The 72,089-nt window shown below is 45.6% G+C and overlaps 2 protein-coding genes across 2 annotated transcripts in view; both read right to left on the reverse strand.

Moving 5' to 3' along the window:
* Positions 1–11,564: 11,564 nt before the first annotated feature.
* polr1b (RNA polymerase I subunit B) lies at positions 11,565–59,049 on the reverse strand. Its single transcript, XM_038799097.1, has 15 exons — positions 58,825–59,049; positions 51,468–51,635; positions 48,774–48,920; positions 47,783–47,915; positions 43,646–43,782; positions 36,668–36,891; positions 35,154–35,325; positions 28,704–28,875; positions 27,026–27,307; positions 21,725–21,858; positions 19,989–20,159; positions 18,603–18,759; positions 16,538–16,734; positions 14,545–14,798; positions 11,565–12,833 (listed from the first exon to the last, which is right to left on the reverse strand). Exons 1-15 carry the CDS (start codon positions 59,011–59,013, stop codon positions 11,951–11,953), a joined length of 3,420 nt encoding a protein of 1,139 aa, XP_038655025.1. The 5' UTR covers positions 59,014–59,049; the 3' UTR covers positions 11,565–11,950.
* A 9,321-nt stretch (positions 59,050–68,370) lies between these two features.
* Positions 68,371–72,089, reverse strand: part of ttl (tubulin tyrosine ligase) — a 45,775-nt gene continuing 42,056 nt past the window's right edge. Inside the window, exon 7 of the mRNA XM_038798898.1 lies at positions 68,371–69,787. Within this exon, the coding sequence (XP_038654826.1) occupies positions 69,667–69,787 (121 nt within the window). The 3' untranslated portion in view covers positions 68,371–69,666. The remainder of the gene's footprint in view (positions 69,788–72,089) is intronic.

The following is a 72,089-nucleotide window of genomic DNA, read 5'->3' on the forward strand; positions in this document are numbered from 1 at the left end:
TGTTGCAGAAGTTTTTCATCTTGCACTCATCAGGCCAAACACAGGAATGCCAAATTTCAAACAATCTCAACAAATTATACTACAGGAGGAAAGAGTGATGATTAGTTGGCAAGTCAGCTCTGATTGACCGAAGCATTACCATGGATAAAGCAACAGGAAACTATAGGCTCCCCAAGCTGTCAGCTAATTCAAAAAAGGCGCAAACTTTGAACATATTCTTTTTGTTTGCAGAGAACAGGCCCTTACATACGTTACTTCCAGCAATCATAAATGATTCATATGAGCTTAACTGATTATCTTAACTTGAAGCTTTGTTTCCTTTTCTACAAAGTTAGGGAGTTAGTCTAAGGATAATATAAGATAAGTAAAATACTTAAGTGACATCAGCAGAACGGAAGTGAGTCATTGGTGAGTCTTTCTTTTTCAAGTCGTAAATGTTTATGATCTAATAGATAAAGGAGTGGGAGGGCAGCACCAACCACCAGAGAGTGTCCATTCTGAACTGCAGGATATCTCCCATGTCCTAAATAACCATATGAACATGGAGTGTTGTCAGTTGCAATGCACCCATAAGTTTAAGAGCTTTGTAGAGAGAATATTAATAGATGTGATTAACATGCCACTCAAGACTGTGCAGAAGAGGGAGGGAATGGGTGACCACCAGGCAGTCAAGAATAAATAGGTAGTGCAGGAGACCCTTGAGTGCATCTCTGCAACCACAGAAGATGAAAGAGAAATTGTTTCTTGATATCACGTGTGGTGAATCGTATTGGCTGAAGACTGACATCTTTGATGCTGGAGACCTCCGGACGAGACCGAGATGGATCATCCACTTCTGGCTGAAGATTGTTGCGCCTTGTCTTTTGCATAGATGTGCTGGGCTCCTCCATCATTGAGGATGGGAATATTTGTGGAGCCTCCTCCTCCAGTGCGTAGTTTAATTGTCACAGCTGGAAGTGAACATTCAAAAAAGGGGTTGAAGTTTAGTCGAGTAACTTGTAAACCTATCAGTTTAACTTCAATGATGGGAAAGCTTCTACAAATGATCATTGGGACAAAATGAATCGTCACTTAATGAATCATTAAGGAAAGTCAAGATGGATTTCTGCGGACAATTTATGTTCAACAAACTTATTTGAATTTTTTGATGAGGCATGTTGCGATCCCATTTAATATCCCATTCTGGATGGAAAGATCCCAGAATGGAACCCTAGCTGATGAGCTGTAACTTAAAAAAAATATTAACTGTGGAGGAACAGTCACAGGACCGCTAACAAGGAAAAAACATTTATTAAATATGAAAAAATTGGATTATGAATGTGCCTTTATTTCTCATTATCTTAATTATATACACGTTTTAGGATTAACATGGATTACAAAATTCACCGTAATTTACAATGGTCTCATTAACACACAGTCCCTTTTAAATACAGAAGATGAAATGAAATGAAAATCGCTTACTGTGAAAAGCCCCTAGTCGCCACATTCCAGCGCCTGTTCGGGGAGGCTGTTACGGGAATTGAACCGTGCTGCTGGCCTGCTTGGTCTACTTTCAAAGCCAGCAATTTAGCGTTGTGCTAAACTGTGGGCAAATACACCCTCCCCCCTGAACACCAAGTGAATATTTGTGGATGTCTCCTCAGAATCCTCCAGATGATAGGGTTTCCAAACTCCACTCTCAAAAATGATTTAAAACCTCCTCTCATAATAATGCTTTCCCTTTGTGATTTGCATTCCAAAATCCAGACCAGATTTTCCAAATGACACTTTTAAACAAAGCTTCCGCTCCACTTTTTATTGGATCCAGTCCAGTATTTCACACCAATCCCTTTAAGGATTTATTTGTCTTGACTGTTCTGCAAACTGCTCACAATTGCTTTAACTCTCAATTCCCAGATTGTAGTAAATGACATCTGACATTTGATTTACCTTTGAAGGGTGCTGTCCCACTTTAAATTTGGTTAGTGCAATTGTCTCTTTAACTCAGAACACTTTACTTGCTCTTTTTTGAATATTTCTGAATACCTTGGTCTCTGTTCGCTTAACTCCAGACTTAAAACTATACCTTGGCGGAATTCTCCGACCCTCCGCCGGGTCGGAGAATCCCCAGGGGGGGGGGGGGGGGGGGGGGGTGACATGAATCCCGCCCCTCCGCTCTGACACCGGCTGCTGAATTCTCCGGTGCCAGTTTTCGGGTGGGGGCAGGGTTCACGCCGCGCCGGTCGGGGGCCGTTGGCAGCGGCCCTCCCCAGCAATTCTCCGGGCCCCCATGGGCCGAGCAGCCACCTGTTTTCAGCCAGTCCCGCCGGCGTGAAATGAACATGGTCCATCACTGCGGGACCTGGCTGGTAGGCCATCTACTGGAGTCCTCGGGGAGGCACGGGAGATCCGGCCCCGGTGGGGGGCTCTACGGTGGCCTGGCCCGCGATCGGGGCCCACCAATCTGCGAGCGGGCCAGTACCGTGGGGGCACTCTTTCCCTCCACGCCGGCCTCTGTAGGGTTCCACCATGACCGGCGCAGAGAAGAAACCCCCTGCGCATGCGCCAGAACACGCCGGCGGTTCTGTGCATGCGCCAGAACACGCCGGCCCTTCGGCAGCAGCCTAGCCCCAGAAGTGGGGAGGATCCCGCAACTTCCGGGTGGCCCGACGCCGGAGTGGTTTGCGCCATTCTTGGCGCCGGCATCGTGCCAGCCAGCCGATTGTGGGAAAATCCTGCCCCTTATTTCTCATGTTTACTAATAACAATATAAATCCCTTAAAACTAACTTTTGTTTTAAATAAAATTATCTTTATTAGTGCACAAGTAGGCTTACATCAACACTGCAATGAAGTTACTGTGAAAATCCCCTAGTCGCCACACTCTGACACATGTTTGAATATACTGAGGAGAATTCAAAATGTCCAATTCATCTAACATCTTGGTTTAGCACACTGTGCTAAATAGCTGGCTTGCAATGCAGCAGCGCAGGTTCGAATTCCCATACCAGCCTCCCCCAACAGGCGCCGGGATGTGGTGATTCAGGGCTTTTCACAGTAACTTCATTGAAGCCTACTTGTGACAATAAGCAATTATTATTATTATTGTGGGAGGAAACCGAAGTAAACCCACGCAGACATAGGGAGAATGTGCAAACTCCGGACAGAGTGACCCAAGCTGGGAATCGAACCTGGGATCCAAGTGCTGTGAAGCAACAGTGAAAACCACTGTGCTACCCTGCCTGTTTCCTAACCAGCAAGAGAAAGGATTGATGAGGGTGATGCAGTTGATGTGGTGATTATGCACTTATAAATGGTGTTTAATAAAGTGCCACACAACAGACATGTGGCAATGTTAGAACTTGGGGAATAAAATGGACAGTAGCAACATGGATATGAAACAGACTGAGTGACAGGAAACAACGTAGTGATTGACGGTTGTTTTCACATTTGAGGAAGGTTTATAGTGGAGTTCCCCAGCGGTTGGCGTTCAGACCCTTGCTCTTCCTGATGTGTATTGATGACCTAGACTTTGGAATAAAAAAGTCTTACTACATTTGCAAAGGTCTTTGGTGAGATCACATCTGAAAAACTGCATACAGTTTTGGTCTCCATATTTAATGAAAGATACAGAGGAGACAGTACAGCGAAGGTTCACTAAATTGGGATGTAGGACGTTATCCAGCGATAAGAGGCTGAGTAAATTAGCCCTCTAGTTTAGAAGAACGATAGGTGATTTCATTGAAGCACACAAGAATCAGAAGGGACTTGATCGAGTAAATGTTGAGAGATTGTTTTGGATGGTCAGGGAATTTAAAGCACACAGTCTCAGGATGAGGTGTTGATCATTTAAGATTGAGCTGCGAACCTTTTAAACTCGAGGGGCATTTTGAATCTTTGGAATTCGCTACCCCAGAGGGTTGTGGATGCTCCATTGTTGGATATATTTCAAGCTGGGATAGACAGATTTTTCTCAGGTCTCTGGGAAATCAAGGGATATGGTTAATGGGTGGGAAAATAGTGAAGCCAAAGATTAGCCATGATTGTTTTGAATGGCAGAGCAGGCTCAACAGGCCATATGGTCTTCTCCTGCTTGTGTCTTCTTTTGGTGTACAGGACACAATTTCAAATGTGTGAATGATTGAGGAAGATTGTATGGAACTTCAAAAGGACATAGACAGGTTAACGGAACAGGCGGACAAATGGTAGATGAAATTTAAAATGGTAGATCGGAATAGTGAAGCGATCTATTTTGTAGGGAGAATGCGAGAAGCAATATATAATTCAGGGTACAATTCCAAAAGGGGTGCGAGCAGAGGGACCTGGGTGTATATGTGCATAAATCATCTAAGGTAGCATAACAGGTGTTGAGAGCAGTTAATAAAGCATACGACATGGGCAGCACGGTGGCGCTGCTGCCTCACAGTGCCGAGATCCCAGGTACAATCCCGGCTCTGGGTCAATGTCCGTGTGGAGTTTGCACAGTCTCCCAGTGTTTGCGTGGGTTTTGTCCCCACAAACTAAAGATGTGCAGGGTAGGTGGATTGGCCATGCTAAATTGCCCCATAATTGGAAAAAAAACGAATTGGGTACTCTAAATTTATTTTTTTTAAATAAAGCATACAACTTCCTGTGCTCATCAATAGGGACATAAGAGTGCAAAATCGAGATAGTTATATTAAACCTGCATAAACATTGTTTCAGCCTCCCGGTCTGGGCATCACTCTTTAGGAAGGATGTGAAGGCATTAGAAAGAGTGCAGGAAAGATCCACAAAGATTCTTCCAGAGATGAGGAACTTTGTTTTATTTAGATTGGAGAAGTTGACACTGTTCTCCTTGAAGAGAAAATTAAGAAGAAATTTGATTTAGGCATTCAAAATCATGAGGTGTCTGGACAGAGTAGATAGGGAGAGACTGCTCCCATTGGTGGAAAAATTGAGAACCAGAAGCACAGATTTAAGACAATTGGCAGAAGAAGCAATGGAGTCCTGAGGAAAAGCTTTTTCACACAGCAAATGGTTCGGATCTAGAGTATACTCCCTGTGATTGCGTTGGAGGCAGGTTCAACTGAGGCATTGGATGATCATCTGAAAAGGAGCAATCTGCAGAGATATGAGAAGAATGTGGGGGAGTGACTTCAGGTGAATTTCTCCTTCAGAAAGCCAGCGTGGACACAATAGACCAAATGGCTTTCTTCTGTGTTATAACCATTCTACACATCCGATGTGTTTGAGAGAAAAGGTAAACTTAACTCCTCGTCCTCCTTCACATGTCTGAAGCCTTTAACAATCCATCTTCCTCCAATTACTCTGCACCATCAGCCAGTGGGGGGGGCACTGCACTGACCTCGTTCCATTCTTGTCTATTTAATTGGGAGGCAACGAATCAACATTAATAACTAGCTGCCATTCATGCAGTTACCTCTGGTGTGCTTGTACCCATGCTATTCCTCACCTATATGCTGCCCTTGACAATATGTTCTGAAAACTCATCAGTTTCCACATATAGCTGACAACATCCATCTCTACCTCAACCGTACCTGTCTTGACCCTTCCTTCCACCATGTTCAAATTGTGGAACTGCTTTTCTGGCATCGAATAATAATAATAATAGTTTATTGTCACAAGTAGGCTTCAAAGAAGTTACTGTGAAAAGCCCCTAGTCGCCACATTCTGGCACCTGTTCGGGGAGGCCAGTATGGGAATTGAACCTGCGCTGCTGGCCTTATTCTGCATTACAAGCCAGCTGTTTAGCCCACTGTGCTAAACACTGACTGGGCAGAGGTTCCAGCATAATCTCCATGCTCTTATAATCGATGCCTCACCTAATAAATAAAACAATTCCATGTGCCTTTTTTTGTTGAAAATCTTTTATTTAAGGAGCTTAGACTGCACTTCACCTGACCTCCATCTCCTTTATACCAATGGATTAGTTAACTGCTATTTGAAAACTGAAATATGTATCACATTAACAGAAGTGTTGCAAGTACCAATTCTGACAGAAAAGACAGTTATGAACAGACATGATAACACACACACCAGCTTTATGCCAGAATATGGGGTGGGATTTCGACCCCTGCCGGCAGCAGGATTTTCCGTCCCCGCAGTCGGCAAATGGGGTTTCCCATTGTGGGTGCCCCCACGCCGTCGGGAAATCTGCGGGCGTGAGTGCGCTGCCAGCGAAGCCGAGGATCCTGCCGACAGAGAATCCAGCCCCTTATTTATAAGTAAGTGGGGGTGAAATTTAAATTGTGCCTACAACAAGCAAAACATTGATAGGTGTCGGTGTTCATGCAATGCGTGAGTGTTCCAGTTCAGGCGATTCACAAAAGAGAGCATAATTCTGATCCGGACAATTATTGCCCCACCCTGTGTACTCTCAATCAGCGAAGTGATGGAAAGAGCTGTTGAGTGCACTATCATGTGGTACTTCCTCACAAATAACCTACTCACTGATGCTCAGTTTAGGATCAGCCACATTTACTCAGTTCCCTGCGCAGAACAGCCCCGTCAAAACATGGATAGAGAAGCTGAGTTGAGAGAGACTGCCCTGAACACCAAAGCAATATTTGACAGTTTGTGTTATTAAGGATCCTGAAAATAATTGACGTCAATAGGAATCAGCGGAAAATCTTTCATGGTTGAAGTCATCCCCACCCTGAAGGAAGATGGTTATGTTTTCTGGAGACCCAACAATAAATAAATTAATAAATGAAATCAGCAATTTGCATCCTTCCGCCGGTGGAGGATGGGTAGTGCATTAAGGCCGGCGGCGGACAATCAGACCATCGCACCGGTGCCAAACCCTTGGGGAACGCTTCATTCTCGCCCAAACGGTAATCCCGAATCCCGATTGTGGTATCGGGCAACAAAGAATCCAACTCAAAAACTTCAGACTAGGCTCTGTTTGAACGAAATAGGCTGAGAGCGTGGCCCATTCATGTACTCACAATGGAATTCTCCGTTGGCGGGATACTCCTGTCCACCGACAGTGCACCTATACTTTTTTTTATAAAATGTTTTTTATTGAGTTTTCATATTTTATATCCAACAAATTATTAGAGAGAAAAAAAAAACATGCAAAAATTAACATGTATATTTACAGGTAAGCATCTTCATAATAACAACTGTGGCCGCCCCCTTTAGCCGGCATACATATTTTACATTCCCCAATATGGTCGAGGCACATGTTTATAGGCATTTATTTACAGTTTTCCATGTGCCTTCTTAACCACTTCAATCTGCCATGCTACCTTCAGGGATCTGCGCACATTCACTCAAGGTTCTCACTTTCCCTATGCCTCTCCATATCCTCTCATTTATTGTGTAATCCTTTGCCTTGTTTGACCGCCCCAAATGTATCACCTCGCTTTTCTGGGTTGAAAACTTTCTGTCCACCTGACCAGTCCATTGAAAACTTCCTGCAGTCTACAGAAATCCTCACGGCCAATTTTTGTGTACTCTGCAAACCGCTTGATCATTCTCCCTACATTTACGTCCAAATCATTTATACCATAAGAAACAAGTACTGAGCCCTGCAAACCCCCAATGGAAACAGCCTTCTACCCATCAACAATTACTTTTTTTGTTGCACACTGAACCAATTTTATATCCAGCTTGCTACATTCCCCTGGATCCTCATGGGCTGTTATTTTTTTACCCAGTCTGCCACGTGGGACCTTGTCAAAAGCTTTGTTAAAGTCCATGTAGACCTCATCAACCACACTACCCTCATCAATCTTCTTTGTTACTTCCTGATGCCCACATTTCTTTAAGGTTTTCGGCATGTTCATAAAATACACATTCAAGTTGCACTCTCAAATTAAAATAGGTGTTCTTAAGTTATGTGCATCTCAAATAATCACAGGTTGACTGAAAGGTAAGAATGTACCTAGGAACAGAAGGGCACGTAGTTGTTGATGAAATCTGTGCATAAATCAGATAATAAAGATGAATTGATGACACAAAGCTTTTTGTCAGAGCAGAATTTTAAAATATGATGCCTGGTAACTGGAAGGCACCAATAGCTGTCTGCATTATATAGAAACTGATTAAAATCAGATATTGCACAATTTTTGGCATGATCTTATGCTGCAGTTTCTGATTCACAATTAATCGTACACGTATAGTGCCTGCATATTGTGGGAAAAAATTTTAAATGCAGCCTGCTTCATTTCTTTGGTAACCTGCAGATTTCAGTCAAATTATTCTCAGAAACACTGTATAGATTTTTTTTTAAAGCTGCAAAATGAGCATTGACTGGGTGCAGTTATGCCATAATGTATAGTTTTTTTTAAGTGTACTGCGTTTAAGGTGAGTTGAAGCACGATGTAACCCATTCATCCCCAACCAGAGATTTCATGATCCATAAAACTTCTACCACTCTATAGCTACAATTTTCTTTTTAAAAAATGATTCTGGGGGTTTTGCCTTTACTACTGTTTAGATTCTATTCCATATATTGATAATTATGTGAAAAGTGCTTTGTTGGTATTTCTAAAGTAGCCTTTTAAATCCGTGCTACATTGTTTTATGCATGAGTTTCATGGCTATACCACCAGGCTGGTGATCTGCTCAGGGGTGGAATATTGTGCCCTCCCTTGAGGTGAGCTTGGTGGCAGGGGATCATTTAATTGGTAGGGTGGTGACAGGCAGGAACCCGATTGAGTCCAGGATGGGAAGGTCCATGGACAGTCCCTGCCCCTCCCACCTTTCTTCCCTTTCCCTCCCCCTTAAAATTAGGTCCTTAAGTAGACATTTAATGCCCATTTAAAGGTCTCATCCTTGCACCTGGCATTAGCCCAGCAGTCGGTGAGGGACTTGCCATGTTGGGAGCACGACAACTGTAGCATGTTTGCTTGCGGGTTTCAGAGGGTCCCTAGTTAAAAGGCACCTGACTGGGAATCCCTTGAAGCAGGTACTCCCTGGCCCTTGCTACTGGTCCCTCTTGCCGCTCTCCACAGCGACCTCTTTACCACCTCCCTGGTGGCACTACGGAGAAGACAACAGCTGCCGGACATTGTTTCCCAGGGTTCTTGATCCTGGGGAAAGGCCTGCTACTGGCTTGAGTGCCACAAGATAGCATGGGGCTTTCCCAAAAGGCTCTCCAGCCAGCAAATGAGACCCTCATCACATCCACAAAATGGTGTCAAAGGAGTTCAAAACGCACCACGGCACATTGAGAATTTGAATTCATTTTTGTTTTCAAATCCAGAAGTTAAAAAGCAGAACATGCAAGTGTCAGATTGACGTAAACACTCAAGTGGTTTGTTAATGTACTTAAATCAAACTTCTAGAGAATTGCAATTACATTGAGGAGCAAGCACCCCTTTCCACACACACTAGCAGTTCAGAGGTGGCTCATCACTTTGTCAAGGCAAGTTGGGCAGGAAATTAATACCAATCTTGAGATTTTTAATCCCTCCCCAATTAATAATAATCTTTATTCGAGGTGGGAGTGGCAGGGACTGTCCATAGACCTTCCCATCCTGGACTCAATCAGGTTCCTGCCTGTCACCACCCTACCAATTAAATGACCCCCTGCCACCAAGCTCGCCTCAAGGGAGTAAGCTGACCGTAAAACTGCAATGAAGTTAGTGAAAATCCCCTAGTCGCCACACTCCGGCGCCTGTTCGGGTACAGAGGGAGGAAACCCGTGCAAACTCTGCAGACAGTGACCCAGGCCGGGAATCGAATGCAGATCCCTGGCGCTGTGAGGCAACAGTGCTAACCATTGACCTACCGCGCCACCCATATTTTAATTTAATATGCTGGATTAATTTAACAAATTTAAGATTTTTTGCTCAAACTCCCATGTTTCCAGTCTTTCCTCAAGATCCAGATACTTAATGCCTGGTAGTTCTCTACAGTGCGCCTAATGTTTCCCTTGTGGCATAGTGATCCGAACTGAATGAAAGGTGTATGTTAAAATGATAAAGTTTCCTTGTGAGATTGTGATGGTTATCACTTTTATCAGGAATTTAGCTACTGTAGCATTTTGTAAATTTAAGAGCAGCAGCCATCCCAGTCTGCAAAACGTTTTTGTACAGAATTGAATAGTCATTTGCTATCAGATCCTTGAAACTGCTCCAGTACCTGTATAGTAAAAGACTAATATGTGCTGACATTGGATTCTTCAAACCGTGGCTCAGATTTGCAAGCCAGGTGCTAATGTTGCAACAAAAGATAAAGCCTGCTGGAACTTCCCGAAGTGCAATACTTTAAAACTTGTATTTCTATATGACCTTATCACAACTCCCAGAAATATCTCATCGCATTCCACATCAGGCAAAACGCAGTCATTTTTATTGTGCAGGGATATTTAGTAATTTTCAGAAGTAGTGAATGACCAATTAATCTGTTTATACTAGTGTTGGTTAAGGGAGAAATGTTTAGGCAGCACGGTGGCGCAGTGGTTAGCATTGCTGCCTCATGGCGCCATGGTCCCAGGTTCGATCCCGGCTCTGGGTCACAGTCCGTGTGGAGTTTGCACATTCTTCCGTGTTTGCGTGGGCTTCGCACCCACAACCCAAAGATTATATTCACTGGAATTCAGAAGGTTGAGGGGGGATCTAATAGAAACATATAAAATTTTGAAGGGAATGGATAAGATAGTAGAAAGGATGTTTCCACTGGTAGGTAAAAGTAGGACAAGAGGGCATAGCCTCAAGATTAGGGGGAGCAGATCAAGGAGGAACTTCTTCACTCAGAGGGTGGTTAAAGTATGGAATTCCCTACCGAAAGGAGTAGTAGACGCTACTTCATTGAATATATTTAAAGATAGGGTAGATGTTTTTTGAAAAATAAAGGAATTACGGGATATGGCGAGAATGCGGGTAAGTGGTTCTGAGACCACGAAAAGATCAGCCATGATCTTATAGAATGGCGGAGCAGGCTCGAAGGGCCGGACGGTCTACTTCTGCTCCTAGTTCTTATGTGCAGGGTAAGTGGATTGGCCTCGATAAATTGCCCCATAATTGAAATGGGTACTCTAAATTTACTTTTTAAAAAGGGAGAAATGTTAAAGCCAGGTGCTACAACTTCTGGTAAAATAGGATCCTAAATTCCACCCTGAACCATTAGGATGGGTTGATACCAACCAGTTTAACGTCTCATATAAAGGACAGAGCATGCTCAGCATTCTCTGTTGTTATCAGTCAAAAATCACAATTTCAAATTTCCTACAGCCTCTGATTTCCCTCTCTCTGTAACAAGTGTAAAGTGTCAAGCAAGCAGAATCCAGACAGGGGGACAGAACAATGAACTGGTGCACTACACCCTGAAGACCCTACTTTCAAAGTAGCCAAGCTGAGATTTGGGAGCAGGCTGCTGCACAATGAAATGAAAATCCCTTATTGTCACGAGTAGGCTTCAATGAAGTTACTGTGAAAAGCCCCTAGTCGCCACATTCCGGCACCTGTCCGGGGATCGAACTGTGCTGCTGGCCTGCTTGGTCTGCTTTAAAAGCCAGCGATTTCGCTGAGTGAGCTAAACCAGCCCCATGTACAGCCCCATGTACAACCTCTTGTAGTTGAGAAGGAGCCCTATTGGCAGAGACGAAATGCTTAGAAATAAAAATAAAAGCAATTTTTCTTGCAAAATAAATGTTATTTACTGTTGTGCTGTGTCCACAGCAGCAACACCCAGACTGGGCAGTGAGACAAAATTACAGACAATGAAAAATTTTGTAAACATTGCGGCTTTGGTATATAATTCAACCTAAAACTTCTCTGACAATGTAACTTCCAACACATTGTCTGCAACCAGTGAAAAACAACATAATTATCAAACAAATCCCACGAGATATCAATGCCTGTGCTGCCACCAAGAGTCTGCAGGAAGATCTGAATACAAATCAGTCTGAAACAGTTTTCACTACGCTTTCAGCATAGTACAGCTTTTACCATATGTTCCCACTCTGTACAAAATATACAAACTGAGTGACATACATTTATTGAAAAGAATCAATCATATCATCTCACATCGAGTTGAATACTAATGTTCATCGCTGCCAGTTCAGCTATGAAGTATCGGAAAACATAAGGCACAGAGACAATTTCGATGGTGTCTGATTGGTGACAGAGAGTACACTGGTATTTCCTATGACGTGTGGCAGACCATGATGGCGGGGGCTTTTCCAGTACTGGCGACAGAAGACTACCACACTTGATGCACACATGGGCTACAGATCGGTCAGAGCAATTGAAGAGGCGGTCTTGAAGCAAGAAGGACGTTCCATGGGCCAACAGGGCATCACGTTCCATCTCCCCAAATCGAATACCGCCCTGGACATTTCGCCCTCCCAGGGGCTGGTTTGTCACCTTATCCCTCGCCCCAGTAGTTCTAACTTGGAACTTGTCAGACACCATGTGTCGCAGGCGCTGGTAGTAAACCACCCCAATGAAAATGTCTGCCTCCAGTTCCAACCCACTGATGCCACTGTAGAGCCTTTCCGTGCCATAGTAGTTGTAACCAGCAGCTTGCAGCATCTTTCCGAAGTATTCCAGGGCAGAGTTTTCCTCAGAGAACGTGAACGGTGTGGCATCGTGGCACAGACCGTGCATGGCGGCAGATTTACCCGCCATGCTTTCAATCAGCATTCCTATGGTCATACGGGAAGGAAATCCGTGGGGATTGAACAGAATGTCCGGCATCATTCCACTCTCTGTGAACGGCATGTCTTCCGCTGGCCACAATCGACTCAAGATGCCCTTTTGGCCATGCCGACTAGCAAACTTATCTCCAATAGTGGGATTACGAGGGACCCTCATAGTGATGCACACACGCTTAAACGGCGCAGTTCCATTATCATTGCTACAGACTTTGATGTTATCCACAACACAGCTCTCCTTGCTCCTGTGGGAAATAAGCAACATTAAAAAAAAGTTAAATCTATTCACAATCTTGAAAGCTCAGTATCTGGTTAAAAGGTACCCCAACCACAAGCAGGTTAATTTTATCAATGTTACCATAGGTTCCAACAACGGGTACTTCACCCACAACCTAAACTGGAAGTGGCTAGGATCTGCCAAAACGTCTGGAGATCAAAATGCAACAATTTTTGGAAAAATGTCAATAAGTTAAACGTCCCAACTGCATCCCTGGGCCCATGCACAAGAAAAAAGGGAAGGATTTGCACTTGTGCTTCATCATGCAAATACAATGTGAGAAACATCATTTTCACACAGCGAGTGATTCGGGTCTGGAATACTCTGCCTGAATGGCAGTGGAGGCATCAGAGGTATTCAGGAGGGCATTAGCATTCAGGAGGGCATTACTTGAATAGAAACAATGTGCAGGGCTACTGGAAAAAGGCAGGGAAATGGTACTAAGTCATGATGGTGCAATGGTTAGCACTGCTGCCTCACATTAAGGACCCGGGTTTGATGTGAAGTGAAATGAAATGAAAATGAAAATCGCTTATTGTCACAAATAGGCTTCAATAAAGTTACTGTAAAAAGCCCCTAGTCGCCACATTCTGGTGTCTGTTTTGGGAGGCTGGTACGGGAATTGAACTGTGCTGCTGGCCTGCCTTGGTCTGCTTTAGAGGCCAGCTATTTGACCCTGTGCTAAACCAGCCCCTGAGTTTGCACATTCTCCCAGTGTCTGTGTGGGTCACACCTCCACAAACCCAAAAATGTGCAGGGTAGGTGGACTGGACACGCTAAATTGCCCCTTAATTGGAAAAACAAAAAATGTTAAATGATGCTCGTTTGGAGAGCCATTTTAAACACAATGGGCTGAATGGTCTGCGTCATAACTGAAACATATCAAAATCATATTACACATCAAATTACTTTTCAAAGTAAAACCACTGTACAGTCACTGTAGTCCGACACAGCAGGCAATATACCACAAATAATAATAATAGCTGATTGTCACAAGTAGGCTTCAATGAAGTTACTGTGAAAAGTCCCTAGTCGTCACATTCCGCCACCTGTTCAGGGAGGCCGGTACGGGAATTGAACCCGCACTGCAGGCATTGTTCTAGATTACAAGCCAGCTATTTAGCCCATTGTGCGAAACCAGCACCAACTAAATAGCAGCAGAATGAATTACCGTTAGTGTATTTTTTAATATAGTATACATTGACAGAAAAAAAGTGATCCACGTATGACAGCAAGTGTGCGGAGGGCAAAAATACAAAACACCTAGTCATCAATATAAATGTTACAGGATAATAATCTTTATTAGTGTCACAAGTAGGCTTACATTAACACTGCAATGAATTTACTGTGAAAAGCCTCTGGTCGCCACATTCCGGTGACTGTTCGAGTACACAGAGGGAGAATTCAGAATGTCCAATTCACCTAACAAGCACATCTTTTGGGACTTGTGAATGGAAACTGGAGCACCCAGAGGAAAACCACGCAGACATGGGGAGAACATGCAGACCGGAATCCGCATAGACAGTGACCCAAGCCAAGAAACAAAACCTGGGACCCCAGCTCAGATTTCACTTTATCTATTGACAAAAAGTAATGCAGAGAAACTCAGGAAAATTTCCCATGCTTCATTAGTGTAAAAAAGTACATGAGTAACACATTTGATCGATATTTTTACTTACTTATAGTATATCACAGAACTATCCCCGGTGTTGAGATTCAGGTAACTATAAAAAGGATCACCGTACTCCAATACAGCCCCAATAAAGGGCAGTCCATCATCGTCAAGTTTCTGTGCTGTTCGCTTATCACCAAGTTTGACCCCAAATACAAAGAGACCATCATGTTGCTTAATCTTTTGGTCAAGGTCTATCATTTCAGTCTTATAAACACTTCCATGAGCAAATCCTCGCTCCCAAGATGCCTTGTTGATAATCTTTTTCATACATGTATGGGGGAAAGAAAAACACAGTTAGGGTCAGTACTGTACAGCTAGTTCAACAGAAATATATTTTCCAAAACTGAACACTATGGGTCTGAGCCTCCACGGATTGGCAATCAGAGTTGGACTGCCACTCTGCTTCTACTTTTGTACCTGGAAATCTTTTCCATCTAGTCTCGCCCTGCCTTGCACCTCAGATCGGATGTAACACAGTCAGATCCATCTAATGTTCATGATTTAAATTGCTTTTTCGGATGTTTCCCAGTGCAGGGTATTTGATCATCGGAAGTTTGCATTTCCCAAGCAATTGTCGGGCAATCCTTACTTGGGAACTTCCCGTGGGCGGCTGTGGGTCAGTTTCCTCGGACAACCGCATGTATTAGAAATATCCCAATACTGTTCATGATTTAACCCTCTTAGCAGCGATGATCAGAATGATTAGAGGGCTGATATTAAACAAAGCTTTTTTTAAATGACTTGCTAATTGAGGCGAGGAATGTTTAGATGGAACAATTTCCATTTCAAGCATCTAGTTATAGTACCAAGCTCACCAACTCAGAGGCAGACTAAAACTCCCCAAATACTGCCCTATCAATGTATCTCAAAACAAACTTCAGAGAACATCACAAACTGAACCAACGTATCAATTTTGATTTATTGCACACTGGTCTGAGTGTTTTCATATATGTGTACCAGTAACTTGCACGTGATTTAATTTTAATGCGACACTTGGTGACTTCTGTCTTGTTCAGCGGGACAACTGTTTTAATCCAAATGGGAAACTTTACTTTCCCAATAAATCATGTGAAGAAGTCTGACAGAATGCACGGAATGAAAAGCATAAATTACTCCATTAGTAAAGCTCGTGTATTGAAACAGGAGGCTTTGCCTTGGTGATTTCTAAATGCAGAGAAAGATTAATTTATGGGCTGCAAGATGATGCTTCACAGCAGGAGGGACATGGGTTTGATTCCAGCCGTGAATGACTGTGTGGAGCTTGCATCTTCTCCCCATGTCTGTGTGGGTTTCCTCCGGGTGCTCCGGTTTCCTCCCACAGTTCAAAGAGTGCAGGTAAGGTGGATTGACCATGCTAAATTGCCCCTTAGTGTCCAAAGATGTGCAGGTCAGGTGTGGTTATGGGGATAGGGCGGAGGAGTGGAGGTAGGGTGCTTTTTCGGAGGGTCGGTGCAGACTTGATGGGCCAAATGGACTCTTTCTGCACTGTAGGGATTCTATGGACATTCTTCTATGGAGCTAACAAAATTGGAAGTTTCCGTCAGTACCAAAACAGATGAGTGTTTAAATTAAACATTAAAATAAAGTTTATCCATGTACGATGACAGGACTATATTACTTAGTATTTACAGACAGGCTAAATGTTCCAAACAAGACATTTTTCCCCACAATCCTGTCAACAAATGTATATGCTCCCCAATCACTCGGTTCCTGATTTGAGTTACAGATGCAGGATTTTACAGATCTACACCAAGAACAAGTTGGGATTAACTAGCATTGACAGAAATAAGTAAGCAGATGCCAACTCACCCCTCTCAATGGCAGAAATGATCAACCCAGGTGGGACTTTCATTCACCAACAAGTACCAGAGATGTGTGTCGTTTAATGGCAGGTAAAGAATATCACTTGTTTCCAACACTGAAAACATTAGTCACCCCACTTGTTGTGGGTATATGAGTTGGTACTCAGCAGTTTAATTCAAGAAGCAAATACATACCATAGCATCTTCCATGTCATATCCAGTGTACGAGATGACAGCTACAATTGCATTTGTCCCTATGGGATAGTTATCTATATTGAAGTAGTCATACATGTGTGGCCGCACAAGAGGACTCTGAGGAGTTTGAAGGCGATAGAGTTTATTATCCGATCTGTCCGGGTAAGTGTGTAATGGAAAACCCATTGTTTGCTTGCCTAAAAAGTCAGAGAAGTGGAAGTAATATGTTTACTGAACTATCATATGTCAATACTTAAAATGAGTACGCTAAGCATTTGCTGTACATATCTTTTAGTTGAATTATTTATTTTCTTAACAGCAATCAGCTAGAGGGAAAAAATTGAAATACCTTCATAATTACATTACAGTACTTAGTAGAGACCGAAAGGTTCCACAATGAATTTAATATCCTTTCCTATCTCACCACCCTGAATATTTTTTCCCCTACCTCCTATCCTGAAAGCCTTGACTTCTAATTGAATACACAGGGTACAAAAGGCATTAGTTGCCTTTTAGTTCCTTGTTAATAATCTTTTTATTGTCACAAGTAGGCTTACATTTGCACCGCACTGAAGTGACTGTGAAAAGCCCCTAGCCGCCACATTCCGGCACTTTTTGGGTACACAGAGGGAGAATTCATAGCTGGTACGGGAATTAAACCCGCGCTACTGGCCTAGTTATGCATTAAAATCCAGCTATCTAGCCCACTGGGCTAAACCAGTTAAAGGGTCTTTCTTGACGTGCAAGCTTTATGTGGTGAGTGTTGGCAAGGTATTAAACTATGAGAAAAAGACTTCAAAGCCAGGAACAACTTTGCCATCACTCCAAATGCACACATGCTCACTTCCAGCACAGACCACTGGATAGTGAGCAGGACAGGTAACTCTGGTCGAATACCTCTCGTTATCCGAGGTGTTCAGATCAAACTGCATGATAGAATCATAGAATCTACAGTGCAGAAGGAGGCCATTGGGCCAAGAGACTGCACCAGCCCTTGGATCCTACTTATGCCCACACCTCCACCCTATCCCCGTAACCTCACCTAACCTTGTTTTTGGAGCACAAAGGGCAATTTAGCATCGCCAATCCACCTAACCTGCACATCTTTCAACTGTGGGAGAAAACCGGGGCACCCGGAGGAAATCCACGCAGACACAGGGAGAATGTGCAGACTCCGCACAGATAGCGACCCAAGCTAGGAATCGAACCTGGGACCCTGGTGCTGTGAAGCAACAGTGCTAACCACTGTGCTACCGTGCCGCATCGAGCCTAACTGCCACCCTGTCTATCTCAACACTGACCATGTACAAACCCACAACCTTATAGGTCTATGCGACTGGCCAATTTTGCCAACTATGTGATACAGCTCAATTGGTGTAACGTCGGTTTTTGGCACACAAGTTTTTAGCTTTTAAAAAGTAGAATAAAATTACGTCAATCGGATTTTAATTCAATTGCTGTCAATTACTAATTTTGTTAAATGTTGTTATGACCTGTACTTCTGTCAATGCTATTCTGAAACCAGTCTTGAAGTAAAAGAGGACACGCACAGCAGTCCTACTTTTGCCTTTTTGCACGGACGCACCTGACACCTCTTCGCTTCTGTCCTTTCAGCAGCAAAGCCGCGATAGGGGATGAGAAAATATCAGCCAATATTGAATGGTGGAGCAGACTCGATGGGCTGAGTGGCCTAATTCTGATCCTTCCCAATATCTACACAGTTGTTTCAGCAGATCTCATTCCTTTGCCATTGTTACATACTGAGTCAATGCAATCTCAACCTTCAATGAAATAATAATATTCTAATTTTCTTTCATCCCCATTATCCCCTATATCTGTGGACATGGCACCAGACCCTCCTCCGGTATCATGTCCAATAAGCTGGCCAATTCCTCCACTGCTACTTCTTTCTAATCCACTGGACTCTTTGCACAGGGTTGTATCCCCTTCACTTCAGCAAAGTGGTGAATGTTAATTAATTATTTACAGATTCGACTGTCCATGCAATTTCCATCTCTAAACTACCATAGATTTCTTCAATAGTTTAGCTTCCATTTTTACTTACCCATCTGACACTGGTACATGTTCCTGGGACTTTGATTATGGTCAGAGTATGGGATGAAATTAGCCACTACACTCAGCATGCTATGGGGAAAGAGTTCCTGATGGCTGGTTACTCCAGGCAAGATATCCGCCTCGGTGATAGCAATATTCATGTACAACTGCAGTGACCAACAGAATGTATCATAAACGTTAGTAAAAACAGCTTGTTTATTTTCCAGCACTTTAGTCAAATTGTGTTCCTTAATATTAAAAGAGAGGGAATATCAATGTGGCTTTGAACCATTTGCCTCAGAATGACTTTCAGCTATCAGATACTTTAGCCTGTTTTCTTTAAACACAGGAAGAAATAGTTTCCTCTTTATTCCACTTGTCTCCTTTGCAAAGGGTTGCATTATCTTTAGCACAGGGCTAAATCGCTGGCTTTGAAAGCAGACCACGGCAGGCCAGCAGCTCGGTTCGATTCCCGTATCAGCCTCCCTGAACAGGCGCCAGAATGGGGCTTTTCACAGTAACTGCATTTGAAGCCTACACGTGACAATAAGTGATTTTCATTTCATTCATGGAAACAGAACAGCGAGTAGGTTGGACACAAGATAAATGAATACTCAGAAAGTGTCTGCATGCCGTCCCACTGGTAAAGTCGCCATAGTTCCAGGAGTCCATAGGCTGCTTTCCCATTTGAGGGGGAGAGCTAACTAGTGGTGATTTAACCTGAGGATCACCACACCTCAGGCGAGGGGCATGGTTGAGAGGGCGGTGTCTTTATGAATAACCTCAGCCGGCATGGGAACACAAGTAAAGGGATGTCTGGAGGAGAGTTAGGAATAGTGGCAATGTGACTGGACTAGTAATCCAGGTGGCCCAGGCTTATGCTCTGGAGACATGGCTTCAAATCCTATCACAGCAGCTGGTGGAATACAAATTCAATTAATAAAATCTGGAATTGACAGCTAGCCTCAGTAATGGTGACCAATTATCATAAACACCCATCTGGTTCACTAATATCCACGGGGGAAAGAAATCTGCCACCTTTATCTGGTCGGGTCTGGTCTACATGCGAGTCCAGATCCACAGAAATATGCTCGACTCCTAACTGCTCAGCAAGCCACTCAGTTCAAGGGCAAGTAGGGGTGGGTGGCAAATAATAGCCTTGCCAGCAACACCCACATCCCATGAAAGAGTAAATTTTAAAAAAACTCTTCCCCACTGGCATGATTTCAGCACAATAAAAAAACGTGAGCATTTGTATTACAATATATTTATGGAACAGTTACATGCTGGGATGGAAAAACGTAGGCCAAAAGCTATCCAAATTTATTTTATGAGCAATGTGTTAGACATTTCTAAAATACACAATTAAAAAATATCACTATTCGGAGATTATTACCTGTTCAAGTGTCCCAATGAGCTCCTCTTTTCCCAAGTCCAGGTTTCTGACAGGCCGCATCATGCGATTCATGGTGGTGAAGATGTACAATCCTGGGTAAATACTAGGCTTACCCATCATTGGTATAAGAACGATTTCAATCCACGGAGGGACCTTTTTCAACTGGAGCACCTGACAGAAGAACAGACCACAGATTAACACTATTAGTATTGATCCATAATGTTCATTCATTTTTTTAAAAAATATTTTTATTCTCCTTTTTCACATTTTCTCCCAAATTTACACCCACCAGCAATAGACAATAATCAGTAACGAATGCAATGTCAATCCCCATATCAATAACATCAATCCCACCCTCCCACCAAACATTAGCCTGCATTTTAACATAAACAAATAACAAAAAGGAATCGGGAATCACCCATAGTCACCATAACACATACAGTCCCTCTCCCCGCAACTCTCCCAACCTTCCCCGTAATGTTCGATGTCATCCAATTCTCCAAAGTGCATAATGAATAACGCCCATGAATTGTAGAACCCCTCCATCCTTCCCCTCAGTTCAAATTTGACCTTCTCAAGAGTCAAGAATTCCAACAGGTCCCCCTGCCACGCCAGGGCACAGGGTGGAGAGGTTGATCTCCATCCCTTCGGGCGATCAACGAGGCAAAGGCTACAACATCTACCTCCACACCCGTTTCCAACCCCGGCTGATCCGAAACCCTGAATATGGCCTCGTTCATTTTAACCGCCTATACCCGACCCGCCAGTGACAGAGGCAGACCATCCCACCTTGCCAGATCAGGTTTTATCCTCCCTACCAAACTAGAAATGTTGTAACGTCCATTCATTTTAACCCTCTGCATCAATTATAAATTTACTGACTCGGTCAATGTGTTTTTCCTGTGAGCAGCAAAAGCCGCACCGATTAGACAAGGTCTGGAGTCCACACTGAGTTAGCGGAGCTCAGCCAAAGTAGGGGCTTTGCAATTACTCTCAACAGTGTAAGCTGAGAGGGGAGGGGAAGTCAAGGACATTACTTGTTCATGATCACTAACTACAACAACAGGCATTCCTGTATTTCATACACCAATCCATTTCCACTTTTGATGGAAAATGGAGAAACCCTGAGTGACGCAAAGCCCCACTTTAAATCCCACATGCAGACATCTCCACAAGGATGAAGGAAAAGGCAGACGAAGAGAGGCGCTCCCTCCCTTTTCCCATTGTGTAAAACAATGGCGTTCAACTTTTTCTGATGCCTCGCAATCAACAAAATCCTGAAAACACTTACAAGGGGAACCCAACTTCCAATATACAGCTAATGCAAAGAAAAATGGTGCCATAATTGCCAGAAACATTTTATTTTAACAAAACAACAAGAATAACGTGTAGGTGATGCAACAGAAACTATATAATGCACGATTCTAGAGATATTGTCCTAATGGCACACAGTATACCAGTTCAGGAGGACATCTCTCATGACTTTTAGCTCCCTTGGACACTCAAATCCCCTAAACTCTACTGACTCCAGTTTTGATGTCTAGAGACAAGCTTCAGAATGGGTCTAGCAGCAGTGGAGAAAGGTAAAAACAACTGCAAGTCCCAGGGCATGGGCTAGAGGATGGTGTGTGAAACGGGAAAATGGTTGGTGCAGGAACAATTGTTTATCTATTTTTGGTAACACAAATCATAAATGTGAAAAAACAGGAAAATAACGAAGTAAAATCGATACATACTTTAAAGTTGCGTAACGTATCGGCAATACTAGGTCCCATTTCTTTTTCTACCCAGCCAACAACAGCACCATCCAGGAGAACTGGGTAACATTCAGAATATGGCTTGCTGGGTGTACCATCCACTGGTGTAACACCTGCAGAACGTGAGGATCAGAAACAGTTCACAGCCGGGCTTACACTGATAATAAACATAGGAGCATCATGACTGAAAAAACAATATCTTGTTTTGTTGGATCCTTCTGATAAGGAATAATAATACTAATGCTTATTTTTAAACTGGGCTTTTCTGCTGAACAAAGACAATTAATTGGTTGCCTTCTGTCTGAAAACGTTTCCCCAGTGGTCTCCAGAACAAAAGAATATTCTCGGTTTCAGGAATGTCACACCTAACTATGCCCGAGCGGTTTTAATAGGCCACCTGGGAGCGTACAGACCAATTTCAAAAGGAGCTACAAGATTGCCACTTGTCAATGTCAATCCCTGACCAACAATTTCTCCCTCCCGCCAACTCCTAAACAACCCTAAACATTTTAAATACAAACATCAAAGAAAAGGATTCAGGAATCCACCATCCACCCATACATAGTCACCAGCAACATACCAGAAACAAATCCTTTAATGCCCTGACTCCCTTCTCCTCCCATCTCCGAAAACTCCCATCCCACTTCCCTGGCTCAAATCTGTGATTCCCCCGAATCGGCATTTCCCTTGACCCACCCCCAGCATAAAATGCTGGCGCAACTGCCTCCAGATTTTCAATGTCACTACTACTACTGGACTCCCGAGTATCCCCCCAGGTCCATCGGGAGCGATGTTGTTGCCAACGCCCTCAGCCCCGACCCCCTACACAGACTCTCCTCCATTCTAACCACTTGGAGTCCCCCTTCTAACCCAGCCCCTCACCTTCTCCGCGTTCGCCGTCCAGTAATAATATAGTAAATTCGGAAGCACCCTGACTGCCGTCCTCTCTGCAATAGCACATTCCTAATCCTGGCCACCTTCCCCCCCCCCCCCCCCCCCCCCCCCTCCTCCTCCATATAAACAAAGTAATCATCTTTTGGACCTCCTTGAAAAATGCCTTTGGCAGGAAGATCGGCAGGCAGTGAAAAATAAACAGGAATCGCGGCAACACGTTCCTTTTAATAGCCTGTACCCGACCCGCCAGTGACAGAGGGAGACCATCCCACCTTGCCAAATCTGCTTTCACCCTCCCCACCAGACTAGTAATGTTATACCTATGGAGCCCTCCTCCAATCCCGTGCCACCTGCACCCCCAGATATCGGAGTCCCCGCCCTACGGAATGGTAGCCCCCCCCCCCCGCCCCTGCCCGAAACACCACAAAATATTCACTTTTGTCTAAATTTAGTTTATATCCCGAAAAAGACCCAAACACTCGAAGCAGCCCCAATATGCCCCCTATCGACACACTCGGTTCTGATATGTACAACAGCAAGTCATCCGCATACAAAAATACCCGATGCTCTCTCTCCCCCTATTAATCTGATCTGGAGCCACCACCAACTTCCCTGCCCTATTGGGGAACATTCCCTCGCCGCTACCTCCCTCCGAAGTTGACCTGCCAGCATGCAGAGGAACTCCTTCCTCTTTTCCAACAGTGTTGAATCCACATCCTCTGCATACCTCCTATCCACTTCCAACATCTCAACTAATAACCTTTGCCGTTCCACCCTCTCCTCCTTATTCACCTTTGACTTAAACAATATCACCTCCCCTCTCACCACTGCCTTCGAAGTTTCCCATACCGCCAGCTGTGAGACCTCACCTGTACAATTAAACCACAATCACTTTTCCAATCTTATCACAACACCCTTGGTCCCCCAACAGCCCCACATCCAATCTCCACCCCAACCTCTGCACTATTCCCTTCTCCAGCACCATATCAACCCAGTGTGGCGCATGGTCCGATATCACAATTGCCGAATAGTCCAACCCCGGCCAACAGCGACTTCCCCACCACAAAAATATCTATCTGCGAATAGGCCTTATGAACTGAAGAGAAGAAAGAATACTCCCGCTCTCCCGGGTACAAGAACCTCCAAGGGTCCACTCCTCCCATTTCCACCATTAACCCAGCCAACGCCTTCGCTCCTCCTGACTGGGTAAGCGATCGCGGTCGTGACCTTCCAATTTGGGCTCCTGCACCATATTCCAGTATCTACCCACTATCAATTCACGTGAATCCAAGTCGGAGATGGCCCCACACACCTTCTTTACAAACCCTGCATCATCCCAGTTGGGACCATACACAACTTACCAGCGCCACCAACCTCCCTTCCAATGCCCCGTCACTATTACGTATCTACCTCCCTGATCTGCCACAACTTTCTCCATTTGGAATCTCACTCTTTTACTAACCAGAACCACAACCCCCCGCGCCCTACTATCAAAGCCTGAGTGAAAGACCTGGCTAACCTAGCCCTTTCTACACCGCTCCTGATCCTTCAGCTTAAAATGAGTCTCCTGAAGCATCGGCACTTCTGCTTTCAAACTTTTCAAATGTGCAAGCACCCTCGAACCCTTCACTGGGCCTCCCATCCCCCTCACGTTCCACGTAACTATCTTAACAGGGGGTGTCTCTTCCTCCCCTTCCCCCCCCCCCCCACCACTTATCCACCATCATAATAATAGGGGCTGGTTTAGCACAGTGGGCTGAGACAGCTGGCTTGTAATGCCGAACAAGACCAGCAGCGTGGGTTCAATTCCCGCTCCAGCCCCCTCCCGAACAGGTGCCGGTAATGGTGACTAGGGGCTTTTCACAGTAACTTAATTGAAGCCTATTGGAGGGCAGCACGGTGGCCTAGTGGTTAGCACAACCGCCTCACGGCGCTGAGGTCCCAGGTTCGATCCTGGCTCTGGGTCACTGTCCGTGTGGAGTTTGCACATTCTCCCCGTGTCTGCGTGGGTTTCGCCCCCACAACCCAAAAATGTGCAGAGTAGGTGGATTGGACACGCTAAATTGCCCCTTAATTGGAAAAAATAATTGGGTAATCTAAATTTATTTTTAAAAAATTGAAGCCTATTGTGACAATAAGTGATTATTATTATTTCGGGTCCTACACACTGAGCCTAACCCGTCCCTATCCATTGTTGACATCGAATCCCATCCCCCCTCCCAGAATCCCACCCTACACTCTCGAAGAGACCCTACCCCGTGTCGATCCTCTCCCTTTTCTCACCTTCTAGGCCCATTGAAACCTGCTCACCAGGCTCCAATGTCCGCAGCCCCTCCCCCTACAATACGGTGGCTTACGTTAGCTAGTGGGGGGACCCCTGCTCAGGCCTTTCCTCCCCTCCCGCCCAGTCCCAGGAAGAAAAAATAATCAATATACTTTTCATTAAAATAAAACAAAGAACAGCAAAAATCATTGACCTCTATAACAGCATGATGTAAGAACATTATTCAAAGCTATAAAGAACAGCAGCAAAAAACTGTTCACCTCTATAACAGTATGAAGTAGGAACATTATTCAAAGTTACATATATACATTCTCCCACTCTTTGCTTCCGTCCCAAGCCTTCTGCCTTCATAAATGCCTCTGCCGCCTCCACTGTCTCAAAATAAAAGTCTCTGGTGTTGTAGGTCACCTTTAGCTTTGCTGGATACATCACTCCAAACCAGACTCCACTGTTGTACAACGCCGCCTTCACTCGGCTGAAAGCCGCTCACCGCTTTGCCAGTTCCACCGTCAAGTCCTGATAGATACGAACCTTAGCATCAGCCCATTGCACCTCCCACTCCTTCTCTGCCCAGTTCAATACCTTCTCCTTCATGTGATATCTGTGAAAACAGATGATCACTGCCCTTGACGGCTCGTTTAACTTAGGCTTAGGCCTCAGCGACCGATGAGTTCGGTCCAATTCATACCGAGAAGATTCTTCTCCCTTCCCCCATCAGTTCTGCCAACGTGTTGGCAAAGTACTCTGTCAGCCTCGGGCCCTCCACCCCCACGGGCAGGCCCATAATCCTTCAATTTTGTCATCTTGAGCGGTTCTCCATATCCTCCAGCTTTGTTCGCAGCCCCTTATTGGCCTCAACCACCCTCTGCAGCTCATCTCCGAGGTGAGCTGATCGCTGTGCCATGACATGGCCTCTTCTACTCCCTTCATCTTCTCTGTTCCCTCACCTCAGCCTTTGCAACAGCTACCTCCACTGGTAATTGCCTTCTCTACCCACGCCTTCAGCGCCACTGCCATCTCCTTTCTTATCACCTCCATATGCTTTGCAAACTGTTTTTCGAGCTCGAGAGACACCACCTCAGCCATCTTCTTTGCTGTAAGCAGTGCGACTCCACCCAGCGGCACGGCCTCCCCCCTCTTGTCAGCCCCCGGGCTGGTCCTCACGCTCAACATTCTCTCCCCTCCTTGCTGCTGTCTTCCTCTGATTTTTGGACATCTCTCGCCTCTTTGCCAGTTCTTAGTCCTTCATGAATTGCCCCCAGGACCGGGCATTAAAAATGCCCAAAAAGAAAAAAAAACATACACCTCAAGCAGGAGCCACCCCTCTATATGCTGCCTTCGGCTGCCTCGTGTTCTGGGCCCTGCCCTGCTGCTCCGGCTGCTTCAAGCGCTGACCTGTCTCACTGCTCCTGCTGTTCCACACTTTATCTTAAACTTCAGCCCTGCTGTTCTGGTGCCTCACTCTCTGCCACCATTTTGGCTGCCTCACGCTGGGTTCGGGCCTGCCGCCTCGACTGCCTCGTGAGAGGCTCCATCCCCGCCGCTCCAACTGCCGCTCCAGCTCAATACTGTGTCAGTAATAAAGTTTGTTTCAATCTACTATATCCCCATTTTGCGTGAAATCACTCCTGGAGCGAGGTATCCTTTCCTCAGTCTTCCAAAATTAAACAAAATATTGGGGTTTCTGTCCGGTATCCTAGTTACTGTTGGGTTCTGGTCAGGGATCGTAATATCTCTGCTTTCTGACCCTTGGCCAATTCTATATACATGTTGCCAATGCCTCTCTAATCCCATGAGCTGCCCACTGAAATGTACTCATACGATGAGCACAGCAATGCTCACAAACAGCTCAGTACAGTTGTCAGACACTTCTATTCAGCACTCTACTTGCGTTTCAATGTACAGTGCTGGATGCATCAGAAATCTATACAATATCGGTAAATAGATTATACACTCGGCAAGAAAAATTTAAATCTTTCCCAACTTTTGAACAGCTGCATTTGGTGGATCAAATGCACCCATGCATAAACTAGTTTGTTTCAAGCAACTTGCTCTGTAATCACTATTATATAACCAATCCAATACTCTATTGTTTAATTTACCTAGTGCACAGAACAGGGCTGGCAGTGAGACAGTACTTGATGACTGAGTCACAATCTCACAAATGACAGTCAAGTGATTCATTAGCCCACAGGGCTCTCCATCCGGAGTGTGCACAGGACACAGGAAGCCCCAGGATTCTGGTAGCAACTTGCGCACAGAGGTGGTTCTCATCTTAGCAAAAGCAGCCCCTCTGTGCACGCAGCGGAAGTGTGAGAGATAACGGATAAAATTCAGCTTGTCTGCCACAACACACAAACCCGAATCCTGCAGCATCCCCAGACCTGGAATAAAAGAGAAGAGAAATAAATTTGAAATCAAAAGGTACCATTACCCAGAATCACGTGAAATGCATGTCTTTTTTAAAAAATTTAAAATAAATTTTGAGCACCCAATTATTTTTTTTCCCAATTAAGGGGCAATTTAGCGTGGCCAATCCACCTAATCTGCACATCTTTGTGTTGTGGGGGAGAAACCCACGCAGACATGGGGAGAATGTGTAAACACACGGACAGTGACCCAGGGCCGGGATTCGAACCCGGGTCCTCAGTGCTGCAGTCCCAATGCTAACCATTGCGCCACATGCCGTCCTTTACTGCATTTTTAAGATTTGTGTCTGCATTTCAACAGCAGACTCAGTCAGGTGTATTTTGTGTATAGAGGAGGAATGGTGGGGAGCACTGCTGCCTCATAGCCCGAGGGACCCGGGTTCAATTTCAGCCTTGGACATCTGTGTGCAGTTTGCACTTTCTCCCCATGTCTGCGTGGGTTTCCTCCGAGGTCCAAAGATGTGTGGGTTAGGTGGATTGGGGATGCTATATTGCCCTCTTAAGTGTCCAAAGGTGCAGGTTAGGTGGGGTTACTGGGATAGGGCAGGGGATGGGCCTTGGTAGGGTGCTCTTTCAGACTCGATGGGCCGAATGGACCCTTCTGCACTGTAGGAATTCTATGGTTCCATATTTTACATGTGCCTCATTTTTGTGAAGATGCAATGAAGAAAACACAAGTTTGTTTTGTTGGCTTAAGCAAGCATTAAAAAAATTTTTTTTTGCAACTCATGTTCCGAAATGTATTTAATTTGAAATGAAGACAAAGTTTGCTCTTCAGGTACTTCCACAACACCAACCCCCAAACCCCCCCCCAGGGCTACCTATATCTCACAAACTCCATAAACTGAAAGGTGAACTAGAGTGCAGCATCATTGTGGATGAAATTGGTCAACAATCTGCTGGATGATAATCACCAAAGATAATCTGTACAGTTAGCTTTCTGAATTTTTAACCCCTAAAGAGAACAATACCTGTGATACATGGACAAGATCACCCAACAGCTTCTTGGTTTAAGCATCATTCAGCCAATTTAACTGTTTTAGCATTCCAAACATAATTGATAACACTTTTGCCCACTGCTGGAAAAGTTTGCACTGCAGCTGTAAGAAGCAGTGATGATTGCTTTGACATTGCTGCAAGTGCAGCAACACAAACTTTACCAACACATACAAATCTGCAGCAAGTTGAATATTTTCTGTAGTTTGCTCATCTAGTCGACATTAGATTTTAAATTTATATTTGCTGACAGAAAACAAACAGAAATCAGACTTTCCAAATAACTTTATTAAGTCAGTCTATTTGCTAGCTGCTCTAAGCGTGCTATAATACTTATCATAAGAATAGAGCTCACCTGATTTTGAGCGCAGGTTTCCTGTGGCTAAAAGATACTCAAATGGTCGTGATAGATCTGGCACTAAATTAAACACTTTCATTAAGTTTTCAGAACTAATCTGGATAGATCCTTTCTGGCTCTTTTTGTCCAGTGCTAATTTTATGGACTGTAACCAAAACTCCATTTTCTCCTGTCAACAGGAATAAAAGAAAAAATCATTTACAACATTTGTACGAACAGAAACTTGAATGATCAGTTACGATTTCCCAACATCGTTCAGTTGGTAACATTGAATGTTAATACAGTAAACTCCATTCCAGGACTTGGGTAACTGAGCTTGACCACTGCCATCAGTGCTATAATAATAATAATCTTTATTATTGTCACAAATAGGCTTACATTAACACTGCAATGAAGTTACTGTGAAAATCTCCTAGTCGCCGCACTCCAGCACCTGTTCGGGTACACAGAGGGAGAATTCAGAATGTCCAATTCACCTAACAGCGCGTCTTTTGGAACTTGTGGGAGGAAACCAGAGCACCCGGAGGAAACCCATGCAGACACGGGGAGAACGTGCAGACTCCACAAACCCCAAGCTGGGAATCGAACCAGAGTCCCTGTGCTACCGTGCCACCCTTAGCGGAGGAGCACTGGGCTGTGGTGGCAATCGCTCAGCAGACCTCCACTTCAGACACACTCCATGGCATGTTGCTGAAGCTGGGAACATTTCCTGCTGTCCCGGCCAAAATCCATCCTCAGCTGAGTGTAACAGAACAATTTAACTGGCCATTTATCTCACCTGCTGTTTGCCCTACCTTAACATGGGTAAATTAGCTAAAACGTGGTTTTAATCTTGTAGCTGAATGGCACTTTGAGGCACAGTGGTTAGCACTGCTGCCTCACAGCACCAGGAACCCGGGTTCAGTTCCAGCCCTTGGATGACTGTGTGGAGTTTGCACGTTGGCCACGTGTCTTTTTTAAAAAATTCATTCACAAGATGTGGGCGATGCTGGCTGGGCCAGCATTTATTGCCCATCTGCAAGGGCATTTAAGAGTTAACCACATTGTTGTGGATCTGGAGTCACATGTAGGCCAGACCAGGCAAGGACGATAGATTTCCTTCCCTAAAGGATATTAGTGAACCAGATGTTTTCTTTTATGACAATCGACAATGGTTTCATGGTCACCATTAGACTTTTAATTCCAGATTTTTTTAAAAAATTGAATTCAAATTTCACCATCTGCCATGGCAGGATTCGAACCCCTCAAACCCCAGTCCAGCGACAATACCACTGCCTCCCCTTGTGTGGGTTTCCTCCAGATGCTCCGGTTTCCTGCCTTAGTCCAAGGTGTGTAGGTTAGGTGAATTGGCCATGATAAATCGCCCCTTAGTGGGCAACGTTAGGTGGTGTTACTGGGATAGGGTGGGGAAGTGGGCCGATGTATGGTGCTCTTTTGGAAAGTCAGCACAGACTCAATGGGCTGAATGGCCTCTTCTGCACTATAGGGATTCTATGAACCCCAAACCTGAAAAGGATTAACCAGCTCACTTTGTCTTCTCAAGAGAACTTGTAACTTGCCCACATGCTTATAAATATTTTATTAAAGGAGATCCACTTTTTACCCAAAGGTGTTGGTTCATATGTAAAAGTGTATTTCCCTCTTCTCTATTTTCAACCCTACATCTTCTGCTGAAGACATTGATTTCTTGCTGCATTGCAGTCCCACAGCTTCCGTCATGTTCTGGTACCTGATCTAATTGGCTATTATCATTGCACAAACCTAGACTGCAAGTGGCGGCAAGCTATTTTATAGGCACATGGTTGCTGGATAATAATCAGGAATTAGAACTTCTGGCTGATAATTTCCTATCAAACCCTTGGCAGCCCAGATAACTGCACCTGCAAAAAGAAAAATACTGGGGACGTTGTAAAATTATTTTTTCCGCTCCAACAGAGCAGAATTCCAATTCAAAATCACAGCTTAATCCTGCTCACTTCCAACATACTCTATATAACTTGTAAATCCAGAGAAAAGCACTCCATCCAAATGTGTATTTAACAGTTCACGAAGTGCAAGAAACTGGTTAAATGCCGGTGATTCTCCTTTTACTGTATCTCTAGTTAATCTCTACTAAAAGTCTGCACTGATTTATTGAAATATAAAAACCAAGACATAACTTTGTGATAGATCATAATTAAGTGTATATTTTATATTATGGCATCTGAAAGCCATGTTCCATGCTGGTCACACAGCCACACCTGCACATTTTGACAACTAGGTGGAGCTTTCAAAGCTTCAAAAGTGCTCATTGTGATGCTTAGATGTTGAATCTATGCCCCCTGGGTATTGACCTCTCGGCCAAGGGGAAAATGTTACTTCCTAACTACGCCTTTCATTATTCTGTAAACTTCGATTAGGCCCCCCCACAATAGCCTTCCCTGCTGTAAGGAAAATAATCCCAGCCTAACCAGCCTCTCCTCATCATCCTGGTGAATCTCCTCTGCACCCTTTTTAGTGCAATCACATCCGTCCTATAGTGTGGCGACCAGAACTGCACATAGTACTCTAACTGTGGCCTAACAAGCATTTTATACACCTTCATCATAACCTCCCTGCTCTTGTATTTAATGTCTTGGTTAATAAAGGCAAATATGCCATGTCTTCTAAACCATCTTATCTACCTGTCCTGCTGCCTTCAGGGATCTATTGACATGCAACCCAAGGTCCCTCTGTACTTCCTCACATGCTATTGTTCATTGTGTATTCCCTTGCCTTGTTGGTCCCCCAAAATGCATCAGCTCACACTTTTCAGGATTAAATTCTATTTGCCGCTGTTCTGTCCATCTGGCCCGCCCGTCTATATCTCCCTGTAATCTAAGGCATTACTCCTCACTATTTACCACACCGCCGATTTCCGTGTCATCCATGAACTTATAGCCTTTTACAACTTGAGAAGGCAGCCAATGGGATGTAGTTTAAAAATAGGTTCAAGGTAAAAGTTTCCCTTGTCTGCAATTGTTAGGTTCTTATGATTTTGAGTAACTTCAGTCCAGTTCCGAGCAAGCCCATGGCTCAAAGTTTTTCCAAGCTTGCCATTAAAAAATGTTTTTGCAGTGGCAGATGTAAACTCTGTTAACGGAAGAAATTGCTATATGTGTCAGGATTGGTATAATAGAGATGTCTCAAAGCATTGTAATAGCACAGGTCAAGGGAAAACCAGCAGGCAAGGGGTTAAACATATACCAAGGGAAAACCAGCAAGCAAGGGGTTAAAGTCACCCACATTGGAAATGATTTAATTGTCTCACAGAGCATTTGAATATGAAAAGGGAAACACAGGAGGCCCCAGTAAGTCTAAGGAATCCATTGTCCAACACATTCGCACCTCTTCCAGAAGTTAAATATGTTAAGCACAAACCCATGAGATTGTACGGAAACATTGTTTTCTTTAATCGTTTTCCCATTACGGGGACCAGAAAATATGCATACTGATCACTTTGTATTATTCCGAATGATTCAGTGACGTCAATACCTGCTTGTGACTCCAAGGAACTTTAAATATATATATATATATATATACACATACATGTAATTCTGAGGACAGGCAGAGCTGACTTTTGTGAGCTACAGGATAGTCGCAGTATCTATCTCTCCTGTGTGCACACAGTTTTTCTGAATTAAACTGAGGTTTTACCAACACCACGCGGTCGAGAACAGACTTTGAGGTTTTTCTTCCCTCCAAGAAACTCTATAGCCCTCTCAACTGAAGGAATAAACGTGGCACACGAGGACAGCAGTGTAGCGTTCCAGGAAAAAAACCAAATAATTAAACAGAGGGTGGCGCAGTGCTAAGCACTGCTGCCTCACGGCACCAAGGACCGGGTTAAATCCCGGCCCTGGGTCACTGTCCGTGTGGCGTTTGCACATTCCCCCCAGATCTGTGTAGGTCTCACCCCCACAACTCGTATTAGCGAGAGGCAGCATGGTTTTGTGAAGGGGAGGTCGTGTCTCACTAACTTGATAGAGTTTTTCGAGGAGGTCACAAAGATGATTGATGCAGGTAGGGCAGTGGATGTTGTCTATATGGACTTCAGTAAGGCCTTTGACAAGTTCCCTCATGGCAGACTGGTGCAAAAGGTAAAGTCACACGGGATCACGGGTGAGCTCGCAAGGTGGATACAGAACTGGCTAGGTCATAGAAGGCAGAAAGTAGCAATGGAAGGGTGCTTTTCTGATTAGAGGGCTGTGACTAGTGGTGTTCCGCAGGGATCAGTGCTGGGACCTTTGCCGTTCGTAATTTATATAAATGATCTGGAGGAAAATGTAACTGGTCTGATTAGTAAGTTTGCAGACGACACAAAGGTTGGTGGAATTGCGGATAGCGATGAGGACTGTCAGAGGATACAGCAGGATTTAGATGGTTTGGAAACTTGGGCGGAGAGATGGCAGATGGAATTTAATCCGAACAAATGTGAGGTAATGCATTTTGGAAGGTCTAATGCAGGTAGGGAATATACAGTGAATGGTAGAATCCTCACGAGTATTGACAGTCAGAGAGATCTAGCTGTATAGGTCCACAGGTCACTGAAAGGGGCAACACAAGTAGAGAAGGTACTCAAGAAGGCATACTGCTTGCTTGCCTTCATTGGCCGGGGCATTGAGTATAAAAATTGGCAAGTCATGTTGTAGCTGTATAGAACGTTACTTAGACGACACTTGGAGTATAGTGTTCAATTCTGGTCGCCACACTACTAGAAGGATGTGGAGGCTTTAGCGAGGGTGCAGAAGAGATTTACCAGGATGTTGGCTGGTATGGAGGGCATTAGCAATGAGGCGAGGTTGAATAAACTCTGTTTGTTCTCACTGGAACAACGGAGGTTTATTGGGCGACTGATAGAGGTCTACAAAATTATGAAGGGTATAGACAGAGTGGATAGTCAGAGGCTTTTTCCCAGGGTAGAAGGGTCAATTACTAGGGGGCGTAGGTTTAAGGTGCAAGGGGCAAGGTTCAGAGAAGATGTACGAGAAAGGTTTTTTTTTTTACACAGAGGGTAGTGGGTGCCTGGAACTCGCTGCCAGAGGAGGGGGTGGAAGCAGGGACGATAGTGACGTTTAAGGGGAATCTTGACAAATACATGAATAGGATGGGAATAGAGGGATACGGACCCCGAAAGTGCAGAAGATTTTAGTTTAGACGGGCAGCACTGTTGTGGAGGGCCGAAGGGCCTGTTCCTGTGCTGTATTTTTCTTTGTTCTTTACGTGCAGGGTAGGTCGTTTGGCCACCCTAAATTGCCCCTCAATTGGAAATATTTTAAATAATTAAACATTGCTGTCATTTGGGTTTGACAATATGGCCAATTAACAATGAACAGCAATTCTACTAAGATTTCTGCCAAACCTGGTTGTCTGGTGCAAAACATAATGGTGGTGGTGAACATGCACTCAGAACAAGTAAAAAACATAGCAACATACCAGTGGGAACTTGTTATTGCCAAAAATGTATTACTACAGTTCTGGGGCGATTGACAGCAGAATTCCTTTGACAGAACCTCCAAACCTGCGGTCACTACCACCTAAAGGGGCATTGGCGGCAGATGCATGGAAACACCACCTCCAAAGTGACACATCATTCTGACTTGATCCTATATCAGCATTCCTTCACTGTCATAGGTCAAAATCCTGGAAATATCCCGACAGCACAGTGGGAGTTTATAGAATCATAGGACGTTTATGGCAGAGAGCAATAATGTGGCCAATCGTAACTGCACTAGCCTATGTTCCTACAACACAGGGTGGCACGGTAGCACAGTTGCTTCACAGCTCCAGGGTCCCAGGTTTGATTCCCCGCTGGGTCACTGTCTGTGCAGAGTTCTCCCCGTGTTTGCCTGGGTTTCCTCCGGGTGCTCCGGTTTCCGCCCACAGTCCAAAGATGTGCAGGTTAGGTGGATTGGCCATGCTAAATTGCCCTTAGTTTCCAAAAAGGTTAAGTGGGATTACTGGGTTACAGGGCTAGGGTGGATGTGTGGGCTTAGATAGGGTGATCTTTCCATGGGCCTGTTCAGACTCGATGGGCCAAATGGCCTCATTCTATAAATTCTATGGTACAAGGACTGCAGTAGTTCAAGGCAGCAGCTCACCACTTCCTTCTCAATGACAATTAGGGATGGACAATAAATGCTGGCATAGCCAGCAATGCCAACAGCCATGAATAATCTTTTATAAACTGCTACAATACACTGCATGTGTATATTGATAAAAAAAGATTGTTCTTAGATACAAATGGAAAAAAGTGTCACATTCTATCCCATCCAGTTGCTAAAAAGTTAATTTTTTCAATTATTGCAAAAGCAAAATTAGGAAGAATGGTTTCAGTTACACGTGTGGGTTTTAGGTGGCATTTGCAAATACAACCTCCATTGGTTATATCAATATCAGCCCAATCGGGTTATCAGGCAGTAGACCAACCTTCAAAAACATCAAGTAGAGCTGTCCAGGAGCCAACACTTCATGATTTATCAAGCTATCTGGATTCTCTTCTTGGCATTCATCCTTGGCAAATGCAAACAGCTTCCGGGTCATCAAGCAGAGTAAGTAAAACTTCTCCACGTTCGATTTCAGATGTACGCAGAGGCACTGACTGCAGATGAACAAAAAGAGACCACAATCCTTTACACAAAATATTAACTGTAGCAAAAGGCAGACCAATAAAAATCATCAGCTGTGTATCTTGTTCTTTATTACAAAAAATTTTATTGGAAAAGTAGATAACTGGGAAGATAGTCAATTATTTTCCAATCACCATACACCTTTGGCAGAAATAATGTACTTTAGCTCTTGTTTCACAGAGGAGGCAGATAAGGAGATCATCGAACCACCAGGATATTGAACAGCTGGGGAAGATTATTATTCAAATAGGAATGGTACCAAACAAGTCACTCTATGGTAACTTGAGACTACAAAGACAGTAATATATATATATTATATATATATATATATATAAAAAAACAAAGTTTAACAATAACGTGATAACACAAGCTCTAATAAAACAGGTCTTCATACAAGTCACTTCACGCAGATTGCAAAAGCCGGCCCAAAGCTCGCAAATGCTCAGAACCCTCATCAGATAGCAGTAAAAATAAATGGTAACAGTAAGGTAAAGTCACCATAGTCCCAGATGATCATGGGCTGCTTTTCCCTTTGAGGAGGAGAGCTGACTGGCGGTGACTTAACCTGGGGATCACCACACCTCAGGTGAGTGGCAAGGTTGAGAATGCGTGGCCTTCATGAATAACCTCCTATGTAAAACAATTACGTAGGAGAAAGAACACTCTGTAACACCATCTTAAGACAAATTCCCTTAATTGCTCTGTAGCGAAAATTTGACCAGATGAAGAAGAGTGGAAATGTAAAACTCCCTTTCCAAACAAGAGAGAAGGATAAGACCATGATGAGATCAGCAAGGAATGACGGAGCAGACTCGATGGGCCAAATGCCCAAGTCTGCTCCTGTGTCATATGAACTTCATAGATTATCATAGAATTTTCAGTGCAGAAGGAGGCCATTCAGCCCATCAAGTCTGCACCGGCCCTTGGGAAAAAGCACCCTACTTAAGCCCCACACCTCCACCCTATCCCCTTTATCCCTGTAACTCAACTTAACCTTTTTTAGACACCAAGGGCAATTTAGCATGGTCAATCCACCTAACCTGCAAATCTTTGGACTGTGGGAGGAAACCGGAGCACCCAGAGGAAACCCACGCAGACACGGGGAGAATGTGCAAACTCCACACAGACAGTGACCCAAGCTTGGAATCGAACCTGGGACCCTGGAGCTGTGAAACAACTGTGCTAACCACTATGCTATCATGCTACCCTTATGTGGATTCCTGCCTCTCTTCCAGGCATTAGTTTAATTTGGTTCACCAGTGTGGCTCCAGGACTGGACATGTAAAAACATTTACATAAAAGAGCGTTGCTTACTCAAACAGAAATTCTGCAGCTTGCTCATTTGTGTACCACTCTGCGAGATATAGTTTCACACGGAATCGGTCCCCCAGGTAATTCAGCACCTGCTTCTTTGTGGTGCATCCTTCCATCATCACCATTCTCAACATCTGTGCCACACAACTCTTGAAGAAGGAGTTGTCCTCTTTTCCTTTAATCAGCTCATGGTAAATCTGGTAGTCTGTGAATTCAACCATCGCCTGCAAATGGATAGAAACTACTCAGTGAGGACAAAATAAACAATTAATACTGGAAGCCCATAGGAGATCTGACAGCTTCTAGTCAGAGACTAGCCAGAATATTGTTTCAAGTGGAGAACAATAAAAGAAAGCTGTTACAGGATTGACCACAGTCAAGGTAAATGAGCCCAACAGATTTTTTTTCAGCATTATGTATTATGTCACGAATAAAGACAATGTATATTTGAAAATTCAAATTGATTTCTTCTGTATTTTGGGGTCCCTTGGAACTTCATTATTCAAAAAGGGAGGGAGACAGAAAGCTGGAAACTACAGGCCAGTAGCTTAACATCTATCATAGGGAAAACGTTGGAAGCTATTATTAAATAAGTTATAGCAAGGCATTTGGATAAGCTCACGGTAATCAGGCAGTCAATATGATTTTGTGTTCGGGAAATCACGCTTACCAACTTATTGGGAGTTTTTATGAAGAGGTAACATGTGCTGTGGGTGAAGGGGAATAGGTTGATGTACTGTATTTAGATTTTCAGAAGGCATTTGATAAAATGCCACATCAAAGATTATTGTGGAAAATAAAAGCTCATGCTATTTTTTTTTGTAAATTTAAAGTGCCCAATACTTTTTTTCCCAATTAAGGTGCAATTTAGCGTGGCCAATCTACTCACCCTGCCCATTTTTGGGTTGTGGGGGTGAGACCCACGCTGAATGTGTAAACTCCACACAGTGAACCAAGGCCGCGATTGAACCAGGGCCCTCAGCGCCGTAAGACAGCAGTGCTAACCACTGCACCACCGTACATCCCTCTGGGGGTAACATATTGTCATGGATTGAAGATTGACTGGCTAATAGGAAGCAGAGTGGGCATAGATGGGTCTTTTTTCAGGTTGGCAAGATGTCATGAGTGGTGACAGGGATCAGTGCTGGGACCTCAACTCTTTACAATTTATATAAATGTCTTGCAGGAAGGGATTGAAGGGATAGTTGCCAGGTTTGCAGATGACACAAAGATAGGTAGGAAAGTAAGTTGTGAAGAGGACATAAGGAGGCTACAAAGGAATACAGATAGGTTAAGTGTATGGGCAAAGATCTGACAAATGGAGTATTATGTGGGAAAATGTGAAATTGTCCATTTTGGCAGGTTAGAGGTCAATGTTTAAATATAAGGGGTCACCCATTTAAAACAGAGAAAAATATATTCACTCAGAGGGTCGTGAGTCTTTTGAACTCCCCCTGAAAAGGTGTTGGAAGCAGAGTCTTTAAATATTTTTAAGGCAAAGGTGGATAGATTGATGGTAAACAAGATGGTGATAGGTTATCAGGGTAGGTGGAATGCAGATTTGAGTTTACTATCAGATCAGCCATGATAATATTAAATGGCCAAGCAGGTTCAAGGGGCCGAACGGCCTACTGCAGCTCCAAGTTCTAATATTTCAACATCTTCCTCCCTCTCTTTTTCTCCATTTTATTTCTGTTTCTGTTCCACTTTAGGCTCTACCCATCACCAACTATGGAGCAAGCCATGGACCTGCAAATAAAGCCCCTGGTAGTGGCTTTCTAGAAATGGCACCCGCACGATTAGAATAGTTTCCATTTACACTTTCACGGACAGTTTCCCACAATGTCATTATAGATAGCCAATGCAAAATAACTTCTACAAATCATAGTTCTTACAGCACAAGGTGGTGCAGGTTGGTACATCACACCTGTGTCATCACTTTGTTAGAGCTCCTTAATTAGTCCCACTCTCATTCCTCGTAGCCCTACAAATGTTTCCATTTCAAGTATATGTACAACTGCAGTTAATATTGAATCTGCTTCCACCATCTTTTTTTTTTAGCCGGTGTGTTCCGAATATCAACAATTCGCTGCATGAAAATAACATTCCGATCACCCCAAGTCTGTTAAACAATCATCTTTGGTTATTTAGCCCAACATCCATTGTCCCGACTATCCAACCTTGATTGCTCAACCACAACGACTTGTATTTATATAGCACATTCAACACTGCTGAAAAAACATTTTGTCAAAGCTTGCCGTCTTGCACTCATCAGGATATTCCACAAGAGTACCAATCCGAGGAAGACAACAAATTTATACTGTGTGAGGGTAGAGTGCTGATTGGTTGGCAAATGAACTGACTAGTTTTGCCATGGACAATGCACCTGTTAAAAAGGGCCTTTGACAAAGTCCCTCATGGCAGACTGGTATAAAAGGTGAAGTCACACGGGATCAGGAGTGGGCTGGCAAGATGGATACAGAACTGGCTAGGTCATAGAAGGCAGAGCGTAGCAATGGAAGGGTGCGTTTCTGATTGGAGAGCTGTGGCTAGTGGTGTTCTGCAGGGATCAGTGCTGGGACCCTTGCTGTTCGTAGTATATATAAATGATTTGGAGGAAAATGTAACTGGTCTGAATAGTAAGTTTGCAGCGACACAAAGGTTGGTGGAATTGCGGATAGCGATGAGGACTGTCAGGAGGATACAGCCGGATTTAGATTGTTTGGAGACTTGGGCGGGGAGATGGCAGATGGGGTTTAATCTGGACAAATGTGAGATAATGCATTTTGGAAGGTCTAATGCAGGTAGCGAATATACAGTGAACGGTAGAACCCTCAAGAGTATTGACAGTCAGAGAGATCTGGGTGTACAGGTCCACAGGTCACTGAAAGGGGCAACATAGATGGAGAAGGTAGTCAAGAAGGCATACAGCATGCTTGCCTTCATTGGCCGGTGCATTGAGTATAAAAATTGGCAAGTCATGTTGCAGCTGTATAGAACCTTAGTTAGGCCACACTTGGAGTATAGTGTTCGATTCTGGTAGCCACATTACCAGAAGGGTGTAGAGGCTTTAGAGAGGGTGCAGAAGAGATTTACCAGGATGTTGCCTGGTATGGAGAGCATTAGCTAAGAGGAGAGGTTGAATAAACTCAGTTTGTAGAGGGTAGTGGGTGCCTGGAACTCGCTGCCAGAGGTGGTGGAAGCAGGGACGATAGTGACGTTTAAGGGACATCTTGGCAAATACATGAATAGATTGGGAATAGAGGGATACGGACCCCGGAAGTGCAGAAGATTTTAGTTTAGTCTGGCAGCATGGTCGGCACAGGCTTGGAGGGCCAAGGTCCTGTGCTGTACATTTCTTTGTTCTTTTGTTCTTTGTTAATGGTGACGGAGTTAGCTGCAGAGCATTGTTTGAAGTTTAAACCAGGCTGCCGGATTCTGATAGTCAATAACGACTCGGTAAATGGTTGTCACATTTTTTTTTAGATGAAAAGTGTTCTTTCTGCCTGCAAAGAACAGGGCCCTGTGTATTAATACATGTAGCTTCCAGTATCACTGCGAGCCCGACTGACAATCTTAAATTGGTTGTCCGCAGAATTGAGCATTATTTAGCAAATGTGCCCAACATTCACACTGAATGGTGGGATACTGTGTTCTGAATTTTGTAAACACAGGCTGGGTACGTACCTTGCCTGTTTCAAAAGGTGGGAGGGACATGCTACTTGAGACAATCCACCAGTCTTTGGGATGTACAGCCTACATACCTACATTACATTGGCAGTGAAATTCATACACCACATTCCTCATTTCTGCGATAGGCTAAATGCCCTTTTGGCTTTACGGCAACATCCTGTTAGTGGCGAATACCAGTCATGTTGCCACTGCATAGCAGCAGCGTAAAACAGCTAGCTACGCCTTTTGCTCAAATCTTTGAGATACCTTGCCCTTCCAGGGTAATGAGAGGCTTACTGGGCACTTTTCAGGGCCAAACGTGACGGCCATATGCCCATTCATGAATTTGCGCGATATACAACACAAAACGATCTGACCAGCGTAGGATTCCTTTGATAACAACATAAGAACTAGGAGCAGGAGTAGGCCATCTGGCCCTTCGAGCCTGCTCTGCTATTCAATGAGATCATGGCATATCTTTTGTGGACTCAGCTCCACTTTCCCGTCTAAATGCCATAACCCTTTATTCTTCAAAAAACTATTTATCTTTTTCCTGAAAACATTTAATGGAGCCTCAACTGCTTCACTGGGCAGGGAATTCGATAGATTCACAATACTTTGGGTGAAGAAGTTCCTCCTAAGAAAAGTAAGTTCAGATGCACCCCATTTCAACCTAGATGTCTTTAATGTAATAAAGTATCCAAAGCCACTTCAGGGGAGTGTTATGAAGCAAAATTAGAAATAGAGCCACATGAGATCAAATTAGGGCAATGGACAAAAACTAGATAATTTTTAAGGATAGTCTAAAAGGAAGAAATAGAGAGGTGACTGAGAAGGGGACAAGGTAATCTACTCCAATGCCCTCTACAAAAGGCAACAGGAAGCAATAGAATCAATCACATCAAAGAACAAACAAAGAAAAGTACAGCACAAGAACAGGCCCTTCGGCCCTCCAAGCCTGCGCCGACCATGCTGCCACACTAAACTAAAATCTACACTTCCGGAGTCCGTATCCCTCTTTCCCCATAATATTCATGTATTTGTCAAGATGCCCCTTAAATTTCACTATTGTCCCTCTTCCACCACCTCCTCCGGCTGCGAGTTCCAGGCACCCACAACCCTCTATGTAAAAAACATGCCTGGTACATCTCCTCTAAACCTTGCCCCTCGTACCTTAAACCTATGCCCCCTAGTAACTGACCCCTCTACCCTGGGAAAAAGTCTCTGACTATCCTCTGTGTCTATCCCCTCATAATTTTGTAGACCTCTATCAGGTCGTCCCTCAACCTCCATCGTGAAAGTGAGAACAAACCAAGTTTATTCAACCTCCCATCATAGCTAATGCCCTTCATACCAGGCAACATCCTGGTAAATCTCTTCTGCACCCTCTCTAAAGCCTCCACATCCTTCTGGTAGTGTGGCGACCAGAATTGAACACTATACTCCAAGTGTGGCCTAACTAAGGTTCTGTACAGCTGCAACATGACTTGCCAATTTTCATACTCAATGCCCTGGCCAATGAAGGCAAGCATGCCGTATGCCTTTTTGACTACCTTCTCCACCTGTGTTGCCCCTTTCAGTGGCCTGTGGACCTGTACACCTAGATCTCTTTGACTGCCAATACTCTTGAGGGTTCTACCATTCACTGTATATTCCCTACCTGTATTAGACCTTCCAAAATGCATTACCTCACATTTCTCCGGATTAAACTCCATCTGCCATTTCTCCGCCCACCCAAGTTTCCAAACAATCTAAATCCTGCTGTATCCTCTAACAGTCCTCATCGCTATCTGCAATTCCACCAACCTTTGTGTCGTCCGCACACTCACTAATCAGACCAGTTACATTTTCCTCCATACCATTTATATATACTACAAATAGCAACGGTCCCAGCATTGATCCATGCGGAACACCACTAGTCACAGCCCTCCAATCTGAAAAGCACCCTTCCATTGCTACTCTCTGCCTTCTGTGATCTAGCCAGTTCTGTATCCATCTTGCTAGCTCACCTCTGATCCCATGTGACTTCACCAATTTGTACCAGTCTGCCATGAGGGACCTTGTCAAAGGCCGTACTGAAGACCATATAGACAACATCTACTGCCCTCCCTGCATCAATCATCTTTGTGAACTCCTCGAAAAACACTTATCAAGTTAGTGAGATACGACCTCCCCTTCACAAAACCATGCTGCCTCTCGCTAATATGTCTACTTGCTTCCAAATGGGAGTAGATCCTGTCTCAAAGAATTCTCTCCAGTAATTGCCCTACCACTGACGAAAGGCTCACCGGCCTGTAGTTCCCTGGATTATCCTTGCTACACTTCTTAAACAAAGGAACAACATTGGCTATTCTCCAGTCCTCCGGGACATCACCTGAAGACAGCGAGGATCCAAAGATATTTGTCAAGGCCTCAGCAATTTCCTCTCTTGCCTCCTTCAGTATTCTCAGGTAGAAATTGTCAGGCCCTGTTCGGGGAGGCCGAAGTTAGGAGAGTGATGGAATTATCTCCTCTGCCTGGATGAGTGCAGCTGCAACAACGCTGAAGGAATTCAGGAAATAACAGCCTGCTTAGTCAGTACCCCATCCACTACTTAAACATTCACTCTCCTCCACCATCATCTCACAGTGGCAGCTGTGTCTATATACAAGACACACTGCAACAACTCACCCCGGATCCTCCAACAGTACCTTCCAAACCTGTAGCCTCTACCAGCTTTAGTCGAATTAGCTGGACAGCTAGATCATGATGTGGAGCGAGGCCAATAGGACAAGTTCAATTTCTGCACTGACTGAGGTTATTCATAAAGGACCACCGCCTCCACCTTCTCAACCTTGCCCCTCGCCTGAGGGGTGGTGATCCTCAGGTTAAATTACCACCAGTCAGCTCTCCCCAGGGGGAAAGTAGCCTATGGTCATCCGGGACCATGGTGACTTTACTTTACCAGCTAGAAGGACAAGGCTGCAGACACATGGGAACACCACACCTGCAAGTTTCCATCCAAGCCACTCATGATCCTGAGTTGAAACTATACCTCTGTTCCTTCACTATTGCTGGAACACCCTTCCTTTCCAGCACTGTTAAATGCATCCACACCACATTCAATTCAGCAATTCATCACCACCTTCCCAAGGACATTTAGAGTCAAATGCTGATTTTGCTAGTGTCACTCACATCCCATGCAAGAATCAAAAAAATAGACTTTGGACGACAAGATTTAATCCGAAAACACCTCTCTCAAAAGGATTCAGTCTTCTTTATTTTTAACCCCTAACTCCCTGTAGCCAATGCAGAATTCCATCTCACCTTAAGTGCAAAGCAAAGTGGTATAAAGAAGAGCTCCTTCTGGTAGATGAAGTTGACCATTACGGTGCCATTGTCCAGATAGTGGAGGTTCATGTTAATAGCAGTGTGCTCATCCTTTACACAGTGCATGCTTATACCTGGTCGGAGAAAACACAACACAGCTTACATCGTTTTCAAAACTTGGGCCCAACATCTACATGAAACGTCACTTTGTTGCAAGTTAATTGTTTTCCCCCTTTCAAATCTTGCAATATCATGAATGAGGAATGTAGCATGGCAACCCAATGCCATGCTTCTTCTCAATAACATCTGACATCTCAATAGCACCTACCCTTGGAAAGCGCACCCCACTTAAGCCCACGCCTCTACCCTATGCCCGTAACCCCGCCTAACATTTTTGGAGACTAAGGGCAATTTATCATGGCCAATCCACCTAACCTGCACAACTTTGGACTGTGGGGAAAAGAACGTAAAACCCGGAGGAAACCCACGCAGACACGGGGAGAACGTGCGGACTCCACATAGACAGTGATCCAAGCCGGGGATCGAACCTGGGACCCTGGAGCTGTGAAGCAACTGTGCGTACCACTGTGCTACCGTGCTGCCCGTGAATTAAACAGGTGACTGTAACAACTTCCAAAGAATGCTAAACCAGAGAACCAAATATCATGGCCCAAGTTTAAAAAATGGGTAGCACGATAGCACAGTGGTTAGCACTGTTGCTTCAAAGCGCCGGGGACCCGAGTTCGATTCCCGGCTTGGGTCACTGTCTGTGTGGAGTCTGCACGTTCTCACCGTGTCTGCGTGGGTTTCCTCCAGGTGCTCCGGTTTCCTCCCACAAGTCCCGAAAGACGTGCAGGTTAGGTGGATTGGACATTCTGAATTCTCCCTCGCCGTATTGTGGCGACTAGGGGATTTTCACAGTAACTTCATTGCAGTGTTAATGTAAGCCTACCTGTAATACTAATAAAGATTATTATATAAAAAAAAATTATGGTCCTCCTTGAAAAATGACAACTTAAATACTATTGTCAATTTCATCATTAGTTCTTCTGTTTTTTTTCTCAATGGCAGGCATAGAATGCTTGCATCTATATGAAATGAGTAATAATCCTTGATGCAAGTTAGGATCGTAGGCAACAGAGTTTTGGATGAGTTGAAGTTTCCAAAGGCAAATCGAAGGCTGATCAAGACAGCACGAATAGTTAACTGTGGAAGTGCCAAAGGCAAGAATAAGAAGTAGATGGACGGAGGCAGAGCGCGGGGGGCGGGGCGGGAGAGAGAGAGAGAGAGAGAGAGAGAGAGAGAGAGAGATAGATAGATGGATAGATAGAGAGAGAGAGAGAGAAACAATGTTTATAGAGGCCTTTGTCACAGAGGGCATGGGGTCAGACACTCAATTCAGGATTGATAATGATGCTGAAATTGTGAACAGTGGTTCAGCCTGAAACAGCAGCCAGGGAGCGGAGCAAAGCTTCTGCCAAATGTTCCCAGAGAACTAGGTATGGACAATAAATATCAATCTTATGAACAACATGCACATCCAGAAACAAAATTTTGAAATTAAAAATAATATTGCAGCATCCCTACCACTGTATGAGCCAATATCAGCCAGAAATAAATGATGGGATCCTCCTTGCACGTTTTGGTCAGTGAATGAATGGATACATTTTGCAAATAATTGAGGTAACTGGGCTATCTACTTTATTACAAAATTGCTGCAGGCAAGATCACATTCACGATCAAGAGTTTTAAACGATGTGCTGGGCTATAGTTACATTAAAATCAATACCAATGCAGCAATGTTGAAAACCACTTTAGTATCCTTCAGTTGCAGCTCTGCTGAAGTAGGAACTGTTGGTGCAGAAACAACAGACCACATATGAATAATGTTGGGCATGAATGAGGATCAGCGAGGAACTAAAAAGGAATCATCACTTCAAGGCAGGAGGAGGAAAGCTGGAGGTGGATAAAAGGGTGGGGAACGTTGCCATTGATTGGGACTCACATGGACTTGAGGTGATATGGCTTTGAGAATCAAATGAGTGGAGGGTTCAGAAAGAAATCTTCCATGACCAATTGCTAGCATTGTTGCACATAAGAGTAAAACCTAACATAGTAAGCAACATTTCCCATCAATAATAATCATGTTTAAAAGAACAAAAAAAAATGAACAAAGAAAAGTTCACAGAATCATTGAATTTACAGTGCAGAAGGAGGCCATTTGCACCAGCCCTTGGAAAGAGCACCCGACTTAAGCCCACACCTCCACCCTATCCCCATAACCCAGTAACCCCACCTAACCTTTTTGGGCACCAAGGGCAATTTAGCATGGCCAATCCACCTAACCTGCACATCTTTGAACTGTGGAAGGAAACCTAAGCAGACATGGGGAGAACGTACAGACTCAGCACAGACAGTGACCCAAGCTGGGAATCGAACCTGGGACCCTGGAGCTGTGAAGCAACGGTGCTAACCATTGTGCTACGGTGCCGCTCCCTTACAGTACAGGAACAGGCCCTTTGGCCCTCTAAGCCTTTGCCGGTCATGATGTCCTAACTTTAAAAAAAACTCTGCCCTTACTCGGTCCGTATCCCTCTATTTCCTCACTATTCATGTATCCATCCAGATGCCTCTTAAAATCTTGCTAATGTGCCTGCTTCCACCACATCCTCTGGCAGCGCGTTCCAGGCACCCACCACTCTCTGCGTGAAAAACATTCCCTGCACATCTCCCTTAAACTTTCCCCCTCTCACCTTGAACCCGCGCCCCCTTGCAATTGACACTTGCACCCTCGGAAAAAGCCCCTGACTATCCACCCTGTCTCTCATTATTTTGTAGACCTCTATCAGGTCTCCCCTCAGCCTCCATCTTTCCAGTGAAAATAATCCTAGTTTATTCAACCTCTCCCCACTGCCAAAGTTTCCACGTCCTTCTGATAATGTGCTGACCAGAACTGCAGGCAATACTCCAAATGCGGCCTAACCAAGGTTTTATACAGCTGAAACATGATTTCCCAACCCCTGTACTCAATGCCCCGGCTGATGAAGGCAAACATGTCATATGCCTTCTTAATCACCTTGGCCACGTGTTGCCACCGTTAGGGAACTGTGAACCTGCGCTCCTAGATCCTTCTGTATGTTAATGTTCCTGAGGGTTCTGCCATTTACAGTATAATTCATACCTAGATTTGATCCTCCAAAATGCATCACCTCACATTTGTCCGGATTAAACTCCATCTGCCATTTCTGTGTCCAAGTCTCCAATCTATCTATATCCTGTTGTATCCTCTGACAATCCTCGGCACTATCAGCAACTCCGCCAATCTTCGTGTCATCCGCAAACTTACTAATCAGACCACCCACATTTTCCTCCAGATCATTTATACATACCACAAACAACAGAGGTCTCAGCACTGATCCCTGCGGAACAACACTAGTACAGATCTCCATTCTGAAAAACACCCTTTCAACACTACGCTCTGTCTTCTACAACCAAGCCAGTTCTGTATCCACCTAGCCAATGTGATTTTAGTTATTGTACCAATCTGCCATGTGGGACCTTGTCAAACACTTTACTAAAGCCCATATAAACTTCCATAGCCCTTCCATCATCAATTTTCTTTGTCACCTCTTCAAATACTCAATCAAGTTGGTGAGACATGATCTTCCCTGTGCAAAACATGCTGCCTATTCACTAACTAGTCCATTTTCTCACCTCCACAACCTAAAGATGCGCAGGGTAGGTGGATTGTCCACGCTAAATTGCCCCTTAACATGCATATATCTTGTCCCTCAGTATCTTTTCCAAAAGCTTCCTAACCACTGATGTCAGCCTTACCGGACTATAATTTGCTGGATTATCCCTGCTTCCTTTCTTAAAGGAAGGAATAACATTGGCTATTCTCCAGCCCTCTGGAACCTTGCCTGTAGTCAAAGGGGATGTGAAGATATCTGTTAAGGCCCAGCTATTTCTCCCCTTGCCTCCCACATTAACCTGGGATGAATCCCATCTGGTCCCGGGGACTTGTGCAACTTAGTGCAATTTAGAATACTCAATGTTTCCTCCTTTGATAAATGACGTTAAAGTGGCGCTCAGTCATCAAGCTTTGAATTCATTTTTTAAAATTACAATTACCGTATTGTGTATAGTTAGGGCCTCTGGTCTTCCACTTTGGTCTCACCATAGCAATAGGAAAATTTCGGCGTGGCATGATCAACATCCGAATGATTTTCTCTATCCCATTTATTATGAAGTATCCTCCCATTTCCTGTTGAAAAGAGGATAAAAATTAATTAATTTCCATTATCACTTCTCTAAAATCTCAGTATGTCAAGTCGATTATAATTTTTAACTACAACGGATCCAGTTACATTTCTGGTCAACGGTAACCCCCCCCCAGGTTATATTTTAGCGATGATTATTATTAGTGGAATGTTGATGAATAGGAAGTTAGACTTTGTGCTATCTGCACCAGTACTGGGTCAATTTCCTGAGTTCACTCTTTGCAATAAAATTTTATTGAAAATAATCAGCTTCCCACCGCATTTACAATGTCATTAACACGGCGACCATGGTAATTAAGGTTTGTGCTCTGCAATATAAGGGTTCCTGTTAGGGCCGCATGGTGGCACAGTGGTCAACACTACTGCCTCTTCGGCCCCACAACCCAAAGATGTGCAAGGTAGGTGGATTGAACATGCTAAAGTGTCCCTTAATTGGAAAAAATGAATTGGGTACTCTAAATTTATTTTTTTTAAAACACTGCTGCCTCACAGCACCGAGGACCCAGTTTCGATCCCGGCCCCCGGCCACTGTCCATGTGGAGTTTGCACATTCTTCCTGTGTCTGCATGAGTCTCGCCCCCACAACCCAAAGATGTGTAGGGTAGGTGGATTGGCCACGCTAAATTGCCCCTTAATTGGAAAGAAAAAATAATTGGCTACCCTAAATTTATTTTTAAAAATAAAAATTTAAAAATTATAAATTGTTCCCGCAGAGATGTATGACATAGAAGGTTTCCCCTCTGCCTTCTCCTCATGTGATGCCCAAATTCTCCCCCACCCTCCGAAGATAGAATATCACACCGGGAGAAAAGGAAAGCAGGCCACAGTTGTTCATTCATTACCTCAGATTCTTCATGGTGTTTAATGAGATCTTCAGGAGAGAGGCGGTATAGGTTGCAGAGTTTTGATTTTACCATAACAGGGATCAGACCAAGGCCTTGTTTAATAATCCCCTTTGGTTCGCCATTCACTGACCAGCCAATCTCTGCCTAAAAAAGTGGGAAAAGAAAGTTAAAGAATTGCTGTTTGCTTAGATGTAAAACGCTCGGAACTTTGGTCTGTCCCTTTTTTAAGCTGAAAAATGCACCATCAGCTATCAAACAGGATACAGGTGTAACGCTTCAATAACATATGGCAGAACAGATATAACAGATCCATTTAAATCATACTAAACTCAGGTCATGCCATGTGTCCTGTTTACATCAGAGGCGCCAGTAATGCTGAATGACATTGACTGATTGGGTATCAAAAGTACTCAGTCATTTTATTCAAAGACAATTCAGGATTAGAATCACGGATCACAAGTGTTCTTGGATTAAGTTTAAGGTATTTGAGGGGACATCATCTAGTATCCATTCCTGATTACTACTGCCTAATACTGGAGAGTACACAAATAAAACGTCAGCTAAAGACAACAATGGTGAAACAGCTGAGAACAGAGATGAATAGCTTACAAATGCTCATTGATAGGCATGACACATGAAGAATGGCCACTTGGGTAAAGTAGCAGAGGACACTCTGTGAACAACACCACATACTTACCTGATGGCCTGTACCCAAGGGTATTAAAGGAGGTGGCAGCAGAGATATTGGATGCATTGGTTATATTTCCAAATTCCCTGGATTCTGGAACGGTCCCGGTGGTATGGAAACACGCTAATGTGACGCCCCTATTCAAAAAGGGAGATTGGCAAAAAGTAGAAAACTATAGACTGGTTAGCTTGATCTCTGGTGGGGAAGTTGCTGGAATCAATCATTAAGAAGATGACTGAATATTTGGAAAGACAAAGCTCAATCCACCATTGTCAGCATGGTTTTATTTTTTTTAAGTTTTTTTTATAAATCTAGAGTACCCAATTCATTTATTCCAATTAAGGGGCAATTTAGCGTGGCCAATCCACCTAGTCTACATATCTTTGGGTTGTGGGGGCGAAACCCACGCAAACACGGGGAGAATGTGCAAACTCCACACGGACAGTGACCCAGAGCCGGGATCGAAACTGGGACCTCGGCGCTGGTGAGGCAGCAGTGCTAACCATTGCGCTACCGTGCTGCCCTTCAGCATTGTTTTATGAAGGGTAAGTCATGCTTGTTTGAGTTCCTGGAGGACGTAACCAGCAAGGAGGATGAAATGAAAATCACTGATTGTCACAAGTAGGCTTCAAATGAGTTACTGTGAAAAGCCTAGTCGCCACATTCCGGCGCCTGTTCGGGGAGGCTCGTACGGGAATGGAACCGTGCTGCTGGCCTGCTTTAAAAGCCAGCTATTTAGCCCTGTGCTATAAGGGGGAAACCTGTGGATGTGGTATTTCTAGACTTCCAGAAGGCATTTGACAAGCTGCCACATAAATGACTGATCCAGAAGGTAAAATTACAGGGGACTGGGGGTAGAGTACTAGATTGGATTGAGTCAATGTATTCTACATTTATTTTTTGAAAACTTTAAAAGTATGATGTGGAGATGCCGGCGTTGGACTGGGGTGAGCACAGTAATAAGTCTTACAACACCAGGTTAAAGTCCAACAGATTTGTTTCGAATCACTAGCTTTCGGAGCACTGCTCCTTCCTCAGGTGAATGAAGAGGTGGGTTCCAGAAACATATGTATAGACAAAGTCAAAGATTAATGGAATCAAAGTTAAGGAACGCTTCAGCAGTCAAGGGCATTCAGCTTTGATCTTCGGGTAAGCGTTCTCCAAGACGACCTTTAGGACGCGCGACAAAGTGCAAGACTTCTGACTTAAAAAGTATGAGTAGAGTTTGAACAGTTTGGGCTTAAACTCGCTGGTGTTTAGAACGATGAGAGGGTATATGATTCAGGCATATAAAATACTAAAAGGGATTGATAAAGTAAACGTAGACCAAATGTTCCCCCTTATGGGGCAATCAAGAACGAGAGGTCACAGATGTAGGTTAAAAGGCGACAGATTTAAAACTGAGATGAGGAGGAACTACTTCTCGCAGAGGGTGGTGAATCTATGAAACTCGTTGTCCTAAAGTGCGGTGGAGTCTGAATCATTACATGGTTTCAAGAAGGAGATAGATAGGATATATTTCTGACAAACAATGGTTAAAAGGATATGGGAAACAGGCAGGAAGGTGGATTTGTGACCAGGAAGAGGTCCTAATTCTTATGTTCCTATACGGGTCAGTGTTTTCAGACAGCATAGCATTTATGGAGCTGGATGAGTAAACCTAGTGGTCAAGTTTTTAATCCTACATTGGTGAAATGTGGGCTGCCACTAGGAAGATAAACAAGAACCTGCCAGAGTGTTAGTAAAAGCCCAATTAGTTCAGTGATGTTCCTCTACCCACTCTGGCCTACAGTCCAAAATCGCCTAGTCTATTTTTTAATGGCTTCAGGGAAAATGGAGTTGCCAGCATCATAAGAACCTTTTGTTAAACTGGCTTGAAAGCAGGAAGATCAGATAGTTGACTTAACTCTGGATGCAAATCCAGTTGCATGTCAACTTGCATCCCTGTGGGATCATCTCAAGCAGACTCATGGATAGAATTTTCAGATCATTGTTTTACTTACAGTTAACTTGCCCTTGTAAGTACTTCGCCGTCCTCTACACTCCGCTGGGTAGACTCTCAGGTCACTGCAGATGCTGCCTTTTGGCACCATGGGAGGACTAATGGAAGCATCCACAAACGACAGGCTGATCCGCTCATTTCTATAATTGAACTCCAATGGAGGAATAGCCTATAGTGAACATATTTAAATCAAATAAGGCATTAAGAGGTTACAGTGTATATCACAGAGCAGATATTGTCAAACTCGGGGGCGCAACCTGCGGGTGGGTGTCGGGAGGGTCACGGAGCCGTTCGTCGCGGCACCCCCGATCACGCAAAAGCCGCAGCAGTCGGCTTTTAATAATGCCAGCTACGAGCGGCCTTAAAAATGGCCAGGAACAGATTTTTTTTTTTAAAACTTTGGCCGCACTGCACATGCGTGCCTGATTATCGGTGCGCAAAACTATGCGCATGATCACTGATGATCGGGCACGCATGCGCAGTGCGGCAGCATTTGTTTTCATATGGTCGCAGCCTTTTTTTTCAAGTTCGGGGGGCCAAAGGGACCCGAAACCATTTCCTCCATCTTTGTCAGCAACAAACAAGGTCAAAGAAAATGGTGGGTCGCGCAGGTCAGCCGGCGTGGGTCGCGAAGGTCAGCCGGCGTGGGTCGCGAAGTTTGGCCGGTTGGTAAAAAATGGGTCCCCAGGAAAAAAGTTTGAAAAACACTGATCTAGAATGCCATTTCAGAAACAAAAACAGAAAATACTGGACAACGGCAGCAGATCTGACAACATCTGTGGAGAGAGAAGGGAGCTAATGTTTCGAATCTGGGCTAAGAAGGGCGCTGATAGTGGCACAAGAGATTAGAATGTGGTAATGGCAGAACAAAGATAAGCAGTGTGTCAAAGGACAACTAGGAACAGAGAACAGATGGCCTAAAGTGGACCACAGTGGGTGGTAAACCACGGGAACAAAGACATGTCAGCAGCACCGTTTTGGGAAGTGGCATCATCAGAACAGATGCAACGGAGAAGAAACTGGGAGAATGGGATGGAGTCCCATGGAACAAGGATGTGGGGGTGTGAAGAGCTACAGTCGAGGTAGCTGTGGGAATTGGTGGGTTTGTAATGGTCTCTTAATGTGCCACTATCAGCACACTTCTTATCCCTGATCATGCCATTTACATTCCCTTTGTCTTTCTGTCCACATCATCTCTGTCACCCAACGCTGGCCCTCTATCCAGCCCCACTGCTCCATCCTGCAGACCTGCTGAGATTGTCCAGTATTTTCTGTTTATGAATTAGATTCCAGCATCTGCCGTAATTTGCTTTTATTGCCATTTTAGAAAGTAGTTCTTGACAGCTAGCTCCGTGGAAACGGCATTAACTTGAATTTCTATAGCATCTTTAACACAGTAAGACATCCTAAGGTGTTCTGCAAAAGCATTATCAAACCAAAGTTAACACTGAGCCAATAGAGAGATATTAGGGCAGATGGCCAAAGGCTTGGGCAAAGAGGTAGGTTTCAAGGATCATTTTAAAGGAGCAAAAATGGTGAGAGGCAGAGAGATTTAGGGTGGAAACTCCAGAGCTTAAGGCCTAGGCAACTGAAGGTATAGCAACCAATGGTGCAGTGATTAAAATCAGGGATGGACAAGAGGCAAGAATTATTCTAGTCCATGTCCCTGCCCGGCGCCAAGCTCCTGCCTCGATCCTTCTTTCAAAAGGCATCACGGCAAATACATGGATAGGATGGGTATGGCACGAGGAAGTGCTGAGGATTTTGGTCACGGGTGGTATCATGACCGGTGGAGGTTAGGGAGGGCCGAAGAGCCTGTTCCTGAGCTGTATTGTTCTTTGGTCATGTCCCTGCCTGGCCAATGCATCTGCACTGAATCCAGGTTCCTGCCCGGAATCCAGGCCCCTGCCTGGCACCTGGCCCCAGACCCTGAATCCAGGCTCCTGCCCCAGCACCATGCCACGGCTCCTATCGGCCCCAGGTTCCTGCCCCAAATCCAGGCTCCTGCCCCAGCCCCACGCCCCTGCCACGGCTCCAGGCCTCTGCCACGGCTCCAGGCCTCTGCCCCAACCCCCGAATCCAGGCTCCTAATAAAAATCTAATAATAATCTTTATTGTCACAAGTAGGCTTACATTAACGCTGCAATGAAGTTACTGTGAAAATCCCCTAGTCGCCACATTCCGGGTACACAGAGGGAGAAATCAGAATGTCAAAATTACCTAACATTGGATTGGATTTGTTTAGTCACGTGTACCGAGGTACAGTGAAAAGTATTTTTCTGCGAGCAGCTCAACAGATCCTTAAGTACATGGGAAGAAAAGAAAATACATAATGGGGCAACACAAGGTACACAATCCGGCGTCGGATGAAGCATACAGGGTGCAGTATTAATGAAGTCAGTCATAAGAGGGTCATCTAGGAGTCTGGTGACAGTGGGGAAGAAGCTGTTTTTGAGTTTGTTTGTGCGTGTTCTCAGACTTCTGTATCTCTTGCCCGATGGAAGAAGTTGGAAGAGTGAGTAAGCCGGGTGGGAGGGGTTTTTGATTATGCTGCCTGCTATCCCCAGGCAGTGGGAGGTGTAAATGGAGTCAATGGATGGGGGCAGGTTTGTGTGATGGACTGGCCTGTGTTCATGACTCTCTGAAGTTTCTTGCAGTCCTGGGCCGAGCAGTTGCCATACCAGGCTGTGATGCAGCCCGATAGGATGCTTTCTATAGTACATCTGTAATAGTTGGTACGGGTTAATGTGGACATGCCGAATTTCCTTAGTTTCCTGAGGAAGTATAGGCTTTCTTGGTCGTAGCGTCGACGTGGGTGGACCAGGACAGATTTTTGGAGATGTGCACCCCTAGGAATTTGAAACTGATAACCATCTCCACCTCGGCCCCGTTGATGCTGACAGGGGTGTGTACAGTACTTTGCTTCCTGAAGTCAATGACCAGCTCTTTAGTTTTGCTGGCATTGAGGGAGAGATTGTTGTCGCTGCACCCTTCCACGAGGTTCTCTATCTCCCTCCTGTATTCTGACTCGTCGTTATTGAAGATCCGGCCCACTATGGTCAAATCGTCAGCAAACCTGTAGATGGAGTTGGAACCAAATTTTGCCATGCAGTCGTGTGTGTACAGGGAGTAGAGTAGGGGGTTAAGTACGCAGCCATGCGGGGCCCCCGTATTGAGGACTATTGTGGAGGAGGTGTTGTTCATTCTCACTGATTGTGGTCTGTTCGTTAGAAAATCGAGGAGCCAAGTCCTAGGTTTTGGAGCTTTGATATGTACTTGGCTGGGATTATGGTGTTAAAAGCGGACCTGTAGTCAATAATTAGGAGTCTGATGTAGGAGTCCTTGTTGTCGAGATGCTCTAGGGATGAGTGTAGGGCCAGGGAAATGGCGTCTGCTGTGGACCGGTTGCAACGGTATGCGAATTGCAGTGGATCAAAGTGTTCTGGGAGTACGGACGTGATTCGCTTCATGATCAACCTCTCGAAGCACTTCATTACGACTAAAGTCAGGGCCACCGGACGGTAGTCATTGAAGCACGTTGCCTGGTTCTTCTTTGGCACCGGTATGATGGTGGTCTTCTTGAAGCAGGTGGGGACCTCGGAGTGGAGCAGGGACAGGTTAAAGATGTCCGCAAACACCTCTGCCAGCTGGTCCGTGCAGGCTCTAAGTGCACGACCAGGGATCCCGTCCGGGCCCATCACCTTCTGAGGGTTCACTTTCAAGAAGTCCGATCTGACTTCGGAAGCTGTGATGGTGGGTATGGGTGAGTTATGGGCTGCTGGGGCACTCGACAGCGGATTGTTGGTTACCTGCTCGAACCGAGCATAGAATGCATTGAGTTCATCGGGGAGGGGTGCACTGCTACCAGAGATACTGCTCTGCTTTGCTTTGTAGCCCGTTATGTTGTTTAGTCCTTGCCACAATCGCCGAGAGTCTGTCTGTGACTCTAGCTTGGTTTGATATTCTCTCTTGGCATCTCGGATGGCTTTGCGGAGGTCGTACCTAGATTTCTTGTATAGGTCAGGGTCGTCTGCCTTGAACGCCTCAGATCTGTCCTTCAGTAGGGAGTCAATCTCGCGATTGAGCCATGGTTTCCGGTTGGGGAATGTACGTACTGCTTTCTTTGGCACGCAGTCGTCCACACATTTGCTGATGAAGTCTGTGACGGTGATGGCATACTCATTTAAGCTGGTCGCTGAATTCTTAAATATGAACCAGTCCACTGTCTCTAAGCAGTCATGCAAGAGCTCTTCTGTTTCCTTGGACCAGCACTGCACAACCTTCTTAGCTGGATTCTCCCGCTTGCGTTTCTGCTTGTATGCCGGGAGAAGGAGCACCGTCTTATGGTCTGATTTCCCAAAGTGCGGTCGGGGGATGGAACTGTAGACGCCCTTGATTTTTGAGTAGGACTGGTCAAAAGTGTTGTCGCCTGTGGTGGGACAGGAGATGTGCTGGTGGGATTTTGGCAGTACACGCTCTTGCCCCATAACAGCACTTCTTTTGGGATTTATGGGAGGCAACCGGAGCACCCGGAGGAAACCTATGCAGACATGTGTAGACTCCACAAACAGTGATCCAAGCCAGGAACCTTGGACCCTGGCGCTGTGAAGCAACAGTGCTAAACAACGGACTGCCCCGAATCCACGCTCCTGCCCTGCCCCAGTCCAGAATCTAGGTCCCAGCCCCCTGTCCAGAATCCAGGTTCCCCTGTCCCCTGCCCCGTATCCAGGCTCCTGCCCAGAATTCTGCCCCCTGCCCTGTATCCAGAATTCTGCCCCCTGCCCTGTATCCAGGCTCCTGGCCCCTGCCCAGAATCCTGCCTCCTGCCCCAAATCCACGCTCCTGTCCCCAGCCCCGTATCCAGGCTCCTGTCCCCAGCCCCGTATCCAGGCTCCTGCCCAGGTTCCTACTCCAGCACCTCGTCCAGGCCCTGTCCCAGCTCCAGGCTCAAGTTCCTGCTCCTGCCCCGAATCCGGCCTCCAGCCCCGAATCCGGCCTCCAGCCCCGAATCCAGGCTCCTGCCTCCTGCCCAGGTTCCTACTCCAGCACCTCGTCCAGGCCCTGTCCCAGCTCTAGGCTCCAGTTCCAGCCCCTTGCCCTCACCTCCAGCCCCGTATCCAGCCTCCAGCCCCGTATCCAGCCTCCAGCCCCGAATCCAGCCTCCAGCCCCGAATCCAGGGTCCTGCCCCGATTCCAGGCTGCTGTCCCCTACCCCAACCCTCTATCCAGGTTCCTGCTCCTGCACCTCCTCCAGCCCCTGTCCCAGCTATAGACTCCAGTTCCTGCTCCAGCCTCCTGCTCCCTGTCCCAGCTCCTGCCCTGTATCCAGGCTCCAGCCCCGAATCCAGGCTCCTATCCCCAGCCCCAGCCCCGAATCCAGGCTCCTATCCCCAGCCCCAGCCCCGAATCCACGCTCCTATCCCCAGCCCCGAATCCAGGCTCCTGTCCCCAGCCCCAGCCCCGAATCCAGGCTCCTGTCCCCAGCCCCAGCCCCGAATCCAGGCTCCTGTCCCCAGCCCCAGCTCCATCCCCGAATCCAGGCTCCTGTCCCCAGCCCCAGGCCCGAATCCAGGCTCCTGCCCCCTGCCCAGGTTCCTGCCCCAGCGGCTCCAGCCCCTGCCCCAGCTCTCAGCCCCAGCCCCGAATCCACGCTCCTATCCCCAGCCCCAGTCCCGAATCCAGGCTCCTGTCCCCAGCCCCAGCTCCAGGCTCCTGCCCCCTGCCCAGGTTCCTGCCCCAGCCCCAGCCCCGAATCCAGGCTCCTGCCCCCTGCCCAGGTTCCTGCCCCAGCGGCTCCAGCCCCTGCCCCAGGTCTCAGCCCCAGCCCCGAATCCAGGCTCCTGTCCCCAGCCCCGAATCCAGGCTCCTGTCCCCAGCCCCGAATCCAGCCTCCTGTCCCCAGCCCCAGCCCCGAATCCAGGCTCCTGTCCCCAGCCCCAGCTCCGAATCCAGGCTCCTATCCCCAGCCCCATCCCCGAATCCAGGCTCCTATCCCCAGCTCCATCCCCGAATCCAGGCTCCTGTCCCCAGCTCCAGCCCCGAATCCAGGTTCCTGTCCCCAGCCCCAGCTCCAGCCCCGAATCCAGGCTCCCGCCCCGAATCCAGGCTCCTGCCCCCTGCCCAGGTTCCTGCCCCAGCGGCTCCAGCCCCTGCCCCATCTCTCGGCTCCAGCCCCGAATCCAGGCTCCTGTCCCCAGCCCCAGCCCCAGCCCCGAATCCAGGCTCCTATCCCCAGCCCCAGCCCCGAATCCAGGCTCCTATCCCCAGCCCCGAATCCAGGCTCCTGTCCCCAGCCCCAGCCCCGAATCCAGGCTCCTGTCCCCAGCCCCAGCTCCAGCCCCGAATCCAGGCTCCTGTCCCCAGCCCCAGCCCCGAATCCAGGCTCCTGCCCCCTGCCCAGGTTCCTGCCCCATCTCTCGGCTCCAGCCCCGAATCCAGGCTCCTGTCCCCAGCCCCAGCTCCATCCCCGAATCCAGGCTCCTGTCCCCAGCCCCAGGCCCGAATCCAGGCTCCTGCCCCCTGCCCAGGTTCCTGCCCTAGCGGCTCCAGCCCCTGCCCCAGCTCTCAGCCCCAGCCCCGAATCCACGCTCCTATCCCCAGCCCCAGTCCCGAATCCAGGCTCCTGTCCCCAGCCCCAGCTCCAGGCTCCTGCCCCCTGCCCAGGTTCCTGCCCCAGCCCCGAATCCAGGCTCCTGCCCCCTGCCCAGGTTCCTGCCCCAGCGGCTCCAGCCCCTGCCCCAGGTCTCAGCCCCAGCCCCGAATCCAGGCTCCTGTCCCCAGCCCCGAATCCAGGCTCCTGTCCCCAGCCCCGAATCCAGGCTCCTGTCCCCAGCCCCAGCCCCGAATCCAGGCTCCTGTCCCCAGCCCCAGCCCCGAATCCAGGCTCCTGTCCCCAGCTCCATCCCCGAATCCAGGCTCCTGTCCCCAGCTCCAGCCCCGAATCCAGGTTCCTGTCCCCAGCCCCAGCTCCAGCCCCGAATCCAGGCTCCTATCCCCAGCCCCGAATCCAGGCTCCTGTCCCCAGCCCCAGCCCCGAATCCAGGCTCCTGTCCCCAGCCCCAGCCCCGAATCCAGGCTCCTATCCCCAGCCCCGAATCCAGGCTCCTATCCCCAGCCCCGAATCCAGGCTCCTATCCCCAGCCCCGAATCCAGGCTCCTGTCCCCAGCCCCAGCCCCGAATCCAGGCTCCTGTCCCCAGCCCCAGCTCCAGCCCCGAATCCAGGCTCCTGTCCCCAGCCCCAGCCCCGAATCCAGGCTCCTGCCCCCTGCCCAGGTTCCTGCCCCAGCTCTCGGCTCCAGCCCCGTATCCAGGCTCCTGTCCCCAGCCCCTGGTGCACGTGCTCCGGGCCCGCACTCACCTGCACGGCTCGCGCCAGCCCTTCGCTCACCGCCTGGTCGAACGAGTCCACATGAGCTCTGACCAGCTCCTGCAGGGCCTGGTGCTGCTTCGGCGCCACTCTCTGGGCCCTCAGCGCCGGATCGGTCAGGTTCTTCAGGCTCGGCTGAAGCCGTTCCTCACCGCACAAACTCCCCCATTTGCCAGCCATGTCCAACACGGCCTGAGGAACCGGAGGGGAACCGCTGCACAGCGACAATAGTTCCGCTTCAGGCTGGCTCAGTGCAAACCAGAGAGGGGAGTGCATCAATTTGAAGCTTACTCAGATTCAGTTTATGGGTTGTTTTCATATATATATATTCCAAAACTTACCATGATAACATGTTTGTGTATATAAATATATAAGATTATTTGGAAGAAAAACGGCCGAATAATTTACATTTTGAATAGTTAGGTTAGAAAATATGCAGCTTGTTCTGTGCATCACTTTTAAATAAGCAGATTCATATCTGTAAAACAGGTTTGTGACCTGTTCCATTCCTTTTGATGGTATTAAAAAATTCAGACCCCCATAAACGGTAGCACAGTGGTTAGCACTGTTGCTTCACAGTGCCCGGGTCCCAGTTCGATTCCCGGTTTGGGTCACTGTCTGTGCGGAGTCGGCACGTTCTCCCCGTGTCTGCGTGGGTTTCCTCCGGGTGCGCCGGTTTCCTCCCAAAAGTCCCGAAAAACGTGCTGTTAGGTGAATTGGACATTTTGAATTCTCCCTCTGTGTACCCGAACAGGTGCCGGAATATGGTGACTAGGGGCTTTTCACAGTAACAAAGAACAAGAAGAACAAATAAAATGACAGCACAGGAACAGGCCCTTCGGCCCTCCCAGCCTGTGCCGATCCAGATCCTTTATCTAAACCTGTCGCCTATTTTCCAAGGATCTACTTCCCACTGTTCCCCGCCCGTTCATATATCTGTCTAGACGCATCTTAAATGATGCTATCGTGCCCGCCTGTACCAACTCTGCTGGCAAAGCGTTCCAGGCACCCACCACCCTCTGCGTAAAAAACTTTCTACGCACATCTCCTTTAAACTTTCCCTGTTGCTATCCACCCTGTCCATACCTCTCATAATTTTGTAGACCTTAATCAGGTCCCCCCTCAACCTCTGTCTTTCCAACGAAAACCACCCTAATCTACTCCACCTTTCTTCATAGCTAGCACCCTCCATACCAGGCAACATCCTGGTGAACCTCCTCTGCACCCTCTCTAAAGCATCCACATCCTTCTGGTAATGTGGCGACCAGAACTGCACGCAGTATTCCAAATGTGGCCTAACCAAAGTCCTATACAACTGTAACATGACCTGCCGACTCTTGTACTCAATACCCCATCCGATGAAGGCAAGCATGCTGTTTGCCTTCTTGACCACTCTATCAACCTGCGTTGCCACCTTCAGGGTACAATGGACCTGAACTCCCAGATCTCTCTGTACATCAATTTTCCCCAGGACTCTTCCATTGACCATATAGTCCACTCTTGAATTAGATCTTCCAAAATGCATCACCTCGCATTTGCCTGGATTGAACTCCATCTGCCATTTCTCTGCCCAGCTCTCCAATCTATCTACATTTTGCTGTATTCTCTGACAGTCCTCCTCGCTATCTGCAACTCCACCAATCTTAGTATCATCTGCAAAATTGCTAATCAGACCACCTATACCTTCGTCCAGATCATTTATGTACATCATTGAAGTTATGTAACTTCATTGCAGTGTTAACGTAAGCCTACTTGTGACACTAATAATGATTATTATTATATGGACGGCACGGTGAGGATTATTATGATTATTAACTCTAATTCATCTCTAATGCATCTCAATCTGCGAAGATCTCTCAGTCAGTGACTTTCACTCGTTGGTTTTCTGGCAATGTTAGTATAAATTTCACAGCACAGACAAATTGTATTACTACGATTCAGTTATATAATGTAACAAATCCTCATTTATTCTATTATCATGGCGCATCTGACAGCTCCCTCTCCCATTTGGAAAACTGCACGCAGTATTCCAAATGTGGCCTAACCAATATACAGGGGCTGGTTTAGCACAGGGCTAAATCGCTGGCTTTGAAAGCAGATCAAGGCAGGCCAGCAGCACGGTTCAATTCCTGTACCAGCCTCCCCGAACAGGCGCCGGAATGTGGCGACTAGGGGCTTTTCACAGTAACTTCATTTAAGGCCTACTTGTGACAATAAGCGATTTTCATTCATTCATTCAACTGTTCATTTTTGACCATCATGTTACTAAGATTATTTACACACATTAGAAATGACACGGGAAAGAGCAACAAGACTGGCTTCCAGTCTAAAAGGGTTAAGCTATTAAGCTACATTAGACAAGCTTAAACTTTACATTTTAAAAGAAAGGCAGCTAAGAGCAATTATCATCAAAATATATTTGTGGAAAACACATTAAATTATGCCAAGGAAGTGGGGACAAAGACATAAACGGGTTCAATTCCCGTACCATCTTACCCAAAAGGCGGCAGAATGTGGCGACTAGGGGCTTTTCACAGTAACTTCATACTTGTGACAATAGAAGGTTATTATTATTAACTCTGGGTTACTTTAGTACAGGTTTCAGGGAAAACTGTCTCACTCAATTAAAAAATTGTAAATAATCTACCAAAGTAAAAGAGACAAAACATTGGTGTTATTTAAAATACAATTAAATACCATGTTGGGAAATTTACACTAGAAGTGCAGACAAAAAGACTGTTTCCTATTTTATTGTAAAAGTCATAAAGTTTAAGATATATACAGATTGTACATTATCACCTGATCCCACATTACAGCAAAACATTTGCTTTATGCCCTCACCAGAGGTCCACTCTCACCATTGAGTCTCTGTCAATTAGAACCACAAACTCCGCCCATCAAAAAAGCCTGAGGGCTAACATAGTCTTTCTTCAAGAAACCAACTTAAGAAAGAAGGACCAACTGAGGGTAAGGAAAGGCTGGGTGAGATAGGCATACCAGTCATGCTTCGACCCAAGGGCGAGAGGGGGTTGCCATACTGTTATAACCTGCCGCTTACCAATGGCTGGGGACTAATGGCAATGCCACAATCCTTAGGGAGTATGAGCTTCCCCAATGAGGGGGGGGCGGAGAAATCATTAGCAGGTCCCTGCATAAATAAAGCCAGCCAGTTTGGAACCGGCTGGAGAGGAATGAGCAGCAAGGGAGTTGCTGTTGCTTGTATATATGTTATTATAAATAAATGTTATTTCTTTCTATTCCACAACTCGTGCTGGATTTTTCGTGGCCCTCACAAAACATACTATTTAACAAAAGGATAGACTTTACAGCGCCGAACGTGGTGATGACCCAGGGGAACAGTACATCATGTTTAGTGGGGTCGTAGAAAGGGCCCTGGTGGTAATAGTCAACATGTACGCCCCTAACTGGGATGATGCCGTGTTCATTAAAAAGACCATGGCCGAAAACCCCAACCTCGATTCGCACCGACTGGTCATGGGAGAGACTTTAACTCGTACAGGACACAAAGGCATATAGGTTCAACCGCAGATTGGGGGTCAAGTCAGGAATGGCGAGAGAACTAACCACCTTCATGGAGCAGATGGGCTAATTGGGCCCATGAAGATTCAACCACCCAAGGGAGAAGGAGTTCTCTTCCTTCCCCCATGTCCACAAAGCCTATTTCCGTAAGGCTTCTTCGTAGTGGGAAAGACTGTTTCCCGGGATATTAGGGGCGGAATAATCCGCAATAGTAATCTCAGACTGCGCACCACACTAAGTGGATGAGGTTGGAAACAGGCCAGGCCTGGCACCTCCCCCTGAAACTGGACACAGCCCTCCTCACTGAGATAGACCTTCTGCGAAAGAATGGCCCAAGCCATTGGCAGGTATGTAGCCCGCAACCAGAATGGAGAGGTCTCCATCTCCACATTCTGGGAGGCACTAAAGGCAGTGGTCGGGGGGAAAATAATAGCGTACGGGGCACTCAGGGACAAGAAGGACAGGACAACCAAACAACAGCTGATGGACTCCGTATTGGAGGTGGATCGGCGGTATTCCACAGCCCCAACAGTGGAGCTGCTAGCGGAGAGGGAGAAACTACAGATGGAATTTGACCTGCTCTCCATTGAGAAAGCAGTGAACCAGTTCTGCCAAGCACGGGGGAGCTTTTATGAGCGCGGGGACAAAGCCAGCCGCTTACTGGCAGGCCAGCTGTGGAAACAGGAGGCCACAAGAGAGGTAGCACAGGGACTGGTTTAGCACAGGGCTAAATAGCTGGCTTTTAAAGCAAGCCAGCAGCATAGGTTCAATTCCCGTACCAGCCTCCCTGAACAGGCGGCGGAATGTGGCAACTAGGGGGTTTTCACAGCAACTTCATTTGAAGACTACTTGTGACAATAAGCGATTTTCATTTCATTTCATGAGGAACAGGAGCGGTGGAGTGGTCACATAGACTGATCATCAAGTTCAATACCCTGATCCCCTCTTTCCCCGCCCCCATATCCTTTGACCCCTTTAACCCCAAGAGCTGTATCTAATTCCGTCTTGAAATTACATAAACACTGTCCGTGGGGAGTTTGCACATTCGCCCCATGTTTGCGTGGGTTTCACCCCCACAAACCAAGGATGTGCTGATTAGGTGGATTAGCCATGCTAAATTGCCCCTTCATTGGAAAAGAAAAATAATTGGCTACTCTAAATTTAAAAAAAAAGAAATTACATGTTTTGGCCTCAGCTATTTTCTGTGGTAATGAATTCCACAGATTCACCACTCACTGGGTGAAGAAATTTCTCCTCATCTCAGTCTTTATCTTCAAACTATGACCCCTAGTTCTGGACTCCTCCACCATTGAGAACAATCTTTCTGAATTGACCCTCTCTAATCCTGTTAGAATATTATAGGTTTCTTTTAAAAACAATTTTTTAAAGAATTTAGAGTACCCAATTCATTTTTTCCAATTAAAGGGTAATTGAATGTGGCCAATCCACTTACCCTGCACATCTTTTGGGTTATGGGGGCAAAACCCACGCAAACACGGGGCGAATGTGCAAACTCCACACAGACAGTGACTCAGACCCGGGAGCGAACCTGGAACCTCGGCGCCGTGAGACATCAGTGCTAACTGGGCCACCCTGCTGTCCTCAGAATTTTATAGGTTTCTATGAGATCCCTTTCACTCTTATATACTCCAATGAATATAAGACCATAAGATATAGGAGCAGAATTAGGCCACTCGGCCCATCGAGTCCGCTCCACCATTCAATCATGGCTGATATTTTTCTCACCCTCATTCTCCTACCATCTCCCCATAACCCCTGATCCCCTTATTAATCAAGAACCTATCTATCTCTGTCTGAAAGACACTAAGTGATTTGGCCTCCACAGCTTTCTGCAGAAAAGAGTTCCACAGATTCACCACCCTCTGGCTGAAAAAATTCCTCCCTCCTCATCTCTGTTTTAAAGAATCTGAAATTGTGTCCTCTGGTTCTAGTTTTTCCTACAAGTGGAAACATCCTCTCCACATCCACTCTATCCAGGCCCTCGCAGTATAATCCTAACTAACTTAGTCTCCCCTCATATGACAGTCCCACCATCCCAGGAATCAGCCTAGTAAACCTTTGCTGCACTCCAACCATAGCAAGAACATCCTTCCTCATTTAAGGACACCAAAACTGCACACAATACTCCAGTTGTGGCCTCACCAATGCCCTATACAATTGCAGTAAAACATCCCTATTCTTATATATCAAATCCTCTTGCTATGAAGGCCAACATACCATTTGCCTTCTTCACTGCCTGCTAACTGCGTGCCGAGTACCCACCTCCCTCTATTTATACCCATTCAAATAACAATCTGCATTCCTATTTTTGCTGCCAAAGCGGCTAATCTCACATTTATCCATATTACAGCTCCAGAGGAAATCAAAGGAGCCTTCGCGACCTTCTGCCGGGGACTATACATCTCCGAATACCCGGATGGGTACTTGAAAATGAAGGAGTTCCTGGATGGGCTGGGCATCCCGGCTGTGGGGGAGGGAAAGAGGAAGGTACTGGAAACATCGCTAGGCTTGAAGGAGGTCATGGATTCCATCAATTCCAAGGCACCAGGACTGGACAGGTTCCCAGTGGACCTCTACAAAAGGTTTGCGGCAGCATTGGCCCTGCATCTGTGGGAGATGTTCAATGGCTCGCTGTCGAGAGGTGTCCTGCCACCCACACTGATCCCAAAGAATGATAAAGACCCGACTGGAGTGTGGGTCTTACAGACCCATCTCACTCCTGAACACTGACATCAAAGTCCTGTCGAAAGCTCTGGCAAGGCGACTGGAGAGTTGCCTGCCAGAAGTAATCGCGGAAGATCAGACCGGGTTTGTCAAGGGCAGACAGCTGACAGCGAACATCAGACGCCTACTGAACGTGTTCATGACCTCACCCGGGGAGGAGACACCAGAAGTGATCATCTCCCTGGACGAAGAGAAGGCCTTCGACCAAGTAAGATGGAAATAACTCATAGAGGTACTGGAACAATTTGGGTTTGGGCCAGTGTTCACCTTATGAGTACAGTGTTCCCATGGCGAGTGTACGGACGAACACCACCAGCTCTGACTATATCCAGCTGCACTGAAGCACGAGGCAGGGATGCCGCCGTCTCCGCTGCTGTGCGCTCTGGCAATTGAGCCTCTGGCCATCGCTCTTGGACCAGTGAAGGAGTGGTGAGGCATTCAGGGGGAGACAGAGAGCCCAGAGTTTCATTCTATGTGGATGATCTGCTCCTCCACATCTCGAACCCCCTCACCAGTATGGGTAAGATTATGGAACTCCAGAGGGATACAAACTAAACCTGAGAAAGAGCAAAATCTTCTCGGTGATCCCCCAGGGTGGAGCAGAGTTGGGAACACTGCCGTACAAACTGGCTCAAACTAAGTTCAGATACCTAGAGATCTAGATAGCCCGCAGCAGGGCACAGCTCCACAACTGGGACCTGTCCAACCTAGTGGAGGAGGTGAAAAGGGACCTGCGGAGGTGGAATTCTCTCCTGCTTTCCTTGGTAGGAAGAATGCAGATGATAAAAAGGAACATGCTGCAAAGGTTCCTCTTCATACTCAGGTTGCTCCTGATCTTTATTCCCAAATCCTTCTTTACCAAGGTGGATAAGCTAATTGTAGCTTTTTGTGGGGGCTGGAAAGAAGCCCAGGATACCGCCCGAAAGAGAATAGCCTGGCACGACCAAACCTCCTATTCTACCAATGAGCAGCAACTGAGGATGCGGGGGTGGCTGGGAGAGCCAGAGGCGGAATTGGTATAGATGGAGACCTCCTGTATTGGAATGTCGCTGCTGGGAACTGACCACGGGCACCACACCACTCTCATTCCCCCCAGCCAAGTATCTGATGAGCCCGGTGGCAGTACCTACGTTAAGAGCCTGGAGCCAGCTCAGATACCACTTCAAACTCAGAGACATGTCTGTTGCAGCCCCCAGGGACTGGTTTAGCACAGTGGGCTAAATCACTGGCTTTTAAAGCAGACCAAGGCAGGCCAGCAGCACGGGGTACCAGCGTCCCCGAACAGGTGCCGGAACGTGGTGACTAGGGGCTTTTCACAGTAACTTCATTGAAGCCTACTCGTGACAATAAGCAATTTTCATTTTCATTTCATCTGCAGAAACAATAGGTTCATCCCCACAAAAATAGACTCCACTTACAAAACCTGGAGAAGGGACGAAGGGTTGCTGACAGTAAGGGGCCTTTACATAGATGGTAAAGTAGCAGCCTCGGGGAATTAACAGAGAAGCTCCAGCTCCTGAAACAAAATGAGCTGCAGTACCTGCAACGACAAGACTCCCTCCGCAAGGAGGCCACAACGTATCCCCAACTACCCAGACACACCTTCCTGGACAGACTGTTAGCGGAGGATGAATTCGGGGACGGTAAATGCGCAGATATATATGGACGGCTGTTAGAGGAGGTAAGGACCCCACTAGAGGAGAGAAGAGAAAGATGGGAGGAACTGGGCATTGAGATAGGGGGAGGACTCTGGAGTGAAGTACTGTCTATGGTGAAATCCACCTCCTGCGATGCAGGACTGAGCCTAACACAGCCAAAAGTGGTGCACAGGGCGCACCTGACCAGGACACACGAGCGGGTTCTTCCCGGAGATGGAGGACAAGTGCAAACGGTGTCGGGGGTCTGACCAACCACTACCACATGTTCTGGGCTGGACCAAAGCTGAGTGGGTTCTGAACCACCGTTTTCGAAGCCATGTCCAAAGTCGGGGGGGGGGGGGGGGGGGATACATGCTCTTTAGCGGCAGTCTTCGGGTGTCAGAGCACAATGGTTAGCACAGTTGCTTCACAGCTCCAGGGTCCCAGGTTCAATTCCCAGCTTGGGTCAGTGTCTGTGTGGAGTCTGCACGCTCTCCCCGTGTCTACGTGGGTTTCCTCCGGGTGCTCCAGTTTCCTCCCACAAGTTCCGAAGACCTACTGTTAGGTAATTTCGACATTCTGAATTCTCCCTCCGTGTACATGAACAGGTGCTGGAATGTGGCAACTAGCGGTTTTTCACATGCAGTGTTAATGTAAGCCTACTTGTGACAATAAAGATTATATTATTAATTGTCTGATTTTGTTTCTCTATTTCATTTTAATGTTGCAACGTTTGTCACCTCGTAACCCACAATGAATCGAGAACAAGGTTATTAGAGTACATAAGGCCAGAGTGACAAAGCTCTCAAAAGGTTACTTTCCAAGCATAATTAAAAATCGACACAGCAGAGATTCAGAAATGAAGACGAGATGATTGGTAATTCTGTTTATTCCTCATGATATTGTTTTGAAGTTAGATACCAAGAAACATGCACTAATAGCAACATGTCATCACAATAATCTGTCTGTGATGAGTGTGACATAGGATAACAGTGCATTCCATAGAGAATATTCTCGGCGAAAGATCTTAATTGGAACAGCACTCCAGAACTACCCTGGAGTAACAACCAGGTTGTTCCTGACGGGCAGTAACATGCCTTCATCCTCAGTAATGAACGGGATTTTACTCATGAAAAGGAAATAGAACCATAAATACTAGAACAAAAAAAAACATTTGACCTATAAAAATAATCATGGACACAATAAAATAACAACAACGTGGATACACAGACAGTCAACTTTGTTGAGGAAAGGGGGCGACAGGGTGGCGCAGTGGTTAGCACTGCTGCCTCACGGCACTAACGCCCCGGGTTCGATCCCGGCTCTGGGTCACTGTCCGTGTGGAGTTTGCACATTCTCTCTGTGTTTGCATGGGTTTCGCCCCCACAACCCAAAGATGTGCAGGGTAGGTGGATTGGCCACGCTAAATTGCCCCTTAAATTGGAAAAAAAAATAATTGGATACTCCAAATTTATTATTATTTTTTAAAATTTAGGGTGCCCAATTCATATTTTCCAATTAAGGGGCAATTTAGCATGGCCAATCCACCTAGCAAGCACATCTTTGGGTTGTGGGGTCGAAACCCACGCAAACATGTGGAGAATGTGCAAACTCCACACGGACAGTGGCCCAGAGTCGTGATCGAACCTGTGACCTGGGTGCCGTCAGGCAACAGTGCTATTCACTGCGCCACCGTGCTGCTCAGTACTCTAAATTTATGTTAAAAAAAACTTTGCAGGGCAAAATCTTTTGAAAACAATACATATGAAATATCAAAATTATTTTCCTAACTTACTAAACAGAAGAACAATTAGTTTCAGAGAGGTGGTCAGTTTCTGTGATGTACTGATATAATCTGTGAATCAGGACAAAATGCATTTAGTGCATGCTACTATTTTCCAATTTATGCCATATCAATCTTCGTCAGCTGTATGCACGCTTTTATAGGCTGCAAACAGAATAAACTAAAAGTTAACAGTGCATTTTATTCTGTAGTGATCCTAACACAAGTGGCAACCAAAGAAAGGCAGTAAAGGAGAAAGGATTCTTTCCCCCTTCATAAAAATTAGCATCTTTAAAATACCATTCCTTCCCACCCTTGCCCCGCAATTTCTCTCAGAGGATTGAGTCTTTGCAATATAATAAAAACTATAAGCAGAATCCTTTCCTTTCTTCACATCCACATTAGCTGCATTTCAAAGATCAAAGAGGAGCACGGAATATACAGATGATCTGAATGAAAGCAGTGCATGACAACTTTCGTCCATGGTTTCTGAACGCTGAGTGTTCATGATTGGGAAATGCTCTACTGTACTAGTTTTGAGATGTAGATTAAAGAGTTGGTTTGAGCCTTACTGTGTCACAGTGATATTCAACTCTATGCACCATTATATGTGATATTAGCAGAATGCAGCACATTATGGAAGATGTCAACACATTTTAAGTATAGTAAAATGTCAGCATTCAAGTTGAAGTATTATCGAGTACTTCTAAGAGCCCAGAATAACACTTCTAAATCACGTAATCCACAAACAGATTTTGTCAATGCATGTACCCTTCTAATTGTAATAAACAGAGCACATTTTTGGAGAATTCCTGCAGTTTGAAGCAGCATGTACCAGTTTACAGCAGCTCCCAGTGTCATGCTTTGATTGCAATTTTCCAACAAGAATTTCAAAGCTGTACACCTGTTAAATTGCTGATTTATACAAGTGACCAAAGGTATCTAATAATTCCACAACTTTCATAATTATTGTTCATCCTGGATGCGACGGTCTCCTTGACTTCTGAGGGCTATGTGTTGAGGTTATATGCATGATTCACAGCGCTCAGTTGATACTGATACATACAACTTGTCAGATTGTGAACTGAAATGGAGATGGGAAGAGGAGGAGGAGAACACAAGACTCCGTTAACTTCCCAATTTGATGAAGACAGATTGTTGGCTCGGTTTCTGTGGTAAGTCACTTAAAGGAAAGACGGAGGAAATAGCTACATCCACGATTCCTTGACAAAGTTCAGCGTAGAGCTTCCTGAAAACAGCAAGAAATGTTTTAATGTAAAACCTTTGTGCAACCAAATTCCAGTTACTGAAGCAAAAGCAAAATACTGCAAATGCTGGAAATATGAAATAAACTCAGAAATCGTTGGAAACACTCAACAGGTTAGGCAGCATCTGTGGAGAGGGAAACAGAATCATAAACCTGGAACATTGGCCGGGATTCTCCGGCCACGTCCGCCCGGCGACCGGCGAATCCCGCCCGAGGTTAATGGAGTTCTAGGTGGCTCGCCTGTGGCGTTCCTGCGGTGGGCGGAGCGGGAGAATGCAGCCCATTAACTCCGTTTCTCACTGCATAGGTGCTGCGTTACTGAATATTTCCAACATTTTCTCCAGTTACCTAAAAGGTTAATGTATCCAAATGATGCTTGTTGTACTTGTAGTTTAGATCAGATACGTAGTTGCAATTCTTTATAGTTGCTCTTGTACAATTGCAAAGATTATATAAGCATCAAGAAACGCACACAAATGACCTACATCATTAGTGCAGGTGCCATATTACAATGTCGATGTGAGACTGTTCTAGATACTGTGTTGGAAGGGTGGCAGTATCACTCAGGTTGATCAGATTCACTCAAGGGACAGCTGCAAAACAGCCTATAGCAGGCAATCTCACAATACTTGGCCTCCACAGTAGTGGAACTCTAGATCTAATCTGAATTTCCATTTGTAAAAGGTCCACTGAGCCTCTTAAGAACTTGTTTGAATATCGTGTGAAAACCACGACTCTCAAGGTGGCTAGGTGTAGCTTCGCTCCAAAACCTATCCAGCCAGGAAAGAAAGCCTTGTGCGTCTATCCTGTTTCACTATCTTCGTTGGATTCTTGCTGGCCACAATACACGGAGAATTAAAGTTAGGTACAGCGAGTTGACTTTTTAAGCTACATTACAACAGTGGCTACACTTCAAAAAATGCTTTGTTGGTTGTAAAGCACTTTGGGGCTTCTTGTGGGGAATAAAAGGTGCTATGTGGCACAAGTTCAATCTTTCTACATCAAATAAACTTAACTGTCTGGCTGTATTCAAACCTCAGGATGAGGCAGAGAGATGAGTTGTTTAGTACATCTATAAATGATGCTATATATCAGAGGCAGACATTCGCCCAACAGTAGCCTTTCGGAGATCATGCCTGGTTTGATTTCTGACATCATGCTTGGATTGGGACCCATCTAACTGATTATTCAGAACATATGGCACAAATCAATCAGTCAACTTAATTCAGACAATCTACGTAACTGACAACGTGAAAATCTGTCCCTCTAGTTGCGCAAATTATTAGATTTTTAAAATAAAGCTCAGTACATCTACAAAAGATTCTAAATAGTACATCTGTGGCTGATTCACTCCAATTAGCAGTCAGTATGGGTGCACAAAGTTAACTGTGGGACTTCATAATATAGGAAGTGTTTCAAGAATCAATTTTTTGTTGAAAGATTCTTGCTGCAGGGACCTGCACTCTGTAGGCAAAACGGATATGTCCAGACATTGCCGCTTCTTTTGAATAAAGCATGGGGGACAATAACTCCCTGCTGTGTTCGCCATGGCCAGATGACCATAGGTTGCTCTCCCCTTTGAGGGGGAGGGCTGACTGGCGGTGATTTGACCCGAGGATCACCACACCTCAGGCGAGGGTAAAAGTTGGGAAGATGGGCCTTCATCGGTGGGTGGCACCGTAGCACAGTGGTTAGCACTGTTGCTTCACAGAGGCAGGGACCCGGCTTTGGTCAGTCTGTTCGTTTTCCCCGTGTCAGCGTGGGTTTCCTCCGGCTGCTCCGGTTTCCTCCCACAATCCCAGAAAACGTGCTTGTCAGGTGAATTGGACATTCTGAATTCTCCCATTGTGTACCCGAACAGTCACCGGAATGTGGCGACTGGGGATTTTCACAGTAACCTAATTGCAGTGTTATTGTAAACCTACTTGTGTCACTAATAAAGATTCATTATTATTATTATTATTATTATTATTATTAATAAAGATTATTAACCTCAGCCGATATGGGAGTTGACCCCGCACTGCTGGCCTTGCTCTGCATCACGAAACTAGAATATACTGACAAAGGGTTTCTGTTTGAATTCCCAGCCTCACTACATTTATCTAGAAATTAGGGAGGTAAAGGCTCACTCCCAATTGTAAGTCCACATCAATTGTAAGTACCCAATTCATTTTTCCCAATTAATGGTCAATTTAACGTGGCCAATCCACCTACCCTGCACATTTTTGGGTCATGGAACCCACGCAAACACGGGGAGAATGTGCAAACTTCACACGGTCAGTGA

The sequence above is a fragment of the Scyliorhinus canicula genome, chromosome 6 (assembly GCF_902713615.1).
Source record: "Scyliorhinus canicula chromosome 6, sScyCan1.1, whole genome shotgun sequence".
Classification (NCBI taxonomy): domain Eukaryota; kingdom Metazoa; phylum Chordata; class Chondrichthyes; order Carcharhiniformes; family Scyliorhinidae; genus Scyliorhinus; species Scyliorhinus canicula.

Coding starts and splice junctions, on each gene's coding strand:
- polr1b (XM_038799097.1), bottom strand. CDS start 59,013: ATGGCTGGCAAATGGGGGAGTTTGTGCGGTGAGGAACGGCTTCAGCCG. Junction 21,859..27,025: donor AGCCCTGTTCTGTGCACTAG/GTAAATTAAACA, acceptor CACGTTCTGCAG/GTGTTACACCAGTGGATGGT. Junction 18,760..19,988: donor TCATTGGGACACTTGAACAG/GTAATAATCTCC, acceptor TGGTCACTGCAG/TTGTACATGAATATTGCTAT.